General features: G+C 45.3%; 4 protein-coding genes and 2 non-coding genes across 6 annotated transcripts in view; 2 read left to right on the top strand and 4 right to left on the bottom strand.

Annotated features, from left to right (window-relative positions):
* The window catches only part of LOC123447151 (transcription factor VOZ1-like), a 6,001-nt gene extending 3,046 nt beyond the window's left edge, over nucleotides 1-2,955 (top strand). Inside the window, exons 3-4 of the mRNA XM_045123734.1 lie at nucleotides 1,117-1,609; nucleotides 1,701-2,955. Of these exons, the coding sequence (XP_044979669.1) occupies nucleotides 1,117-1,609; nucleotides 1,701-2,422 (1,215 nt within the window). The 3' untranslated portion in view covers nucleotides 2,423-2,955. The remainder of the gene's footprint in view (nucleotides 1-1,116; nucleotides 1,610-1,700) is intronic.
* Nucleotides 2,956-3,076: 121 nt separating this feature from the next.
* On the bottom strand, nucleotides 3,077-8,143 carry LOC123447161 (eukaryotic translation initiation factor 2 subunit gamma-like). The gene is made up of 9 exons (XM_045123745.1): nucleotides 7,915-8,143; nucleotides 7,260-7,373; nucleotides 6,332-6,393; nucleotides 5,446-5,558; nucleotides 5,080-5,182; nucleotides 4,410-4,637; nucleotides 4,108-4,326; nucleotides 3,752-4,012; nucleotides 3,077-3,669 (listed from the first exon to the last, which is right to left on the bottom strand). Exons 2-9 carry the CDS (start codon nucleotides 7,363-7,365, stop codon nucleotides 3,367-3,369), a joined length of 1,395 nt encoding a protein of 464 aa, XP_044979680.1. The 5' UTR covers nucleotides 7,366-7,373; nucleotides 7,915-8,143; the 3' UTR covers nucleotides 3,077-3,366.
* A 15,122-nt stretch (nucleotides 8,144-23,265) lies between these two features.
* LOC123416248 (28 kDa heat- and acid-stable phosphoprotein-like) lies at nucleotides 23,266-26,939 on the top strand. Its single transcript, XM_045106786.1, has 8 exons — nucleotides 23,266-23,455; nucleotides 24,518-24,561; nucleotides 24,668-24,736; nucleotides 24,856-24,939; nucleotides 25,310-25,344; nucleotides 25,817-25,902; nucleotides 26,381-26,446; nucleotides 26,593-26,939. The coding sequence occupies exons 1-8, from the start codon at nucleotides 23,389-23,391 to the stop codon at nucleotides 26,625-26,627; spliced, it is 486 nt and encodes a 161-aa protein (XP_044962721.1). The 5' UTR covers nucleotides 23,266-23,388; the 3' UTR covers nucleotides 26,628-26,939.
* A 228-nt stretch (nucleotides 26,940-27,167) lies between these two features.
* On the bottom strand, nucleotides 27,168-27,240 carry TRNAR-ACG. Its single transcript has one exon. It is a non-coding gene; the product is annotated as a tRNA-Arg (tRNA).
* A 22,921-nt stretch (nucleotides 27,241-50,161) lies between these two features.
* TRNAR-ACG lies at nucleotides 50,162-50,234 on the bottom strand. The gene has a single exon. It is a non-coding gene; the product is annotated as a tRNA-Arg (tRNA).
* Nucleotides 50,235-51,109: 875 nt separating this feature from the next.
* On the bottom strand, nucleotides 51,110-51,871 carry LOC123416232. The gene has a single exon (XM_045106785.1). It carries the CDS (start codon nucleotides 51,611-51,613, stop codon nucleotides 51,257-51,259), a length of 357 nt encoding a protein of 118 aa, XP_044962720.1. The 5' UTR covers nucleotides 51,614-51,871; the 3' UTR covers nucleotides 51,110-51,256.
* Nucleotides 51,872-71,625: the final 19,754 nt, after the last annotated feature.

The following is a 71,625-nucleotide window of genomic DNA, read 5'->3' as shown; positions in this document are numbered from 1 at the left end:
ATGTTGCGGTCACCCACTCGCACGTGACCATTGGGAAGGTGGTATCTGTGCGTGACAAGGTCGATGAGATTCTCTTCGAGTTAGAGGTTCACAGCTTACTCAAGCGTTTGGAGGCGGTTTGTCCTGGATCTGGCAAGACGATTGTGGAAGAGGCTCTCATCAAGAGCAAAAGTAAGACGAATGGTGGTGCGGGGAAGGCGTCTGCAGCTGCTTGATGGATGATCATCAGTCTCTTCGGTTTGACTTGTCTCTGTGGTCTTGGTGGTGCTCGTGGATTTCGGCAGAGGTACTCCCGTTGGTTATTTGTTTGTGATGTAGCCGTGTGGAGGTTGGTGGTCGTTATGTGTTGGGTATGATTGTCGGGCTGATTGTGTGCTTATGGGGTTTCATGTTATGTGAGTAGTCCTCATGTGGTAGGTTTGTATCGGTTTTCGCCCGGTTTTCCATTAATTAACTGGGCAACTCTCTTCTGCTTAATTAATCGATAAGGCAAATCTTTTGCCTCCGTTTCGAAAAAAAAAAGTTCTTTTGACTTTGAGTGTCCGATACTGGACTGGTGCGCTTCAGTATGCCGTCGCCAGCATAGAGAAATGTGTTTTCTATGATGAGTAACGTGTTACAGCATTATTTTTCTAACCATCTGAGAAGCACAGGTCACAATAGTACAGTTTATTCATTGGCTAACCCAATTATAAATGGGAACTAATGATGATCTTCCTATAAGTTTAGATGGTGAGGCCTTGCTTGATGATTTTATATCTCCGGTGAAACAAGATTCGATAGTTGTGCAAAGGTTTTGAGTTTTTGGTCCAAACTGGCCCTGTTGAATTTTAGTTTCTCAATTTTCCTCCTTTATTTGATTTCTCTTATGTACCTTTTGGTATGGTATAAAAACACGTCTACGTTTGATGGTGCTTTTGTGGTCCTGCTTTTCTTTATTCTTTACAATAGCGTGCCTGCAAAATTGTTGAATCAATCAAAGTGCGCGTCAATATGCGCATGTATGCTGTTGTTTCTTGTCAGTACGTAACGTCTGTCTGGTGATTGTAGCTTACCTTTTCATGTTTTTTTCTACTCATAACTTTAATGAGATTTTGTTGTGCCTTTTGATTGCAGATGTACTATATAGACCATGAACTCAGTATTGATGATTTTCTTCATGGGTCAAACCCAGATGGCCTCAATAACCTGCAAGGGACTGGTCAGCCGGAACATCAACAGTTCAATCTGCAACATTCTAGTAATTCATATGCTGATGCAAATAACTCTGTGCAAAGTACTGGAGATGTTTTTTTCCACATGTCAGACTTGCTCACAACAGTCTGCCCGTCACCTTCTCAATATTTGGGGCCAAAATGTGCACTCTGGGATTGTGGTCGACCTGTGCGAGGATCAGAAGAATGTCAAGACTACTGCAACCCGTATCATGCTGGTTTGGCTTTGAATGATGATGGTCTTCTAGGGACAAGGCCTGTGATGCGACCAAGGGGTATTGATTTGAAAGACGGGCCCCTATTTGATGCTCTTTGTGCAAAAGTCCAAGGAAAAAATGTTGGTATTCCTGTCTGTGAAGGGGCTGCAACGTCAAAATCACCTTGGAATGCACCTGGTACGTTTGGTTATTAATTGTTAGCCTTTTAGGTGAACACCGGTATCAGCAAATTCTTGTTCTAATTGTTGGTTCCCTGCTGTTGTTGCAGAACTTTTTGATCTTTCTCTTCTTGAGGGTGAATCTCTTAGGGAATGGTTATTCTTTGACAGACCAAGAAGGGCATTTGAGAGTGGCAACCGCAAGCAAAGGTCATTGCCAGATTACAACGGCCGTGGATGGCATGAATCAAGGAAGCAAGTGATGAAGGACTTTGGGGGTCTGAAGAAATCGTATTACATGGACCCACAACCATCCAGCACCTATGAGTGGCACCTTTTTGAATATGAGATCAATGATTCTAACACTCTGGCCTTGTACCGGCTTGAGTTCAAGGCTTCTGATGCTAAAAGGAGTGTTAAATCAAAACTGGGCAGCAGTTCACTCAACGAAATCCAGCAACAAATGGTCAAGCTTAGTGCAAACAGTCCGGTGGACAGCAAGCGGGGTGCTAGGAGCAAGACAAAGGCTAGTCAAAAGGACACCACTGTGAACACATATCCAGCTCTCAAGGCCACCAATCAAGCGGGTGCTTCAAATGCTTATGAAACAGTGCCCCTCAACATCCCCAACCAGGCCAATGCTTCCAATGCTTATCAAACAGTGGCTCCCAACATTCCCAATCAGGACAGCACCTCGAATGCCTATGAAGATTCATCACAGGTGGACCCAATGTCATTTCTTAATGACAACGTCGTCTATGGACCTCATCTTCCATATGGTTACCCCGACGGAAAAGGCGACTTCTACTGGAACCCCACTAGCGGCACCTGAAGATGCGATATGCCAAGCTCATGCGCTCAGACAAATTGTAACACATCAACTAAAATTTGGGGCTCAACACTCTGGCCCTGCAGTTTTTCTCAAGTGTAGGCATCTTGGATAGATACCATGTTTGATATGCTGTACTTCTGACTGTAAAATATAGTCCGGTTCTTGCCTATCAGAGCCGAGTTAGAGTATCTAGGGCATCTGTTCTTCAGAAGCTGATGCGGCTGGACCGTAGCAGCGGAGGATTCACAAATTCAGTGGGATCTGTTCTTCCCCCTTTTTCCCCCTTACATGTGTATATATGCTGAGAGTGGTCGAGGATTCATATGATTTGCGGAATCCCAGGTTCACTTGCGTTTCAGATGCAATATTGGTTACAGGTCCAATCATTTCAGGCACCAATGTAGCCTTCTCTGAAGATTGTAACTAACAGCTGATGCTACACCAATGTAGCCTTCTCTGAAGATTGTAACTAACAGCTGATGCTACTTATCCGATCGAAAGGAATAAATGTTAGCCTGTGCTTTCAACTGGAATTTGTTCTTTTTCCCTTTTGGCAACGTCTCACACAGGAAGAGCACATCAACTTTTTTCGTACGAAATCTCATTGCAGATAAAAAAGACAAGCACCGACTGAAATCTTCTCAACGCAAGGCATGATGGAGTCAACATGATGGGTAAATCTGAACCGAAGTAGCAGGTTTTCTCACCTACGAAGCACAATGGCCATGATAATAACATGGCAAGTGTAACAAACCCTAAATTCCAACAAAGAGAAAGAAGCAAACTAGTATCGTAGACAAATCCGTCGACGACAAGACTTATAGACTCGCGATGTTTTCTCCTCCACCTCACAAAAATTGTACCTAGGAGCTCTCTGCCCTCCCACATTTCAGGTCTCTTCCTTCACAAGCTGCTGCGGTTTTTCGCTCAGACGGGGGTGTGCTTCAGAGCGGGCAGGGTGGGACTTCGAGCGTCGCGCCGGCTTGGATCTGGCCCCACCCGATGAGGCGCCAGTGCTTCTCGACACGGCGGCTCAGGGCCACCTTCTCACCCTTGCTGGTGCAGACGGGCGCGGTGAGCTGGAGCTTGGCGAGATCGTTCTTCACGGCAACCACGCGGGCGCCAGTGGACATGGATCCGATGTTAAGCATCAGGATCTCGCCCTTGGTGAGCTTGGAGACCTTCCCTGCCTTCTCTGTGCCCTTTGTTCTCACACCCAGCAGCCTTCGGAGAAGGAAGAAGTTGATCTGCAAAAGCAATGTACAGGGATTGTCATTAACAGCTATCACTGCTTGGCTGGAGTCATGAAGCTACAAAGATCTGACAAACCTCCAGCTCCACGAAAACATCGGGAAGCGACCCGATTTCTCCTAGAACCTGGCCAACCAGCCTGTCGGCACGAGTCAAAGTTGGATCCATGGTGGTTCCCACACCGATAAGCCCTCCTGGCACAGCAAATTGGAGTTCATTCTGCTCAGCATAGAGCGAGACAATCCTTGAATAGATTGGGGTGCATTTGATGTTGCCACTCTCATCCTTCATGACAATGCCAGGGCGAACTTCAATATTCTGGTTCACCCTGAGGACTCCCTGTAAATAAGAATCAACATTCAGTTTATATTTACCGCAAGAAAAAGCCTTAACACTCATGAACTTATTCTGTTCCAGGACTGAGATCTACATACCCTGAGGATACTTCCACCTGCTACCCCACCCCTAATTTCATCAACCTCTGAACCAGGCTTGTTGACATCAAAGGAGCGAATAACAATCATGTTGGGAGGTGAAGTGAAGTTCCTTTCCGGAATGGGGATTTTCTTAATAATATATTCACAGATCACATCAATGTTGTACTTCAGCTGGGCAGATATTGGCACCACAGGAGCACCTTCAGCTATCGTGCCCTGCACAGATGGTAGTAAAAAAGATCAAACCATGAAAGAGAAGACATGTATTTATAACACGAGCAATAACAAACAGTAGTGACCTGGATAAACTTTTGGATTGCTTCATGCTGGTTCATTGCTGCACTTTCCTGGATAAGATCAATCTTATTCTGCAAAATAATGAGATGCTGGAGACGCATGATTTCAACAGCTGCAAGATGCTCAGACGTCTGGGGTTGTGGGCAGCTTTCATTTGCTGCTATCAAAAGCAAGGCTCCATCCATGATAGCTGCTCCATTAAGCATTGTAGCCATGAGAATGTCGTGGCCCTGTTCAACAAGATAGATATTGTAAATACATATAACATTTACGTAATATCATATTCAAGTTCAACTAACGAAAATAATATCTAATGACCCATGGGAGAACTCTGATGACTTCCCAATTCATACAACAATTCAGCTGAATAATCGGAGAGACAATTATTAGTGTAAATAGCCATTATCATCTATGGTGATGCGAGAGAAACCCCAGGATCATAATTGACAGCAAATTAAACTGTAGGGTGCAAAACGTTACTACCTCTGTACCAAAATATAAGATGTTTTTGCAGTTTAATTTAAACTGTAAAACGTTTTATATTTTGGTACGGAGGGAGTACTAATCACTTGGATAGGGCAAGAAATGGTCAGGCTATGTACTTAAGCATTCATGTACTAGATCTGTATAAGGGGACATTCATAACAGCAAAAGGGTAGAGCTTCGTCATACCGGGCAATCAACAAAGGAAACATGTCTCAGGAGCTTCATCCTAGTGTTTTCAAACCCAGGAACATCACAGGCAGGAGTATCTTCTTTTCCGCTTCCATAAGCCCTTCATATAATTGAATTAAAGTCAAATACAAGAGCTTAAAGGCTTGTAAATAATCATACATTAAATAATTTCTGAAGATCAAGTTTGAGATTTCAATCATGAGTTCTACCTTGTATTCACTAGAAAATAATCATGTGAACATACAAGTTTAATAATTTATAGGAGTATAGAACAGTGCCCCCTGAAGTTCTTTGCTCTAAATTGCAAAGAGGCTGATAGTCATAGAAGCTAATGATGTAAAAAAGATAAGAAATTTAGCATACTTGTAACACATTGGTCGTGGGCATCTGTCATCCTCACATTTGTAGATTTTTGCATTAGCGTAGCCCAGCTTGATAGTGATGTTACGTTCAAGCTCATTCTTGAAGCGAACAGTCTATAAATAACAAAGAAATCAGAAAATAATTAATAGTACTAAAGAAATTCCATATGAACAGAATGTGCACATCAATGTCCATTAGTTACTAAATCATTCTAGAAATTATTGTAAAAAAACAAGGCAAAGAAGCATGAACTACAGCAGTGCCACTACCTGAGCCGAGAAACTAGAGCACTTGCATTTTTAATACTCCCTCCATTTTTGTATACAAGGCCACTATCAAAATTACTATTTGCAACTATACAAGGCCACTAACACCAATCGAAGTAAAATTAGTGAGGTTTGCCTCATACTAGCAACTGAGAATATTAATAAACCTTGGATGCATGTAGAAGTGAGAAGGTTGGTTTGCATGCACGGCATTAATCAAACAACGAGGAGTGAGAGAGTTGTCTAGTTTTGCGTTGGAGAGAAAAACACACATTAATTAACACCGAAAGCAACTAGCTTGCAACATTAGCTTAAGTAGCCATTAATTCCTACCTTGGTACCTGTAATATGAGTTTGTGGCCTTGTATACAAAAATGGAGGGAGTACTACTAATATCAAATGAATTCCTAGACCAAACTTTTATCAATCAGGTTTGGAGAAATCTGCAGTGCATTCCTGCTAGTGCTATGTGTGGTTTACTCGTTTAAATACCAAAAAGTAATATAAGCATGACATATTTGAGTAATATGGCAAACTCAGAAGAGTACTGATAAATGTGATAAGTATTTAACAGGCGTATGCATACTGGAAAGAAAACATGGCTACAAAATGAATGATACCTGAACTCCGGATATAGCTTTCACAACAGTAGACTTTCCATGTGCCACGTGACCAATTGTACCTGAGGGGTAACATAAATATCGCAAATATTATGTCTCCGCATAGAGTAAAAAATAGAGATAAAAAAACAAGAGCAAGTAATGGTTCACAACTCAAAACTGCAAACAAGATAACTTGTTATACCTAATGGAAACTTTGCTCCATCAAAGCTCCCTGGCGTTAAGAGTTCCAATGGCATTTTCCAAAAATGTGTATTTTGCAGAGATATTTAATTATTCTTAAATAAAAGAAGCGCCATGTCATCACTCAAGGCAACAAATGCTCCATCACATTATCATAAAACAAATCATATTGCTTTCCCCATGCAGTCACAAAAGGATTAACCACAACAAAAAGCAACAGGTCAGACTTCAGTATGGTGGTCAAAGCTTAAACAGGTGCATAAAGAGAATAGACAATGGTTCCGACATGTAACTACCTATGTATCAGAGGAAAGATCCAACATGTAACTATCTAGGTATCAGAAAAATAAGGAACATCATGCAAAAGAAACTCCACTGCGAATAATATATGTAAAATAAGCATCACCAGCAAACATATGACGGTAAATAGGAGCCATTCCACAGTGAATTGCATCACACTAAAAGTTGAGAGCTCATTAGCTAACGAGGGACAATCCACATAGCTTGTAATGTTGTACACCTATAAAATTCTCCACACTGATAATTACTCCCTCCGTTCCTAAATATAAGTTTTTTCAGAGATTCCACTACAGACTACACACGGAGCAAAATGAGTGAATCCACACTCTAAAGTATGTCTATACACATCCGTATATAGTCCCTAGTGGAATCTCTAAAAGGACATATATTTAGGAATGGAGGAAGTACTTGACATTAAACATCGCCAAAAGGATAGTAACAGTACCAATGTTGATCGTAGCTTGGCGCGAGATAACTTCGGGTGACAACGGGTGGAGCTTGGTGACATCAAGCTTGGTTAGGTCCTGCTCCATCAATCCTCGGCGTGCCATGATTGAAACTGAAAAAAAAACGATGCACAGGGTTATCGCCTCTACTCCTGTTCACTGACTCAAAAGACCAACTGCATGGAAATAGAACACGTGCTACCTCCACCTACGATGGCCATCTTAAGCTACCGTGAGAAGAGGGGTTTCTACTTTCGATGCAACAGCGAGGGCACCTACGCAGTCGGAACTGTGACAATACACTGATCCAAGAGGACAACCAGAGCCTAAAATCTGCCGAATTCTTCACTCTACATCGTCCAGCCTAGGACTCCAAAACGAATTGCTAATCCGAGGTCACAGCAGCCACTGTACACGACGTAGAAAGCACATCAAGCAGCCGAACTGGTAGCAGCGGCAGCAAATTCACACTAGCAGCAGCATTTTACTTTGACAGTGCCAACAAATTCGCACTGAGCACTGACAGTAGCATACACAATTATTCCACTCGCAGCCACCGATCGAAACTAGCGAATCACACTAGAGCAATAGAGGACACAGAGAGATGAGGAGAGGAGTGGAGGCGAGACGAGAAGAGAGAGCAGAGGAGCTCACCGGCGTGCGGAGGGGAGCGCGGGGCTGGGTTGGGGGACGGCGGCGTCCGGCGGTGAGGGACGAGGCGGGGTCGGGGTCGGGGTCGGGGTCGGGGTCGGGCTCGAGCGGCGAGGGGTGTGGGGGCGGAGTTGGAGGAGACAGCCGGCGGCGCCCTTGGGTGGGGTGGGGGAAAACCTAAACAGAGGAGCGAGCGCGAGAGAGGGGGGAGAGAGAGAGAGAGAGAGAGAGAGGATGATGCGAGTTTCGGCTCGGTGGCAAGCTCGTCGTAATTATGTGTTTGGATAGGGGCGGAGTCATCACACGAAACGTTTTTTTGCTTGCTCAGCTAACGGGCCGGCTACGCTACGAGCAATTTGATTTTTGTTACAGCTCGCTTGGCTCCTCTGATTTCATTTCATTTGGCTGAAATGAAATGAAGTGAAATCCCAAATCCAAATTTCATGTTTGGTCGTCACTAGGATTTTGAGGTCAAATTTCATTTCATTTGGCTGAAATGAAATGAAGTGAAATCCCAAATTCAAATTTCATGTTTGGTCGTCACTATGATTTTGAGGTCAAATATGTAGCAGGACCAAAACCAACATGAAACCGTACCGACGCCATCATCGACAACTTGTTTTTCACACATAGCAATGTTTTGCATGAAACCGAACCATGCCGACACATAGAACTTCAACATGAGACTTTGTAAGAATTTAACCAGACTTGTAAGAAAGTTAATCTTTGCAATACAACAAACGTTCACAACAACATCAAATGATCATAATCTAGCCAAGGTTACATAAAAACTGAATCTTTGCATTATTAGCACCACCCAAGAAAGATTTTCATTGCTCGAGGGTCTTCATTTTTTTGTTTTGTTCGTTCAACATCACACTTCATCCACTATTTGATGCCAGTCTAGAAGGCAAATCAAAGTGTCACACGATAAGCTTTAACTTGCAGCAATCTTTACGAAGGGTAAAAAGAGTCAACTTGATATAGAAATTGCTCAAAGGATAACTTGCACTTCATTTGCACAATTATCTTGAATCAAAAGGTAACAGCGAAATACCATCAACACTCGAGAAAGTTAACTAGACTGAAACTAAGTCGATAAGAGACTCCATATTAAAACAGATATCTAGTTGATATATTCTAGACTATTAATGCACTTCTTGACTGAAGAGAAAAAAGACATGGCAGAACAAGTTGTTGCCTCTCCTAACTGATCACGGAACAAGCAACATACCTTCATTGGTTGTTTTGCTTGAGGATCCATTTCTTCTTCATCCTTTCAGGCAACACCATAAGAGCCTTGAACTTGTGGTCATCTGCTATGAGGATATCATAAGCTTCTAGTAAGGCATCATCATCCAGTCCCGTAATGGCATTGAGAGTAGAAGGATTTCTTCAGGATATGAGGGTTTCGCTGTTGGGAAACGTTGCATGGGAAACAAAAAAAATTCTACGCACACGCAAGACCTATCCTTGGCGATGATCATCTACGAGAGGGGAGATCGGATCTACATACCCTTGTAGACCGATAAGTGGGAAGCGTTAAGAAACGTGGTTGATGTAGTCGAACGTCTTCGCGATACAATCACGATCTGTCCCACGAACTCCGTCACGATCTAGCGCTGAACGGACGACACCTCCGCGTTCAACACACGTACAGCTCGATGACGATCTCCGCCTTATTGATCCAGCAAGAGGGGCGGAGAGGTAGATGAGTTCTCCGGCAACACGACGGCGTGGTGGTGGTGGTGAACTAATTCAGCAGGGCTTTGCTAAGCTTCACTAAACTATTCTAGAGGAGAAAACGAACTACGGAGAAAGAGGGCAACACGTGGCTTATTAGGGTTATGGTTGTCTTCAAATCCTCTAGTATATACAGGAGGGAGGGAGGCGAGGAGGCAGCCAAAAAAACCTCCAAGGGTTCGGCTGAATAGGTGGAGGTGGAAGAGTCCACCTCCAATCCTACTCCAAGTAGGACTCCTCTCCTACTTGGAAACCTCCCCTCCTTTTGGGTTTTTTCCCTTCCCCACCTCTTGGCCACATGGGCCCCTTGGGGCTGGCTCGGACAGCCCACTAAGGGTTGGTGTGCCACCCCTAAGGCCCATATGGCCTCCCGGCGTGGGTGACCCCTCCCGATGGCCCTCTCGATATTCCCGGTACACTACCGAAAATACCTGAAACTTCTCCGGTGACCAAAATGGGACTTCCTATATATTAGTATTTACCTCCGGACCATTCCGGAGCTCCTCGTGACATCTGGGATCTCATCCGGGACTCCGAACAACTTTCGGTTACCAACACGGATAACTCAATAATACCGAAACGTCACTGAACCTTAAGTGTGAGACCCTGCGGGGTCGAGAACTATTTAAACATGACCCGAGACACTCTTTGGTCAATATCCAATAGCGGGACCTGGATGTCCATATTGGATCCTACATATTCTACGAAGATCTTTATCGGTTGAACCTCTATGTCAAGGATTCAGTTAATCCCGTATAACATTCCCTTTGTCCCTTGGTAGTCGGTATGTTACTTGCCCGAGATTCGATCGTCGGTATCTCTGTACCTATTTCAATATCGTTACCGACAAGTCACTTTACTAGTTCCGTAATACAAGATCACGTGGCTAACTCTTTAGTCACATTGCTTGCAAGGCTTATTGTGATGTTGTATTACCGAGTGGGCCCCGAGATACCTCTCCATCATACGGAGTGATAAATCCCAGTCTTGATCCATGCTAACTCAATGGACACCTTCGGAGATACCTGTAAAGCACCTTTATAATCACCCATTTATGTTGTGACGTTTGATATACACAAGGCATTCTCCCGGTGTCAGTGAGTTACATGATCTCATGGTCATAGGAGCATATACTTGACATGCAGAAAAACAGTAGCAATAAAACGACACGATCACATGCTATGTTCATAGTTTAGGTCTTGTCCATCACATCATTCTCCCAATGATGTGATCACGTTATCAAGCAACACTTGTCTATGGCCAGGAAACCTTGACCATCTTTGATCAACAAGCTGGTCAACTAGAGGCTTACTAGGGACAATGTGTTGTCTATGTATCCACGCATGTATCTGAGTTTCCATTCAATACAATTCTAGCATGGATAATAAACGATTACCTTGAACAAGGAAATATAATAATAACTATTTATCATTGCCTCTAGGGGATATTTCCAACATTCGCATGAGGAGCAGCTTGAGTGATATCAGCTTTGTAGGCACTAGTAAAATTATCCAGTTTCTCTCCAAGCATAGATGCAATTGAGTCATCCAATCGATATCTTCTCCTCTTCTATTCCTTGTCGGTTTGGGCTGAAGATGTTGCAGCAGACTCAATGTTGATGTTGTTGACATTCTCCGGAGTCATTTCAGCTGCACTTCCAGCGCGGTGGTTCGGCTCTAGTTCCAGTGGCATGATCCTTCGAGAATACAAGGTTGATTGAGTCCCAAAACTTTATGACCATGTGCATGTAGCAAAGCAACATCTTTGTTTGCCTACAAAACATGAATATTGTTGGTTAAATTACAATTGAATTATGTTTGTATGCAATTTGCATCTGTTTAGATTATAGATACTGTTGGGTAACGTAGCATAAATTCAAAATTTTCCTACGCATATTCAGATCTTCCTATGGAGAGACCAGCAACGAGAGAGGGGTAAGAGCATCTTCATACCTTTGAAGATCGCTAAGCGGAAGCGTTGCTAGAACGCGGTTGATGGAGTCGTACTCGCAGCGATTCCGATCTAGTGCCGAACTACGGCACCTCCGCGTTCAACACACGTGCAGCCCGGTGACGTCTCCCGCACCTTGATCCAGCAAGGAGGAGGGAGAGGTTGGGGAAGAACTCCAGCAGCACGACGGCGTGGTGTCGATGGAGAGATGAGGTCTCCCGGCAGGGCTTCGCCAAGCACCGGCAGAGAGGAGGAGGAAGAAGGGAGGGCTGCGCCGAGAGAGAGGCAAAAGTTTGATCTCCAATGGCCAAAAGTGCCCACTATATATACGGGGGGAGGGGCTGCGCCCCCTTGAGGTTTTCCCTCTCTTGGGGGGGGGCAGCCCTAGATGGGGCTGGTGCGGCGGCCAAGGGGGGGAGGAGGGGTGTGGCGCACCCCTGGTGGGCCTTAGGCCCACCTGGCTTAGGGTTTGCCCCCCCTTTTCTCTCCCCCACGCATTGGGTTGAGTGGGGAGGCACACCAGCCCACCTAGGGGCTGGTTCCCTTCTCCACTTGGCCCACCTTACCTCCCGGGGTCGTTGCCCCCCTTCGGTGGACCCCCGGGGCCACCTCCGGTGGCCCCGGTGGTCCCGGTACGTTACCGGTGATGCCCGAAACACTTCCGGTGTCCGAAACCATCCGTCCTATATATCAATCTTTACCTCCGGACCATTCCGGAGCTCCTCGTGACGTCCGGAATCTCATCCGGGACTCCGAACAACTTTTGGTAACCTCGTATAACAATTCCCTATAACCCTAGCGTCACCGAACCTTAAGTGTGTAGACCCTACGGGTTCGGAAGACAGGCAGACATGACCGAGACACCTCTCCGGCCAATAACCATCAGCGGGGTCTGGATACCCATGGTGGCTCCCACTTGCTCCACGATGATCTCATCGGATGAACCACAATGTCAAGGATTCAATTAATCCCGTATACGATTCCCTTTGTTTGTCGGTATAGAACTTGCCCGAGATTCGATCGTCGGTATACCTATACCTTGTTCAATCTCGTTACCGGTAAGTCTCTTTACTCATTCCGTAGCACGTCATCGTGTGACTAACTCCTTAGTCACATTGAGCTCATGATGATGTTCTGCCGAGTGGGCCCAGAGATACCTCTCCGTCACACGGAGTGACAAATCCCGATCTCGATTCGTACCAACCCAACAGACACTTTCGGAGGTACCTGTAGTGCACCTTTATAGTCACCCAGTTACGTTGTGACGTTTGATACACCCAAAGCACTCCTACGGTATCCGGGAGTTGCACAATATCACAGTCGAAGGAAAAGATACTTGACATTAGAAAAGCTTTAGCATACGAACAATACGATCTAGTGCTATGCTTAGGATTGGGTCTTGTCCATCACATCATTCTCCCAATGATGTGATCCCATTATCAATGACATCTAATGCCCATGATCAGGAAACCATGATCATCTATTGACTAACGAGCTAGCCAACTAGAGGCTTGCTAGGGACACATTGTGATCTATTTATTCACACATGTATTACTGTTTCCTGTTAATACAATTATAGCATGAACAATAGACGATTATCATGAACAAGGAAATATGATAATAACCATTTTATTATTGCCTCTAGGGCATATTTCCAACAGTCTCCCACTTGCACTAGAGTCAATAATCTAGTTACATTGTGATGTCTCGAACACCCATAGCATTATGGTGCTGATCATGTTTTGCTCGTGGAAGAGGTTTAGTCAACGGGTGTGCAATATTCAGATCCGTGTGTACTTTACAAATATCTATCACTCCACTTTGGACATGGTCTTGGATGGAGTTGTAGCGGCGTTTGATGTGCTTTGTCTTCCGGTGAAACCTGGGCTCCTTGGCTATGGCAATGGCCCCAGTGTTATCACAGAAGAGTGTCATTGGACCCGACGCGCTTGGAACCACTCCAAGGTCGGTGATGAGCTCCTTCATCCCAATTCCTTCATGAGCTGCTTCTGAAGCAGCTATGTACTCCGCTTCACATGTAGATGCTGGCACGACTTCTTGCTTGCTTCTGCACCAGCTCACTGCCCCACCATTCAACACATATACGTATCCGGCCTGTGACTTAGAGTCATCCAGATCTGTGTCGAAGCTAGTGTCGACGTAACCCTTTACGACGAGCTCTTCGTCACCTCCATAAACGAGAAACATTTCCTTAGTCCTTTTCAGGTACTTAAGGATATTCTTGACCGCTGTCCAGTGTTCCATACCGGGATCACTTTGGTACCTCCCTACCAAGCTTATGGCAAGGTTTATATCAGGTCTGGTACACAGCATGGCATACATTAGAGAGCCCATGGCTGATGCGTAGGGGACATAACTCATCTTCTCTCTATGTGCTGCCATGGTCGACGACTGAGCCTTACTCAATCTCACACCTTGCAAAACTGGCAAGAACCCTTTCTTTGAGTTTTCCATATTGAACTTCTTCAATATCTTGTCAAGGTATGTACTTTGCGAAAGACCTATGAGGCGTCTTGATCCATCTCTATAGATCTTGATGCCTAATATGTATGCAGCTTCTCCAAGGTCCTTCATTGAAAAACTTTTATTCAAATAGGCCTTTATGCTCTCCAACATCTCTATATTATTCCCCATCAGTAATATGTCATCCACATACAGTATGAGGAAAGCTACAGAGCTCCCACTCACTTTGTTGTACAGACAGGCTTCTCCGTAAACCTGTATGAACCCAAACGCTTTAATCACCTCATTAAAGCGAATGTTCCAAATCCGAGATGCTTGCACCAGCTCATAGATGGAGCGCTGGAGCTTGCACACTTTGTTAGCACCCTTAGGGTCGACAAAACCTTCTGGTTGCATCATATACAACTCTTCCTTAAGGTTCCCGTTCAGGAACGCTGTTTTGACGTCCATTTGCCAAATTTCATAATCATAAAAGGCGGCAATTGCTAACATGATTCGGACTGATTTCAGCTTCGCTACGGGAGAGAAAGTCTCTTCGGAGTCAACTCCTTGAATTTGTCGAAAACCCTTTGCGACAAGTCGAGCTTTGTAAACGGTTACATTACCGTTTGCATCAGTCTTCTTCTTGAAGATCCATTTATTTTCTATGGCTCGCCGGTCATCGGGCAAGTCCACCAAAGTCCATACTTTGTTCTCATACATGGATCCTATCTCGGATTTCATAGCCTCAAGCCATTTGTTGGAATCCGGACCCGTCATCGCTTCTTCATAGTTCGAAGGTTCACCGTTGTCTAACAACATGATTTCCATCACACGTTTGTCGTACCACTCTGGTGTGGAGCGTGCCCTTGTGGACCTTCGCGGTTCAGTAGTAACTTGATCCGAAGCTTCATGATCATCATCATTAACTTCCTCTTCAGTTGGTGTAGGCGCCACAGGAACAACTTCCCGTGCTGCGCTGCTATCCTGTTCGAGAGGGGGTGTAATTACCTCATCAAGTTCTACCTTCCTCCCACTTACTTCTTTCGAGAGAAACTCTTTCTCTAGAAAGGATCCGTTCTTGGCAACAAAGGTTTTACCTTCGGATCTAAGATAGAAGGTATACCCAATAGTTTCCTTAGAGTATCCTATGAACACGCATTTCTCCGCTTTGGGTTCGAGCTTTTCTGGTTGAAGTTTCTTCACATAAGCATCGCAGCCCCAAACTTTAAGAAACGACAACTTAGGTTTCTTGCCAAACCATAGTTCATACGGTGTCGTCTCAACGGATTTAGACGGTGCCCTATTTAAAGTGAATGCTGCAGTTTCTAATGTGTATCCCCAAAATGATAGCGGTAGGTCGGTAAGAGACATCATAGATCTTACCATATCTAATAAAGTGCGATTACGACGTTCAGACACTCCGTTGCGTTGCGGTGTGCCAGGCGGCGTCAGTTGTGAAACGATTCCACACTTCCTTAGGTGTGTGCCAAACTCGTGACTCAAATATTCCCCTCCACGATCAGATCGCAAACATTTAATTTTTTCTGTCACGTTGATTCTCAACCTCACTCTGAAATTCCTTGAACTTTTCAAACGTCTCAGATTTGTGCTTCATTAAGTAGATATACCCATACTTACTCAAATCATCGGTGAGAGTGAGAACATAACGATAGCCACCGCGAGCTTCAACGTTCATTGGACCACACACATCAGTATGTATTATTTCCAATAAGTCGGTTGCTCTCTCCATTATTCCTGAGAATGGAGTCTTAGTCATCTTGCCCATGAGGCACGGTTCGCATGTGTCAAATGATTCAAAGTCAAGAGACTCTAATAGTCCATCAATATGGAGCTTCTTCATGCGCTTAACGCTGATATGACCAAGGCGGCAGTGCCACAAGTATGTGGGACTATCATTATCAATTTTACATCTTTTGGTACTCACACTATGAATATGCGTAACATCACGATCGAGATTCATCAAGAATAAACCATTCACCAGCGGAGCATGACCATAAAACATATCACTCATATAAATAGAACAACCATTATTCTCTGACTTAAATGAGTAGCCGTCTCGCATTAAGCAAGACCCTGATACAATATTCATGCTCAAAGCTAGTACTAAATAACAATTATTAAGGTTTAAAACTAATCCCGACGGTAGATGTAGAGGTAGCGTGCCGACGGCGATCACATCGACTTTGGAACCATTCCCCACGCGCATCGTCACCTCGTCCTTGGCCAGTCTCCGCTTATTCCGCAGTTCCTGCTTTGAGTTGCAAATGTGAGCGACATCACCGGTATCAAATACCCAGGAGCTACTACGAGCGCTGGTAAGGTACACATCAATAACATGTATATCACATATACCTTTAACGTTGCCGGCCTTCTTGTCCGCTAAGTATTTGGGGCAGTTCTGCTTCCAGTGACCTTTTCCCTTGCAATAGAAGCACTCAGTCTCAGGCTTGGGTCTATTCTTTTTCTTTTTCCCGGCATCTGGCTTACCGGGCGTGGCAACAACTATTCCCGTAGCTTTTTCGGACCATTGTGGTTAATTGGGCCAGGCATCCCATCTAGCGAAGCCGTCGAGACAAAATAGCGCTGGAAAAAATCTGTTGCGAACAATGCAGTCGTGCTCCTTTCTCCCTAATCCTAACCATCCCAGGCAACGGCGGGGAAGTTCCCGTGGACGAAAGAGACGGGAGCGTACATGACAGAAAGGTCGAGCGAAGCACTCCAACGCACGACGTTGACCTCAACGAGCATGTCGATTCGTCGTGTGATGTCGTTCGCTAGGGTGTGGAGCGATGGGATCTCCTTGTAGGCAACACCAACGGACGCTGATAGGGGAATTCAATCATCGCTTGTAGATTCGACTCCAGTCGCCGTCGGTTTAGGGATAACTCCCGACTCCGGCAGCTATAGTTGGCCCTTTAGTCCTTCGTCTTCTACATTCTGCGAGTGTTCCCTCCTTTGAAAAAACCCATATTTTCCAATCCTTGTCATTTTTTATCTTATTCATGATGTTATTTGTACTCCCAATTCCTAAATTGATGCAGGTGTCTACGGATTCAATTTCGGTTCCGCTAGGTTCTCTTCTCCCTTGTAACAAATTATGTGAATCTCTTATATCGCTAACAGACATGTTAATATCCTTGTGTAGTTGTGTTATTCTGCCTCCATGAACCGCTTCATATATCTTCCTGTAGATGCTTTCCGGAAACTTTGCAAGATTAACAGTGAAGAGAGGTCAATTTTTTGTGTTGGTGACTATACTATCCAAGAGAAATTAATAGAAAGGGCATACCAAGATCGATATTAGCATAGTACTATTTGCATTCTTTTAGGCTATTTCTTCATTAATTTTTGTGTCTGATTTTATGATTTTATATGTCTTATTCTCATATAGTATGATGCTTTGTAAATAAATACGAGTGCTATACTAATATCTAGATTAGCATAGGACTATTCACATTGTTATAGGTGTATTTCCCCATCTACTTTTTTGTGACTTTTTTATGCCATGATATAGTACGATGGTTTGTAAATAAACATGCACGCTATTTTATTTACTCTAATGTATGAGTCAAAATCTAGGTGCAGATCTCATTTACTTGATATGATCTTCGGATGGAATTTCCACGTGAGAAATTTGTTTCGACAGTTGCAACGAAGCATGATAGACAATGGTCTGGAATCGCAATGTAAACTCTTTCATTGCGTAACTCTAAATAAAACATGCAAAGCAGATGGGGAGGCAGGGTTAACAACAAACCAAATGGAATTCATATGTATTCCATTGGAAGCAACCAAACTTTGGTTTGTGTTCTTCACATTGTTTCTTTATTTACTCCTACAGTCATGTGTTCCATCGCATGAATAAATCCTTCTCTCCTCTCAAGTAGCAGGGTACGAGCACAGTATGGTCGGGATGATGCCGAGCCGTTGTTTTGTGTTGCTTGCGTGGATGTCGTTGTCCACCGCATGCTCACGTCATTGACCGGCCTCTATTTGTGTGTGTTAAATTGGTAACATATTTTTATTTTCTCTCTGGTCTGCAACTTCTTCCCAAAGTCAGCAAATTCGAGAACTCAGTGAGGTCCCTCTTATTGTTCCTTTGAAAATAGGTACTTTTACTTGTTTTACATACCTTTTGTTTTGGTTTTAAGCTTGATTAAAGATCACACATAGAATGCCACTTCAGTCAGTTGTCAATATGAGCTTATCAGGTACATCGTTGCCTCAAAATAACTATATGTTCAGTAGATGTATCATGGTATCTTTGTAAGTTTCTTCCATCTCTTCAACTGTAGTTGATTGTGCTAATTTATACTGCCACTTCAATTTTTACAATTGATGAAAGTCTTCATGTTTGCTTAGGACTTACATTACTTACATTGGACTCTATTTGTGTTGGGGACTCTCATATATTAAAAGAAGCCTATTATATTATCATGGAACCTCTAGAAGTTTGCTAACACCTCAAAGGTATGTTGTTCCATGAACTTTTTTTGACATCCGTTTTCTCTATATTGTACAGAGAATTCTTTTGAGATGTAGCAGTTGGTGTATCATATAGTTGAGAAACTACGCACCTGGTTTAGTCTCTCTAAAAATGTGTGGTCACCCATCCATTAACCATTATACGTAACAGTAGTTGATTTAGGTCATTCATGATTTGTTGCGACATTGAATCATTCCAAGTTCGGTTAGTTTAGTTTTCCATTTTAGTTCAATAAAGATCATTTTTTGTCTTTCTCTTTTGAGCATGTTTATGCCTTTTTGTCACTTCCATTTTTTTGTAAATTGGGAAGGGAAATTATTCACTTGAAATCTAAACTTACAAGGTCATCTGGTCATGCATTTAGTAGTTGATTACAAAAATGCAGACAATAGTGAAAAATAGTTGCTCGATAACAAAACTAGTAGTTCTGTATAACTATGCGGTTATGTATTACAACTACATTTGTTTGTAGCTTTTCAAGTTAGCATGCTACATGCATACATCTCTATCTTGCTATAGTTTAAAAATCTGTATTAAAATATTAAATGTAGTTGTCCATCTCATAAACAACTACTCCATTGTTTTATGCAGGATGATAGTTGATGCCACTACAGAACCAGATGAAATATAGCTCCAGCATCTCGCTATACCACCCTGACTTGATGTGTTTTCTCGCCCAATTATACTTCTAGCAATGCTATGCTCTCCAGAGTGAATAAGCAAAGTAATTATCTTAGTACACACCGTTTTTCTTTTGGTGATGTTATCACTTGTATGTTCCACACTTTATATGGGTTCATGTTATTAGCATAACTATATTTATTAAGTATGTATACATATACTCATTCTACATATTGCACATTTGATACTTTTTGCATTCAATTTTTATGTCACTTCATATTTACAAAAAAAATCTATCATTATATTGAGAAATGGATGGACGCAGCAACACGCGCCTTCATGGTCTTGTATAACTAGATAGCGAGCTACGTGGTGCTTCAACTCGCGAGATGAGATTATTCTCACAGGAACTCACCACACCAACACACAACAACGACAGTAGTGATTTTTCATGTGTTGGGTCGGGAGACTAAAGCTTGAGTGGGCCTAATAATTTACGGGCTAGCTTTTGGGTTAACACAGGTATGCACCGATGCACGTAGGCTAGCTTTAGCTCTACATGCATGTACATCTCTGATGGTAATACAAGCTTAGTATTATTATTTGAAGACAACACTAAGTTTTTGAGGTAAAATTATATGTAATTTAAAATTTTGCGTCAATTTTGATTATTTTGATTAGCAAATATGCCCGTGCGTTGCAACTGGTAGTTAAGATTTCTTACCTGAAACGTTATCATTTTAACCCAATTTTCATTCTGACTCGTCATATTTATGGTGTGCATCTACTCGTTCGGCACTAAGGAGGCCGTGTTTATAAACTAGGCATATTCAAAAATGCGTATATGTATAGCCATCACATGCAATAGATGAAACATAAATTAAGATTGTACTCCCTGCGTCCCAAAATAAATGTTTTAAGCTTAGTACAATTTTGTACTAGAGTCAGTATAAAGTTGAACCAGTTATTTTCGGACAGAGGGAGTACTTATCAATTCAACTATGACCTGAAAAAAAATTCAACTATTAACATTCATTAGTGTCAGCTGAATAGTACTTTTGATATTTTTAAAATGAACTTCCATGTGCTTCTGATATTCATCAATTTTATAAGTGCATGTACATCCTATAAAAATTGTTTGCGTATTCACTATAAAAAAGTACAGTTCCTTGGTAAGAACGCGCGTAGATTCTGCCAAGAAAATACAGGTACGTAAGGTCTTAGGTCGTGAAATATGTGTAAAGAAAGAACCTAGTGCAAATACATCATGTCCAAGGATTATAACATTTCCCAAATATTGACGTTTATATTTACATGTTATAATACAGATCGTCGATACGAAATAAAGACAAATATTAATTAACATTGTATCTTATATAGTATTATAAAAATGTTTAACATATAAAATAACAATATTAATTTTCAAACTCTACACAATTTTGTAATCAAATTTCATATATAGCATGTTTAAATTGGATTCACGGTTTAAAAGATATTGTTATTTGAAAATACATATTTATTGTGAATAGACTATAGGGTTACTAACACATATATTAGGGGTGTTTATGTGAAAGTATAAAAAATGATTCGTTTTGACTAAAAGATGGTATGCGAGTTGTTTATCGTAAAAGTCAAGGATTTTTGTGTAAAAAGAAAAAAACGGTTTGGTCTCACCTAAAGATAGATTATGGATTGATTCCACGAAAATAGAAGGGCATTCTACAAAAATACAATAGAAAGGGTTCATTCATGTCACTAACGTCGGACTATGGGTTGATTTAGAAAAAAACATAGAAAGTTTTGTGTAAAATGACCAACGAATTACGACCAGAAGCACTATTTGCTTTATTATTAGACTAGCAAAAGAGCCTGTGCGTTGTAATGGGAGCAAACCATACAATACGTCTTAACCTAATAATCATGACTTGAGATCTTTATTTAAACTTACTGCATAAATAAAATTTAAAAATGGTTAAATAAGTAAAATAACATCATATCTAGATTGTACGCATCACTATAGATTCAAATTACATTATAAATATAAATTGAAAAAATTAAATAGGTAAGATACATTATATTTCGATTCAACACATTTTTTGAATGAAAATTCATATATAATAATTTAAAATTAAAGTTATAGTTTAAAAGATATATATTTTTAAAGTATTTGTTAATTATAATTGGACCGCGAATTAATTAACAACATGGATCGGCCTCGTTATGCAAAAATGGATTGTACGCTATTGATTAAAATTTTAGCATAAATATAATTTTAAAATTGTTAAATAGATAAAATAGCATTATATTTAGATTGTGCACATCACTATTGATTAAAATTACATTATAAACAAAATTTTAAAAAATTAAATAGATAAGCTAACATTATATTCAGATTTTGCATATTTTTCTAATAAAATTTAATATATAATAATGTGAAATTGGAGTTACAGTTTAAAAGATATGATTTTGTAAAGTATTTTGCACTTATAATTGAACTACAGATTAACTAATTAAAAAATGTAGGGTTGTTTTCGAAAACATGTGGAAAATGATTGTTTTTTTACTCAAGTATGAACTGCTGGTTTATTTTATAAAACTGAAGGAGGTTTTTACAAAAATTCCAAAAAACGGTTCGTTCTCCCACTTAGTTATGTATTGCTGGTTGATTTCGAAAAACCACAGGGGGTTTCCCGTAAAAATACAAAAAAGTTTCGTTCTATCACGTAAATCCGGACTGCGGGTTAATTTCGGAAAATTTCAGAGATTTTTCTGCAAAACGACCACGACGGACGACAGAAGTACTCCGTGCTTTATTATTAAGAAGAGAGTAAATATAATTAGCGAAACCGAACAGAGTCTAAATGGTTATTACCAAAACCGAACCGTATTTTATATAAAACCATATAAACCAAAGTGTAAGAAAGTATAAAATCAAAAACCATATAAATTGAACCGGATCAAATAAAAAAACCGAATGAAGAGACTGACTCCGTTGGATCCCGTGCCTCTTTTTCAATCTTCCGATGTTTCTTGAACAATAGTATTTCCATTTTGAGTAATGGAAAGGGGCAAGCCTGGTTAATACTGTAAAAAACATAGACCTCGTCTCAAAAACAACAATCTTTTCCTAATAATAAAGCAAATACGATTTCTGGTCGTCCGTCCTGAAAATTACCCATTAAGTTTGCATAAATTACCTACCATGCCACCGGTAAGTAATAGAAAACGTTTCACAAAGCGAAAAATCTTAGACTGGGCCGGCCCATGTAAAAACGTCCTATATTACGCTCTGCACGCTGGGAGAATATCCAACACACCGTAAGGGCCGGCCCATGCACAGGCGCTTGCTTTTAGTTCCGTTTATTTATTTATTTTCAATTCCTTTTTTTTAATAATTTAAAACTTCAAATAATCTTTAAAATTTTAATAAACTGAAAATTATAGTTTGACATATTTAAAAAATTAAAATGTTTGTGACTTCAAAAACTGCTCGTAGTTTTATAAAAAATGCTCGCATATACAATAAAAATGTTGGCAATTTTAGAAAAATGTTTGTACAATAAGAAAAGTCCTTGATCTCAAATACAATTCAATGTATTAAAAATTATTAAAGGTATTTAACAAAATGCTTTCTAATTCAAAATATGTTAATGCATTTAAAAAATATACAGATTGCTTCAACTTGTGAATAAATTTAAAAGAAGAAACATTTTCTTGCATTTGTGTACAAAATTTCTATATCAAGCGATGATATATGAACATAATGTGATCACCATCTTTAAAGATTCTGTTTTTTTTTTCTGTGACAATGCACGGGCCATTTTGCTAGTACTAGTAAGAAGATAACCTAATCATAGACCTGTGTGTGTAAAACGTGTGCATTTGGCGAGTGTTGGCGTAGAAAAAGTCCAACTCGTCACCGTAGTGCGCACGGTAACTCGAACTGGGCCGGGCCGGGCCGGGCGCGGAGACCGAAGCGACAGGGCAGCGGGGGAGTCGATTGGACACTGGTTTCTTCTCCGCGCCAATAAAAGGCCAGGCGCCGCACGGCAGGAGAGAGAGAGAGAGGCACCACCCCCCAACCCAGCGGGAAAGCGCTCGCCTGCACGCAGCCAGCCTGGGAAGTACTGTAGCTAGGGCTAGCACCCGCCGCCCCCTCTCCCCAGCGCCGCCGCAGCCGCCAGCGCCCCATGGCCAAGGGCAAGTTCAAGGGCAAGCCCACCGGGCAGCGCACCTTCTCCTCCAAGGAGGAGCTCGGTACGTACGGCCCCGGCCGCAATGCTCGCCCCCTCCTCCCTCCCTCCCTCCCTCTCCGCTCTTTCCTTTCCCGGTTCGATTCGCGCCGCGCCGGCGACTCGTTCGGCCGATGGCGCTTAGCTAGGGTTCGCTAGCGCGATCGGGGCGGGGGCTGCTGCCTGGCGTGGCCGACGGCCGGCGCCTGCGGCGGTGGCGCTGTGAAGGGCCGCTTGGTTGTTTTGCTCGGTTTGAAGAACGTGCCGGAGCCGATTGGCGTAGCAAAGGTCGTGGCTTTTGGGTGCAGGAGGCGCAGATCGGACGGTTTGGTACCCCGATCGATCGTCCGTCCGTTCGATGCTTTGGCGACTTTGGGCTGTGTCTTGTGTGTACCCTGACCACCTTGTTCCTGGAGGCAGTTTGGTTGGGTTTATCCTTGGAAATATATGTGGGGAGGGTTTGCTTTGCTTGTGTATCCTCCACGAGCCGGTTCCACTAATTAATTGGTGTTGAGAGCTTACTAGCTACTGTATTCTGCTTGTGTATGTTCGTCCCCACCATTGTTTCGGCTGTTCCGGTTATGATTGCTTTGTTCACCAGTAGAATTGTGTGGTTGTCTGCTTTGATTGGAAGTACCACCTTAGTTTAGCACTTGTCTACTGGTCCATTCAGATTCATTGTGCAAAGTGGGTATATCAATTTTGCAATGCTCTGTGGCTGTGGGTAAATGTTCCTATTTATTTGACGATTCCTATAAACCACAACATTGTATTCTGGGACATTGTGTTGTCTACTCCAATAGCAGGTGAAACACTTTGCCAAAAGTTGAAATTAAGGTGGAAATTTGACGTTATACTGGTATATATTGTGTTGCTGCATGATAATTATTAGGACAAGTAGTTGTTCCTGAACTACTTTCCTAAACAAATGAAGCACCATCCGCTGGAACACTTTTTATTCTGCTCTCAGTATTTTGTACTACCTCCGTTTCGAAATTCTTGTCGTCGTTTTGGAACGGAGGTAGTACCTATGAATTGACCCTTTTACAAATCTCTTCTCATAGTTTTCATGTGAATCTGAATGCAGAGGCTGGTACTTCAGCTGATCGTCCAAAGACCTTTTCTAAGAAGGTTTGCAACTTTGCATGCATCATTTTCTTCTCAATTACGATATCAGTTTAACTAGACTATCTCATATGCTTGTTTTGCTCTGGGCTTGTATTTGTAAACCAAACAGAAGCAAGAGGTATTTAACAGAAGGGAAGAGTCAATTGAGGAGGAAAGCGATGAAGAGGTTGAGAAGACCGTAAGTTATTCTCTTCCTGAAAAACTTACATTGAACTCTATCTACATCCTTAAGTCCTTCAGTGTATACAATTTTTATTATTTGCGTGACAATCTGCTTCTGTTTTTTCCTGTTATCAGAAACACAAAGGCACTGCAGGTCTCATTGACATTGACAATCCAAACCTGGTGAAACCTAAGAGTATTAAAGCCAAGGATGTTGATGTAAGTCTGATTTTTAATATTTGGTTCCTCATTATCTTCAAAACATAATGTATTGCTGTCAATGATTGTGATAGGTTGGTCCCATTACAAGTCTATTTAGTTTTCTGGAAAGATTACTGTTCAATATAACTGTATGTGAACATATTTGAATTAGAATTAGAATTAAGACTCCTGATAATTCAGATAAGAACATGGTGCAGTATTTGTTAGTAATGCTAGAATGTTTCTACTGCATGTACTTGCCTCCTTTAAACTATTATTATGCACACTCCTGTCATAATCTGTGTTATAGCTAGGGCTTTTTTTTTGTTACATTTTGAATCACTTATCAGTTCATATCTACTAGCTAACTCGTTTTGCACCTACACAGGTTGATAGGACAGCTGATCTCTCCAGGCGTGAAAGGTATGGGCATGCATTTCCTGGGCATACTTCTTTTGTGTACCATTGATTATGTAGAACATATTTATGTCCTTTGTATGCGAGTTATAACTTATAAGTGCACTTGAAATGTTGCTGACACAATTGGTACAAGTTCTGGAATGAAAAAGGAAATTTCAGGGAGCTGATATAGGACTATCTACTACTCCATAAGTTTGTTGGACAGTCCCGTTCTTTTTGACGGTTCTATAGGTGTTGTTGTACAAGAAAATCCCCCCCTTTGTTATGTTTTTATGTCGGGGCTGTTGAAAAAAAGAAGTCGTTTTATGCTTTTATATTTTTTCTGCTGTAGTTCTCTTAATTATAATCGGCAATGATTATATATAATGCCAATGATCATGATGATAGTTTTTCCAAAAAGATAGGATGTAATTGCCAATGCAATAATGTTACTTTCAGTGCTTTTTTAATTACTACGTTTTTTTTGCTCTTTCAGGGAGGAGCTTGAGAAGCAGAGAGCTCGAGCCCACTACATGAGACTTCAGGAGGAAGGAAAGACAGAACAGGCTAGGAAAGACTTAGGTGAGGGGTTAAAAGTGATTTTGTGAACTATTCTCCCCTTCCATGCACATGATCATGATGATATTTTCCAAAAAAAAATCAATGCAGCGCATCAAAGATTATACTAGCTAGAAGAAATGGTCTACCATGTTCCCACTTGAATCTTGTGCGCAAGCCCATTTTATGACATGGTTTTAATTAAGCATGTGTTAGGTCTAAGGAAGTTAGTGCATTTGATGTCACATTATACTATTTGTCCTGCCTCAGTCCCGAAGTAGTACAAGAATAGAAAATAATGTATTTCCTCTAATTCATCATTTTTTTTATTTCTGAACGTAGTGCAAGTATATAACACGAGGTTATCGTATATGTTTATGCAATAGGATGTTTACCATGGTTGCCATTTTGCACCTTTGTTTAGTAGTAATCGGAGGATCGATCCTTTGACTACGGGCAAACCATTAATCGTGATCTTGACACATCTTTTTCGCAACCGCAGATCGCCTTACCTTGATCCGGCGGCAGAGGGAGGAAGCTGCAAAGAAGCGCGAAGAGGAAAAGGCTGGTACGCCTCTTGGCCGCTGCTAGTAACATTGTTCTAGCTTTCCTTTGACATGTATTTAGTCGACACATACAAAACTGAAGGCCTTAGAATCAAAACATTTAGTCCACACTCGCTTGTTTTCTAACCTTGTGCTCCACTGCTTGCAGCGAAAGAGGAGAGGAAGGCTGAAGCACGCAAGTGACCTACCAAGCTATGGATGGACCGGATATGAGAGATGTGTTTTGTTGGGAGACTCGATGCCGATATTAGCTGAACTTCCTTTTACTTCTTTTATTTTGCTGTAGTAGTATGCAAAATGACCGCAGAACCAGTGTGAATGATGCCTGTGCTTGATCCCGTTAGATGTCAATTCTGAACTTGAGTTGTGGAAACGTGTTAACGCTACTTCATGCGACCGACTTTTGTGCAGATTGTTGAATCCCCGTGAGGATACATCCGAAGTCTGAATTGAACTGTATCCTTTGCACGAATGAAAAGATTGTCTTTGGCATGATGGCGATCGGCGAGCGTGCGAGCTTCTGTTGTGCTATAGAGTTTGATTGCTTATTTTTTGAGTGATTTCTCTGTACCCTTTCCCTCTTATCCTAATGCATAAACAGAACACCTGCTATTTTCCTGTTAAAAAGTCATTTGGCTATGCTAAAACATGCCATCGTAGTATGTCGTAGCTTTGACCCCTTTCAAATTTCAAAAGTCGAAACCACTGAATGGGGAAAAAACTCGACTCCGCTGGGGATCGAACCCAGAATCTCTGGTTTCGTAGACCAGCGCCTTATCCATTGGGCCACGGAGTCATTGACGGATGCAATCAAAATTGTATTCTTGTCACTTAGGCGCCAGTGATCCTCGTGCTGTGGATCACTGAATGTGCATCTGTGTGCTGACTTGCAATGCAGGTAGAGTATGTCTACATGTCGATGTCAGTGACGGAGCCAGAATTTTTTTTGGAGCCTGGGCAAGTTAAGCCTAAGTGTATAATCTATAAATCAAAAATCAGGTATTTGACACAATATATACTATACCACCAAGCTTCGGAATAGCAAATCCGTAATAATAATCAAATGAAAGCAAAACCATAATAATCAGACAAAAAATAATTTTGTAGCTTGCTCTATTAACTATCCGAAAAAGGGTTTTCCTCCGCTTTGTATACAAGGCAACCAACCTCAGTTATGAAATTTGATGATAAAGTTTGAAGTTGTTAAACAAGTAAATAAGAGCTACAACAAGTGCAAATTCACAGTACTTGAATCAAGGAAATAAACATTCTGAATTTCCGATATAAAAGAAGGGAAAAGCTAACCATCAGCCAGCAGATTATAATGGCCGCATCAGCCACCTCCCCCGTAAGACACGCGTCCAAGTGACTACGCGGTTCTGCAACAAAGACTATGTTTCTGAAACATATACGATGTTGGAGTGGTCTACTATAGATTTATGTTCTGACCATCCGGTCGTCGCCAGCCGCCCATGCCGCCCATGAACATTGCAAACAATTTCTGCAACTTGACCTTTGTTGTAAAAATTCCTGAAACATGACCTTTGTTGTAAAAAATTCTCCCGCAAAAGTACCTATGTTGCAGAAAGACGAAGAAAAAAAAATCCGGCAACAAGCAAATTGTTTCTAAAACTCGACCGTTGTTTCAGGAATTAACGGGTCCAAAGTTTATTTTTTGCAACAAAGCGAAAGTTTCTGCAACTCAGCCATCGTTTCAGGAATTATGGGGTGCCTGACCGGAGCAGATTCGACGGCTACGTGTAGATCGGACGGCCCTCCAAGTAGTGGATGTTTAGTAAACATCCACCGTTGGATGCGTAGTAGGCCCCGTTAAACACAAAGTAACACTATAACAATTAGCTGGGCTGCAAAGCGAGAAGTTGTGATCGATCTGAGCCGAGGTGTTTTCTGTCAATATCGGGCTATCGGCCTCTGCTTCAGGTCTGGACTGCTATGTTGGGACGGGCTGCTCCGTTGACCGCCTCTGTGAGACGTGATGCCCGTTTGTTTTTTGCCCGGGTAAACCAAGCCACGGAACGGTATTAGCCATTGATAATAGCGATCGATCGATGCTGTCCAGGACAAGCCAGCCCGGGCAACTGCCCAGGGACGCTGGGCGGTGCCTTCGCCACTGGTTGATGTCATGCTATTTAGAGCTGTACATTTGTTGAGATTTTTTGAAATTACTGTAGGAAGTTTCGTGTCATTTTGCTTACAGTCACTCATATAATGATATTGTCTATAGTCGATAGTTGGGAGGCTAAATGGTGATTGTGGGGATGTTGTAATAGTTTTCATTCAATTTTCTGCAAATTAAGCAAACAACCCTCTTCTATTTTTCTAAGGAATCAAAGCCCTAATGAACACGGCTTTAGAAAAAAGAGGCCATGCCAAGTGCGAGAATCAGAATTTTCTTTTCAGCCGTGAACGAAATTGCTGCACCTTTTTTGGCTGTTATTTTTTTAAAATTATTTTATTGCAATTCTTTAGGAGAATAGGTGTGTGTGTGTGGGGGGGGGGGAGGGATTAAAAAGGAAGTAGTAGCACGATAGAGAGTCTATAGGGTAGTCCTTCATCATCACAGAACTGCACCATGACCCAGTCAGTCTAGCCGATTAGCTTTGGGAATGTTTTTTTCATTTTAGCGGAAGAACTTTCAATCTATTCATCAAACGTCATGACGGTATTCAGGAAAGCCGTTGTTATTCCCATTAAAATTACCCGATGATAGATCGATTCATCCCAAGCTCACTCTCTTCGTTTCGCTCCCTTTGCGAAAGAACATTAGACCATTCCATCTTCGTAAACCCGCACTTCTAGGTACAAGCATTGAAGTGAGTCGAAGGCGCGTGTCGTCGTTACTTCTCTCTGGAGACGGGCAACTCTTGTTGTAGTAGACTCGTGGACGATGTCCCTGATGCTTAAGAACATTGTTCTCGTTGCTTGCTAGTGCCACCACAGATCTTGTCACCGACACACAACGCAACCGAGATTGAATGGCTGGTCGTCTTTGGCTTCTGCTTTGGGTTCCCTCATCGGTGGAGTCGTACCATAATCTATTGCGATTGGCTTGTTTACATGAAGCAAGAAGAAATTTATCTGGAAACAAATTAAACCTCGTTTTGGACCTTTTCTAATGGAAACCAAACATGCTAGGATTGCCCCGGAGCCCGGATTGGTTTCTACTTTGGTCGCGGAGCCTCACACTTAGGTGGTTTTCACGGTTTGGACTTATCTATTGTGCAAACGAGGTAGTAGTTGATAGTGTGCTGGTTTTGCGATTTGAACGTAGCTCAGATGGTTAGGTTCTTTGTGGCGAAAACAATCCAACATGGCTCATGTCCTAGACTGTCGACGTCGTTTGATTGAATCCTGCACTTGAAGCACTCCTCGAGGACGACGCCATGATCCTTTGACAGCCTCAACTTCTTGCACCGCCCGGTGCCGTCTTCGTCGTCATCATCCTCATTGTTGCCCTGGGCGATGACGCCCCCGTGGGAGATGCTGGAGATGGTGTGCTCCAGCCCACTCATGGTCCCGCTGCAGATGCCATTCTCTATAGATGTGGACGTCCCCCTCATCCCAGGCTCCTCCTTCCTATGCAACAGTGTGTGATCTAGCCCCATCATGGTCCCGCTATCTAAGCCACTCTCTCGAGATGTGGACGTCCCCGTCATCCCAGACTCCTCCTTCCTATGCAGTAGTGTGTGTTCTAGCCCCCTCATGGTCCCGCTGCCGACGCCGCTCTTTGAAGATGTGGGCATCTCCCTCATCCCAGGCTCCTCCTTCCTATGCAGTAGTGTGTGTTCTAGCCCTGTCATGGTCCGGTTGCCGATGCCGCTATCTCGAGATGTGGACGCCCCCTCATCCTAGGCTCCCCCTTCCCATGCAACAGCGTGTGTTCTAGCCCCCTCGTGGTCCCGCTGCCAACGCCGCTCTGTGAAGATGTGGACGTACCCCTCATCCCAGGCCCCTCCTTCCTATGCAGTAGTGTGTGTTCTAGCCCCCTCATGATCCCGCTGCCGATGCCGCTATCTGGACATGTGGACACCCCCCCCCGCGCATCCCAAGCCCCTCCTTCCCTATGCAACAATGTGTGTTCTGCCCCCCCCATGGTCTCGCCGCCAACGCCGCTCTTTGGAGATGTGGACGCCCCCCTCGTCCGAGGCTCCTCCTTCCTATGCAGCAGTGTCTATTCTAGCCCTCTCATGGTCCTGCTGCCGACGCTGCTCTCTGGAGATGTGCACGCTCCCTCATCCCATGCTCCTCCTTCCTATAAAGTAGTGTGTGTTCTACCCCCCTATGGTCCCACTGCCGACGCCGCTCTCTGAAGATGTGGACGTCCCCCTCATCCCAGGCACCTCCTTCCTATGCAGTAGTGTGTGTTCTAGCCCCCCCATGGTCCCGCTGCCGACGCCGCTCTCTAGAGATGTGGACGTCCCCCTCATCCCAGGTTCCTCCCTCCTATGCAGCAGTGTGTGTTCTAGCCCCCTCATGGTCCCGTTGTCGACGCCACTGTCTGGAGATGTGGATGTCCCCCTCATCCTAGGCTCATCCTTCCTATCCAGCAGTGTGTGTTCTATCCCCCTCATGGTCCCGCTGCCGACGCGGCTCTATGGATATGTGGACGTCCCCCTCTTCCGAGGCTCCTTCTTCCTTTGCAGCAGTGTGTGTAATAGCCCCCTCATGGTCCCGCTGTTGGAAATATGCCCTAGAGACAATGATAAATAGTTATTATTATATTTCCTGTTTAAAGATAATCGTTTATTATCCATGCTATAATTGTATTGAATGAAAACATAGATGCATGTGTGGATACATAGACAAAACAATGTCCCTAGCAAGCCTCTAGTTGACTAGCCAGTTGATCAATGGTAGTCAAGGTTTTATGGCTATATGCAAGTGTTGTCACTTGATAACTGAATCACATCACTAGGAGAATCATGTGATGGACTATACCCAAACTATGAACGTAACATATTGATCGTGTCATTTTATTGCTATTGTGTTCTACGTGTCAAGTATTTATTCTTGTGACCATGGGATCATATAACTCACTGGCACCGGAGGAATACCTTGTGCGCATCAAACGTCACAACGTAACTGGGTGACTATAAAGGTGTTCTACAGGTATCTCCGAAGGTGTCCATTGAGTTAGTATGGATCAAGACTGGGATTTGTCACTCCGTGTGACACAGAGGTATCTCGGGGCCCACTCGTTAATACAACATCACACACAAGCCTTGCAAGCAATGTGACTAAGTGTAAGTCACGGGATCTTGTATTACGGAACGAGTAAAGAAACTTGCTGGTAACGAGATTGAAATAGGTATGCGGATACGGCGATCGAATCTCGGGCAAGTAACATACCGAAGGACAAAGGGAATGACATACGAGATTATATGAATCCTTGACACTGAGGTTCAACCGATAAGATCTTCGGAGAATATGTAGGATCCAATATGGGCATCTAGGTCCCGCTATTGGATATTGACCGAGGAATGCCTCAGGTCATGTCTACATAGTTCTCGAACCCGCGGGGTCTGCACACTTAAGGTTCGGCGATGTTTTAGTATAGTTGAGTTATATGTGTGGTTACCGAATGTTGTTCGGAGTCCCGGATGAGATCACGGACGTCATGAGGGTTTACAGAATGGTCCAGAAATGAAGATTTATATATAGGATGGTTTCTTTTGGTCACCGGAAAGTTTCGGGCAATTCCGACAGTGTACCGGGAGTGATGAATGGGTTCTGGGTGTTCACCGGGAGGGGCCCACCCACCCGGGAGTGAGTCCAAGGCCGTAGGTTGGCGCCGCAAGTCCTTAGTGGGCTGGTGGAGTCAGCCCAAGAGGGCTATGGCGCCATATAAGAAAATACCGAAAGAAAATAAAAAGGAAAAGGAAAGAGGGAGGTGGGAAGGAAGAGGAGGACTCCTCCTTCCCAAACCGAATTGGAGGAGGAGTCCTCCTCCTCCTAGCGTCCGACGCACCTTGAGGGACTTGCCCCTCAAGGCTTTCCCCTCCCCTCCCTCCTATATATAGTGGTGGTTTAGGGCTTTTTGAGACACAACTTTGCTACGTGCAACTCTAGCCTATACCACACAGTTTCACCTCTTGATCGGATTTGTGCGGAGCTCGGGCGGAGCCCTGAAGGAGTAGATCATCACCACCACCGGAGCACCGTCACGCTGCCGGAGAACTCATCTACTTCTCCGTCTTGCTTGCTGGATCAAGAAGGCCGAGATCATCGTCGAGTTGTACGTGTGCTGAACGTGGAGGTGCCGTCCGTTCGACACTAGATCGGAACGGATCGTGGGATGGATCGCAGGACGGTCTGTGGGACGGTTCGAGGGACGTGAAGACATTCCACTACATCAACCGCGTTTCTTAACGCTTCCCGCCATACGATCTACAAGGGTACGTAGATCTAATCTCCACTCGTAGATGGACATCACCATGATAGGTCTTCGTGTGCGTAGGAATTTTTTTGTTTCCCATGCAACGTTCCCCAACAGTGGAATCATGAGCTAGGTTCATGCGTAGATGTTATCTCGGGTAGAACACAAAAGGTTTTGTGGACGGTGATGTTCGATTTGCTGCCCTCCTTAGTCTTTTCTCGATTCAGCGGTATTGTTGGATTGAAGCGGCGCAGACCGACATAACTCATACGCTTATGAGAGACTGGTTTCATCGATTGACATGCATCCTTTTTGCATAAAGATGACTGGCGGGTGCCTGTTTCTTCAACTTTAGTTGTATTGGTTTTGACCGAGGCGGTCCTTGGAGAGGTTAAATAGAAATTTGCACATCTCTGTTGTGGTTTTGCGTAAGTAAGATGCGATCATACTAGATACCCATAGCAGCCACGTAAAACATGCAACAACAAATTAGAGGACGTCTAACTTGTTTTTGCAGGGTATGCTTGTGATATGATATGGCCAATGATGTGATGTGATATATTGGATGTATGAGATGATCATGTTGTAATAGTTAATATCAACTTGCACGTCGATGCTACAACAACCGGCAGGAGCCATAGGGTTGTCTTTAAACTAACATTTGTGTTTGCAGATGCGTTTACTATATTTCTAGGTCGTAGCTTTAGTAGTAATAGCATAGATAGCACGACAACCTCGATGGCGACACGTTGATGGAGATCATGATGGTGGAGATCATGGTGTGGCGCTGGTGACAAGAAGATCATGCCGGTGCTTGAGTGATGGAGATCAAGAACCACAAGATGATGGCCATATCGTGTCACTTATGAATTGCATGTGATGTTAATCCTTTTATGCACCTTATTTTGCTTAGAACGACGGTAGCATTATAAGGTGATCTCTCACTAAAATTTAAAGATGAAATTGTGATCTCCCCGACTGTGCACCATTGCGACAGTTCATCGTTTCGAGACACGACGTGATGATCGGGTGTGATAGACTCAACGTTCACATACAACGGGTGCAAAACAGTTGCACATGCGGAACACTCGAGTTAAGCTTGACGAGCCTAGCATGTGCAGACATGGCCTCGGAACACATGAGACCGAAAGGTCGAGCATGAATCGATAGTTGATATGATTAGCATAGAGTTGCTTACCACTGAAACTATTCTCAACTCACGTGATGATTGGACTTGAGTTAGTGAATTTGGATCATGTACCACTCAAATGACTAGAGAGATGTACTTTTTGAGTGGGAGGTTAGCAAGTAATTTGATTAGTTAAACTCTAATTATCTTGAACATAGTCTTAGTCCACTTTGAAATATTTGTGTTGTAGATCAATGGCTCACGCGACAGTCACCCTCAATTTTAATACCTTCCTAGAGAAAGTTAAGTTGAATGATGATGGAAGCAACTTTGTAGACTGGGCTCGTAATCTTAAGTTGCTCCTGCAAGCTGGGAAGAAGGATTATGTCCTTAATGCCGCACTAGGAGATGCACCACCCGCTACGGCTGACCAAGATGTTAAGAACGCCTGGTTAACACGTAAGGAGGACTACTTAGTAGTTCAATGTGCAGTCTTGTATGGCTTAGAGCCGGGACTTCAACGTCGCTTTGAGCATCATGGAGCATATGAGATGTTCTAGTAGTTGAAGTTTATCTTTCAGAAGAACGCCCGGATCGAGAGGTATGAGACCTCCGATAAATTCTATGCTTGCAAGATGGAGGAGAATTCGTCTGTCAGTGAACATGTGCTCAAAATGTCTGGGGTACTCAAACCGTCTAGCTGAGCTGGGGATTGAACTCCCGCAAGAGGCTATCACTGACAGAATTCTTCAATCACTGTCACCAAGCTACAAGAGCTTTGTGTTGAACTATAACATGCAAGGGATGAGCAAGTCACCCGTCGAGTTATTCACGATGCTGAAAGTCACAGAGTCAGAACTCCGGAAAGAGCATCAAGTGTTGATGGTCAATAAGACCAATGGTTTCAAGAGAAACGGCAAAGGCAAGAAGGATAACTCCAAGAAGAGCGGCAAGCCTGTTGCCAATCCGACGAAGAAACCCAAGGCTGGACCTAAGCCTGAAACAGAGTATTATTATTGCAAGGGACTGGTTCACTGGAAGCGCAACTGCCCCAAGTATTAGGCTGATAAGAAAGCGACCAAGGAAAAATCAGGTATATTCGATATACATGTTATTGAAGTGTACTTAACCAACTCTCGTAGTAGTGCCTGGGTATCCGATACCGGTTCTGTTGCTCATATTTGCAACTCGAAACAGGAACTGCGGAATAAACGAAGGCTAGCGAAGGATGAAGTGACGATGCGTGTGGGAAATGGTTCCAAGGTTGGTGCAATCGCCGTTGGCACAGTTCCACTTTAGTTACCATCAGGATTAGTTATGAACTTAAATAATTGTTATTTAGTGTCTGCGTTAAGCATGAACATTATATCTAGATCTTGTTTATTACGAGACGGTTACTCATTTAAGTCAGAGAATAATGGTTGTTCTATTTCTATGAGTAATATCTTTTATGGTCATGCACCCAATGTGAGAGGATTGTTCATATTGAATCTTGATAGCGATGATACACATGTACATAACATTGAGACCAAAAGAGTTAGGGTTAACAATGATAGCGCCATGTTTTTGTGGCACTGCCGCTTAGGTCATATTGGTGTAAAGCGCATGAAGAAACTCCATTCCGATGGACTTTTGGAATCACTTGACTTTGAATCACTTGACACGTGCGAACCATGCCTCATGGGCAAGATGACTAAGACTCCGTTCTCCGGAACAATGGAGCGTGCAAGTAATTTGTTGGAAATCATACATACCGATGTGTGCGGTCCGATGAGTGTGGAGGCACGCGGCGGATATCGTTATTTTCTCACCTTCACTGACGATTTGAGTAGATATGGTTATGTCTACTTGATGAAGCACAAGTCTGAAACGTTTGAGAAGTTCAAGAAAATTCAGAGTGATGTCGTAAATCATCGTAACAAGAAGATCAAGTTCCTACGGTCTGATCGTGGGGTGAATATCTGAGTTCCAAGTTTGGTTCTCACTTAAGACAATGTGGAATTGTTTCACAGTTGACACCGCCTGGAACACCACAGCGTAATGGTGTGTACAAACGCCGTAATCGTACTTTGTTAGAAATGGAGAGATCTATGATGTCTCTTACCGATTTGTCGTTATCGTTTTGGGTTTATGCATTAGAGACAATAGCATTCACTTTAAATAGAGCACCATCAAAATCCGTTGAGACGACACCATACGAACTGTGGTATGGCAAAAGACCGAAGTTGTCGTTTCTTAAAGTTTGGGGATGTAATGCTCATGTCAAAAAGCTTCAGCGTGAAAAGCTGGAACCTAAAGCGGAAAAGTGCGTCTTCATAGGTTACCCAAAGGAGACAGTTGGGTACACCTTCTATCTCAAATCCGAGGGCAAAGTGTTTGTTGCTAAAAACGGAGCTTTTTTTAGAAGGAGTTTCTCTCGAAAGAATTGAGTGGGAGGAAGATAGAACTTGATGAGGTTGTTGAACCTCTAGTCCCTGTGGATGGTGGCGCAGGGCAAGGGGAAACCCCCGTCGTTGTGACGCCGGTTGAGGAGGAAGTTGATGATGATGATCATGAAACTTCAGATCAAGTTCATATCAGACCTCGCAGGTCGACAAGATCACGTACTGCTCTTGAGTGGTACGGTAATCCTGTCTTATCAATTATGTTGTTAGACAACAATGAACCTGCAAATTATGAAGAAGCAATGGTGGGCCCGGATTCCAACAAATGGCTAGAGGCCATGAAGTCCGAGATAGGATCCATGTACGAGAACAAAGTGTGGACTTTGGAAGTACTGCCTGAAGGCCGCAAGGCTATTCGGAACAAATGGATCTTTAAGAAAAAGACAGACGCATATGGTAATGTGACCGTTTACAAAGCTCGACTTGTGGCAAAGGGTTTTTCACAAGTTCAAGGAGTTGACTACGATGAGACGTTCTCACCGGTAGCGATGCTTAAGTCCGTACGAATCATGTTAGCAATAGCTGCATTTTTCGATTATGAAATCTGGCAGATGGATGTCAAAACGGCGTTCCTTAACGGTTTTCTTAAGGAAGAGTTGTATATGATACAACCCGAAGGTTTTGTCGATCCAAAGAATGCTAACAAAGTGTGCAAGCTCCAGCGATCCATTTATGGACTGGTGCAAGCATCTCGGAGTTGGAATAAGCGCTTTGATGAGGTGATCAAAGCATTTGGGTTTATACAAGTGGTTGGAGAATCTTGTATTTACAAGAAAGTGAGTGGGAGCTCTGTGGCATTTCTAATATGATATGTGGATGACATATTGCTGATTGGAAACAACGTGGAGTTTTTGGAGAGCATAAAGGATTACTTGAATAAAACTTTCTCTATGAAGGACCTAGGAGAAGCTGCTTACATCCTAGGCATTAAGATCTATAGGGATAGATCGAGACGTCTGATAGGACTTTCACAAAGCACATACCTTGATAAAGTTTTGAAGAAGTTCAGAATGGATTAGTCCAAGAAAGGGTTCTTGCCAGTATTACAAGGTATAAAATTGAGTAAGACTCAGTGCCCAGCAACTACGGAAGATAGAGAACAGGTGAGTTCCGTCCCCTATGCTTCAGCCATAGGATCTATCATGTATGCAATGTTGTGCACTAGACCAGACGTCAGCTTGGCCATAAGTCTGGCAGGCAGGTTTCAGATTAATCCAGGAGTGGATCACTAGATGGCGGTCAAGAATATTCTGAAGTACTTGAAAGGACTAAGGAAATGTTTCTCGTTTATGGAGGTGACGAAGAGCTCATCGTAAAGGGTTACGTCGACGCAAGCTTTGACACCGATCCGGATGACTCTAAGTCGCAAACCGGATACATATTTATTTTTAATGGGGGTGCGTTAAGATGGTGCAATTCCAAGCAAAGCGTCGTAGCACATTCTACATGTGAAGCGGAGTACATGGCTGCCTCGGAGGCAGCAAAGGAGGGTGTCTGGATGAAGCAGTTCATGATGGATCTTGGAGTTGTGCCGAGCGCACTAAATCCAATAACTCTGTTCTATGACAACACTGGTGCCATTGCTCTAGCAAAGGAACCAAGGTTTCAGAAGAAGACCAGACACATCAAATGACGCTTCAACCTCCTCCGTGACTACGTCAAAGGAGAGGACGTGAATATTTGCAAAGTGCACACGGATCTGAATGTAGCAGACCCGCTGACTAAACCTCTTCCACGGGCAAAACATGATCAACACCAGAACTGTATGGGTGTTAGATTTATTACAATGTAAATCGCATGGCGATGTGAGGACTAGATTATTGACTCTAGTGCAAGTGGGAGACTGTTGGATATATGCCCTAGAGGCAATGATAAATAGTTATTATTATATTTCCTGTTTAAAGATAATCATTTATTATCCATGCTATAATTGTATTGAATGAAAACATAGATGCATGTGTGGATACATAGACAAAACAATGTCCCTAGCAAGCCTCTTGTTGCCTAGCCAGTTGATCAATGATAGTCAAGTCTTTCTGGCTATATGCAAGTGTTGTCACTTGATAACTAGATCACATCATTAGGAGAATCATGTGATGAAGTATACCCAAACTATGAACGTAGCATATTGATCGTGTCATTTTATTGCTAGTGTTTTCTACGTGTCAAGTATTTATTCCTGTGACCATGAGATCATATAACTCACTCGCACCAGAGGAATACCTTGTGTGCATCAAACGTCACAACGTAACTGGGTGACTATAAAGGCGTTATTCACGTATCTCTGAAGGTATCCCTTGAGTTAGTATGGATCAAGACTGGGATTTGTCACCCTGTGTGACAGAGAGGTATCTCGGGGCCCACTCGGTAATACAACATCACACACAAGCCTTGCAAGCAATGTGACTAAGTGTAAGTCATGGGATCTTGTATTATGGAACGAGTAAAGAGACTTGCCGGTAACGAGATTGAAATAGGTATGCGGATACCGACGATCGAATCTCGGGCAAGTAACATACCGAAGGACAAATGGAATGACATATGGGATTATATGAATCCTTGACACTGAGGTTCAACCGATAAGATCTTCAGAGAATATGTAGGATCCAATATGAGCATCCAAGTCCCTCTATTGGATTTGACCGAGGAATGCCTTGGGTCATATCTACATAGTTCTCGAACCCGCAGGGTGTGCACACTTAAGGTTCGACGATGTTTTAGTATAGTTGAGTTATATGTGTGGTTACCGAATGTTGTTTGGAGTCCCGGATGAGATCATGGACATCACGAGGGTTTCCGGAATGGTCCGGAAATGAAGATTGATATATAGGATGGTTTCATTTGGTCACCGAAAAGTTTTGGGCAATTCCGACAGTGTACCGGGAGTGACGAATGGGTTCCAGGTGTTCACCGGGAGGGGCCCACCCACCCGGGAGTGAGTCCAAGGCCCTAGTGTGGCGCCACAAGTCCTTAGTGGGCTGGTGGAGTCAGCCCAAGAGGGCTATGGCGCCACATAAGAAAATACCAAAAGAAAAGAAAAAGAAAAAGGAAAGAGGGAGGTAGGAAGGAAGAGGAGGACTCCTCCTTCCCAAACTGAATTGGAGGAGTCCTCCTCCTCCTCCTCCTGGCGGCCTGCGCACCTTGAGGGACTTGTACCTCAAGGCTAGCCCCTCCCCTCCCTCTTATATATAGTGGTGGTTTAGGGCTTTTTGAGACACAACTTTGCCACGTGCAAGTCTAGCCTATACCACACAATTTCACCTCTAGATCGGATTTCTGCGGAGCTCGGGCGGAGCCGTGCAGGAGTAGATCATCACCACCACCGGAGCGCCGTCACGTTGTCGGAGAACTCATCTACTTCTCCGTCTTGCTTGCTGGATCAAGAAGGCCGAGATCATCATCGAGTTGTACGTGTGCTGAACGCGGAGGTGTCGTCCGTTCGACACTAGATCAGAACGGATCGTGGGACGGATCGCGGGACGGTTCGTGGGACGGTTCGAGGGACGTGAAGACGTTCCACTACATCAACCGCGTTTCTTAACGCTTCCCGCTGTGCGATCTACAAGGGTACGTAGATCTAATCTCCACTCATAGATGGACATCACCATGATAGGTCTTTGTGTGCGTAGGAATTTTTTTGTTTCCCATGCAACGTTCCCCAACACCCGCTGCCGATGCCGCTCTTTGGAGATGTGGACGTCCCTCTCATCCCAGGCCCCTACTTCCTATGCAGCAGTGTGTGTTCTAGCCCCCTCATGGTCCCGCTGCCGATGCCGCTATCTGAACATGTGGACGTCCCCCTCATCCCAAGCCCCTCCTTCCTATGTAGGAGTGTAGGTTCTAGCCCCCTCATGGTATCGTTGCCAACGCCGCTCTTTGGATATGTGGACGCCCCCCTCATCCGAGGCCCTCCTTCCTATGCAGCAGTGTGTGTTCTAGCCCCCTCATGGTCCTGCTGCCGACACTGCTCTTTGGAGATGTGGACGCTCCCTCATCCCAGGCTCCCCCTTCCTGTAAAGCAGTGTGTGTTCTACCCCCATGGTCCCGTTGCCGACGACGCTCTCTGAAGATGTGGACATCCCCCTCATCCCACACACCTTCTTGCTATGCAGCAATGTGTGTTCTAGCCCCCTCATGGTCCCGATGCCGACACCGCCCTCTAGAGATTTGGACGTCCCCCTCATCCCAGGTTCCTCCTTCCTATGCAACAGTGTGTGTTTTAGCTCCCTCATGGTCCCATTGCCGACGCCGCTCTCCGGAGATGTGGACGTCCCCCTCATCCCGGGCTCCTCCTTCCTATGCAGGAGTGTGTGTTCTAGCCCCCTCATGGCCCTGCGGCCGACGCCACTCTTTGGAGATGTGGACCCCCCCTCATCCTAGGCCCATCCTTCTTATGCAGCAGCGTGTGTTCTAGCCCCCTCATTGTCCCGCTACCGCCGCCGTTTTCTGGTGATGTGGACGTCGCACTCATCCTAGGCTCCTCCTTCCTATGCAGCAGTGTGTGTTCTAGCCCCCTCATGGTCCCGTTGCCGAGCCACTCTCTGAAGATGTGGACGTACCCCTCATACTAGGCTCCTCCTTCCAATGCAGCAGTGTGTGTTCTAGCCCCCTCATGGTCCCGCTGCTGACGTTGCTCTTTGGAGATGTGAACGCCCCCTCATCCCAGACTCCTCCTTCCTATTCAGCAGTGTGTGATCTAGCCACCTTATGGTCCCGCTGCCGATGCAGCTCTCTGGAGATGTCGACATCACCTCATCCCAGGTTCCTCCTTCCTATGCAGCAATGTGTGTTCTAGCCCCCTCATGGTCACGCTGCCGACCCGACTCTTTGGATATGTGGACGTCCCCCTTATCCGAGGCTCCTTCTTCCTGTGCAGCTGTGTGTGTAATAGCCCCCTCATGGTCCCGCTGCCGACGCCGCTCTCTCGAGATGTGGACGTCACCCTCATCCCATGCTCCTCCTTCCTAGCAGTGTGTGTTCTAGCCCCCTCATGGTCCCGCTTCCGATGCCGCTCTCTGGAGATGAGGACGTCCCACTCATCCCAGGGTCCTCCTTCCTATGCAGCAGTGTGTGTTCTAGCCCTTTACGGTCCCACTGTCGACGTCGCTCTCTGGAGCTGTGGTCGCCCCTCATCCCAGGATCCTCCTTCCTATGCAGGAGTGTGTGTTCTAGCCCCCTAATGGTCCCACTGCCGACGCCGCTCTCTCGAGATGCGGACGTCCATCTCATCCCAGGCACCACCTTCCTATCGAGCATTGTGTGTTCTAGCCCCCTTTTTTTCTTGTTGCGGACGCCGCTTTCTAGAGATGTGGACGTCCCCCTCATCCCACGCTCCTCCTTCCTATGAAGTAGTGTGTGTTCTAGCGCCCTCATGGCCCCGCTGCCAATGCCGCTCTTTGGAGATGTCGACGCCCCCCTCATCACATGCTCCTCCTTCCTATGCAGGCGTGTGTGTTCTAGCCCCCTCATGGTCCCGATGCCGACACCGTTCTCCGGATATGTGGACGCCGCCCTCATCCGAGGCTCCTCCTTCCTATGGAGCACTGTGTGTTCTAGCCCCCTCATAGTCTCGCTGCTGACGCTGCTCTGTGAAGATGTGGATGTCCCCCTCATCCCAGGCTCCTCCTTCCTATGGAGCAGTGTGTGTTCTACCCCCTCATAGTCTCACTGCTGACGCTGCTCTGTGAAGATGTGGACGTCCCCCTCATCCCACGCTCCTCCTTCGACAGTGTGTTTTCTAGCCCCCTCATGGTCCCGTTGCCGACGCCGCTCTCTGGAGATGTGGACGTCTGTTACAGAATATATCTCCATATGTGGTTTTGGTAATTGATGACAATTCCTATGGACTAATGGTTGCCTTAAGTTATATTTATAGGATTTGTCCATGGGCACTTGTTGACGTCCATCTGTTAAGTTCAAGTAGTTTATATGATGACCAAGATGGTATTCAAGGTATTATCCAAAGAATGGTCATAGAGACACAAGGTTGATCAAGATCTCAGACAAAGAGTAAATCAATATGATCAACACACAAAGCGTACAAGATGTACCGAGAGGGATCAAGTGATCCCATGGTATGGTAAGCATTGTCCATTACGTGTTTGTGTACTAACCCATGGTCTTCGTGAGAGTTCTATGTGGGTGTTAGGTGTGTTTCCATGGGCTTGCGTCAAAAGGAAGATCTCATACAAACCATGAAGGATGACGTCAAGTGGTGATCGTCATCAAGATTGCGGTGTGCAAGTTCAAGTGGATTAGCACCAATATATCATGCTTTAAGCTTGCCGTCCATTGTGGTGGCAATGGACTTGTGAAGATACGCTGAAGAGTGGCTCGCCCATAGTGAGTATGGGGGAGCAATCAACTAGTCTTCATCAAGCCAACGTAATCAAGAAAGGTGGTCCATCTCGAGGAAGCCAAGATCATCATCATCTAGCCCAAGAGGACGAGGTGCAAGGTATAGGTTTGCCCTTGATAGGTTTTCTGTTTTAGGATAGATTGCCGTTCTGTCAAGGGGGGCTCTCGAGTGAGTAGCTCGATCGTATCATTCGTTGAGAGCTCAAACCATTTCCATCCTTGCATCATATTTCTTGGTTCTTATTTGGTGTTTCTCTTTGTGAGTTTTAGAGCTTATGGTCATCTTCATGACAAGCTCGAGTTCATCGAAAACGGAGTCCATATGCATCTACTATGATGTTTTCGATATTGGAGTTTTTGCCGGTTCTTCATTCACATCTCTATATCTTTGGCATTTTCATATCTGCATGGTCTTAAGATTTGGATAGCTCTTTGTCGTCCTGAATCGAACAAGCTTGGGTTTGCTCGATTCGAAGCTCGTATGCGAAAGTTATGGCTGTTTCAGTGGCAAGCGGTAGTACCGCTGGCCCTAGCGGTAGTACCGCTAGAGCTGGCGGTAGTACCGCTAGCCCAGCGGTAGTACCGCCCCTGGTCAGCGGTAGTACCGCTCCAGGACTTTAGTACCGTCATCTTTGCGGCTTTACTACGTCGGACTTTTTGCCAAGACTTTCTTGGCAGTGGTTGGACCGGTAGTATCTTTGCGCTTCCATGGGCTTAGCGGTAGTATCGCTGCAGCCAGCGGTAGTACCGCTGGAGGGTCAACGGTAGTACCGCTGCAGCCAGCGGTAGTACCGCTGCAGCCAGCGGTAGTACCGCTGGGCTCGGGCTGTAAGTGGGGGTAACAGTCTGATTCCTTCCCCCACTATACAAAGGGGGTCTTCTCCCCCCTTGGTCTTATCTATCCGTTGAGCTCGTGTTCTTCCCCTATTGTTGACCTTCTTAGAGCTTGCTAACTCTCAATCCCTTCAATGATTCTTGCTTGTTCTTGAGAGAAAAGAGAGAGGAGATCTAGATCCACATCTCCACCAATCACTTTCTCCTCTATGTGAGGGTAACCCCTTGGATCTAGATCTTGGAGTTCTTTGTGAGCTCCTTGTTATTCCTCTCATATTTCTCCATTGCTTTCGTTGTTGTGGAGGGATTTGAGTGTGAGGGAGTTGACCACTTCGTGTGTTCTCGCCATTGCATTAGTTGCATCGGTTTGAGTTCTCTACGGTGATACATGGAAGTGAGAAGTTGAGAAGCTTATTACCTTTGGTACTTAGTACCCTAGATATTGTTCTTCATGGATGCTTTGGCGTCCTAGAAGCTTGGTGGTATCTCGGAGCTCAATCATTGTGGTGTAAATCTCCGGGCAAGCGTCGGGGTCTCCAATTAGGTTGTGGAGATTGCCCCGAGCAATTTGTACGGGTACCGGTGACCGCCCCCAAGGTTTGCCATTTGTACGGGTTCGGTGACCGCCCTCAAGGGTCCCTTAGTGGAATCACGACATCTTGCATTATGCGAGAGCATGAGGAGATTACGATGGCCTTAGTGCCATCTTGGGGAGCATTGTGCCTCCACATCGCTCCAACGGAGATTAGCATCCGCAAGGGTGTGAACTTCGGGATACATCATCGTCTCCGCGTGCCTCGGTTATCTCTTACCCAAACCCTTTACTTCTGCACTTTACTTTGTGATAGCCATATTGTTTATTGTCATATATCTTGCTATCACTTGGTTGTTTATCTTGCTTAGCATAAGTTGTTGGTGCACATAGGTGAGCCTAGTTGTTTTAGGTTTTGTGCTTGACAAATTAAACGTTAGTTTCATTCCGCATTTGTTCAAGCCTAAACCGTAATTATTTTAAAGTGCCTATTCACCCCCTCTAGGCGACATCCACGTCCTTTCAATGCCCCCCTCATCCCAGGCTCCTCCTTCCTATGCGGTAGTGTGTGTTCTAGCCCCCTCATGTTCCCGCTACCGACGACGCTCTGTGGAGATGTGGGCACCCCTCATCCCAGGCTCCTCCTTCCTATGCATCAGTGTGTGTTCTAGCCCACTTATGGTCCCGCTGCCGACACCGCTCTCTCGAGATGTGGACGCCCTCCTCATCCCAAGCTCCTCCTTCCTATGCAACAGTGTGTGTTTTAGCTCCCTCATGGTCCCATTGCCGACGCCGCTCTCTGGAGATGTGGACGTCCCCCTCATCCCGGGCTCCTCCTTCCTATGCAACAGTGTGTGTTCTAGCCCCTCATGGTCCTACTGCTGACGCCGATCTCTGGAGATGTAGACGTCCCCGTCATCCCAGGCTCCTCGTCCTATGTAGCAGTGTGTGTTCTAACCCCCTCATGGTCCCGCTGCCCACGTCGCTCTATGGAGATGTGGACATCCCCTTCATCCCAGGATCCTCCTTCCTATGGAGAAGTGTGTGTTCTAGCCCCCTCATGGTCCCGCTACCGACATTGCTATCTGGAGAAGTGGACGCCCCCTCATCCCAGGCTCCTCCTTTCTATGCAACAGTGTGTGTTCTAGCCCCCTCATGGTCCCACGGCCGCTACCGCTCTCTCGAGATGTGGACGTACCCCTCTGTTGGGGAACGTTGCACGGGAAACAAAATTTCTGCTACACACACTTAAGACCTATGCATGGTGATGATCATCTACGAGAGGGGAGATCGGATCCACATACCCTTGTAGATTGGTAAGCGGAAGCGTATATAACGCGGTTGATGTAGTGGAACATGTTCGTGATCCAAATCACAGTTCGTCCCGCGATCTCATCACGATTTGTCCCGCGATCCCATCACGATCCATCCTGATCTACTGCCGAACGGACGGCACCTCCGCGTTCAGCACATGTACAACTCGATGGCGATCCCCGCCTTCTTGATCTAGCAAGAGGTGCGAAGAGGTAGATGAGTTCTCCAACACGATGGCGTGGTGGTGGACAATCCAGCAGGGCTTCACCAAGCGCTGCAGAACTAATCTAGAGGAGAAAACGACCTAGAGAGAGAGGGCAGCATGTGGCTAATTAGGGTTAGGGCTGCTTCTAATTCCTCTAGTATATATAGAAGGGAGGGAGAGGGGAGGAGGCAGCCTCAAACCGTCAAGGTTTGGCCGAAATTGGAGGTGGAGGTGGAGGAGTCCACCTCCAATCCTACTCCTAGTAGGATTTCATCTTGTCTCCTTCCCTTTTTCCCTTTTTCCCCTTATTTTGCTCCTTGGCCGAGATAGCATTATTTGGTTGGCGGCACCAGCCTACTAAGGGTTGGTGCACCATCTTTAGGCCTATTAGGTTCTCTTCTGGGTGGGTGGCCCCTCCCGGTAAAACCCCAGAACCGATTTGTCACTCTCGACACTGTACCGGTAATGCCTGAAAACTTTTCGGAAGCCAAATGCAACTTTCCTGTATATCAATCTTTACCTTCGGACCGTTCTGGAGCTCCTTGTGACGTCCGGGATCTCATCCGGCTTGACGGGGATGAACATCAGCGATCCAGAGGAGCGGGAGAGGGATCCGGACGTTGAGGACGACACCGTATCCATCCGCCTCAGCGTCCAGGAGCTGCCGCAGCGACGGGAGAAGGCGTGTGGCGGTGGATACTTGTACCTCGGTGAGTTGCCGCCCTCGATGTGCTTGAGAACGGTCTCCAAGGTGCGGCCGGGGACGCCCCACCATTGGCGGCGCCCCTCGGAGTTGCGGCAGCCGCGGGGTTCGACCCCATTGGTGGCGGCGAGCTGGTCAGCGTGACATCGATCGAAGTATGCCGTTCACACCGCGTTCCTGTCGGGGACGTACCGTGGCAGGTTGCGCGAGCTCTCCGGCAGCCCCGATTGGATGCGCACGATCTCCACCTGCCGGTCAGCTCCAGTGGGCGATGATGGCACCGGGACTCCACCGGCACTCAACCTCCACGACCCCGGCACCCGCATGTGTGGCGGCGCCGGGTAGTCCGCCACGTAGAGAAGGCGGGACTCGCCCACGTGGAGGTGACGGCGGCCGAAGCCATTGGCGGCTGCTCCATCATCGGGGAAGCGTTTGACCATCTTTTTTGGGGAGAAAGAGGAATAGAAGGCGTCGATGCGAAGAATTAGAGAAGAGAGCGTCGACGGAAGAGGTGTGTGGCCATCGGAGGGGAGAGAACGCCTTATATAGCCGCAAGCGGGCGGGCACACGGAGCGGCGCCGTGTGAACGCGTGGCAAGAACCGACAAGACGTGCGACGTCGAAATGCGTGTCACCGCGCCTTCACTACGCCGCCCTTGAATCAATGGAAGGCTGACCGGCGGCGCAACCTTAGCATTGATTCCCGCGGAAAATGAGGCAACGAGGACGATGACCGTGCGCTTAGTTGCTCGCACTTCGGGCCCAACGTTTTTTCGCGCCAAAAAAGTTTCCGTCGGTGCCTTCGGACGACCCGAGCGTGCTCGGTTCGTCCTGGGACCGCCGAGGCCTATTTTGACCCTAACCGTCGAAAAAGGGCTCCTGTGGACGTGACTGTGCCGTTTCTCTCGTTGGTGGAAAAAAGTGATCAGGAGGGGCATGTTGAGGACGCGGTTGGAGATACTCTGATTCATCTCCAACAACCGCGCTAAACAAGCGCCGCGCCGCAAATTTACCAATTTTAGCGCGCGCGCAATCGGAAAAGTGTCTCCAGGGAGCGCGCAATAACCGCGCGTGCGACATATAGGGTTGGGCACGCGGTCTGAAACGTCATCGCGCGCTGCGTATTTGGGGCATCCGCTTCCGTGCGCGGCACACACGAGCGCTCGCGCCGCACTCTCTCCCACCCCTCCACCTTCGCCCCCGCACGCACCGGCGCCGGCGAACTAACCCGATGGACGCGCGCGCCGGCTCCCCCATCACCCCATCCTACAGCCGCGAACCCTCCTCCGTCGCCGCCACAAACCCTAGCACTGGGAGCGTAGGCCTAGCCTCCGTCTCCGCCCGAGCTCCTCCAACCATCAGCCTCGCGCGCGGCCCCTTCATGTTGCCGCAGATGATCTCGGCGGTTGGCATTGTCGCGCCGGCGCCGGCGCCCGCCGTGATGAAGCCCTCTAACCTCCCAAATGCGGCGCGACCGAAGAAGGGAAAGACATCCGCGAAGAAGAACAAGGCGGCGGGCAGCTCCGGCACCTCAAAGGCGTCGAGGAAGAAGCTTGCAGGGCGTGTGAGGGGCGAGGCGGCTACCGAAGCGCCGTCGAGCTCACTTGTTGAGCCGGCGGCCAACGCGCACAATGTGTTCGACGATATGCCCCAAAGGTAGAAAAATTCCCTAACTTTTTTTTCTTGTTCATTTTTGAATGCATACATATAGATACTTATTTGCTTTGTTCTATATACTTTGTAGTGTCAACGGCGATGGATACATGTCAACTATTGGTGTTGGCTCGAACAATTCACATTGGTCTCAAACCAATGACATGCATTTGGAAGACCATGAGTTTGAAGTGGACGAGGATGGTGAGGGCATTGTCGGTGCACCTAAAGTAAGAGGAGGCAACTACACCAACGAAGAAGACATCGTGCTATGTAAAACTTGGTTGGATGTGTCGAGGGATGCGTCCGTTGGAGGTGATCATAGTAGAGAGGCTTATTGGCTCTGGATGAAAGAACACTTTGATCTTTGCAACGTGAGTGGAATTGACCGCTCCGCACGATCGCTTCGCTCCTGGTGGTCGACCATCAACAAGGATTGTCAACAATGGGTGGCCGCACAAAAAGCGGTTGACAAGTTGAACCCAAGTGGCACCAATGATAACGATAGGGTAAGTGTCATTTCATCATTCCTCATGTTCATCATCATGCTTGTTGTTGGTGTTCCTTGTGCTAAATATTGCACAAACTTGTTTTGTTCATGTAGTTAAATATTGCACAAAACTTGTTCAAAGGAGAGGACAAGAAGACCAAGAAGGGAAAGTTAAAGAAAGGAAAGCCATTTACCTTGCCTCATTGCTACGAAGTATTGAAGGATGATGAGAAATGGAAGAAGCGTGACGATATTGATGATTTGGATTTGAGAAAATGACGCAAGCGAACAATTGATTTGGAAGATGAGGAGGAGGAGGATGCATCAAGTGAAGAAGGCAAGAGAAGCCCCACACCAAACTCAGTTTCATACTCGAAGCCCAAACGACCGGATGGCACCAAGAAAGACGCAAAAGAAAAGAAGAAGAGGAAAGGAGATGATGAGCTCAAAAATGCTATGGAAGCAATTGTCAACGCAAGAAAAGAAGCCAACGAGGTGAGGAAAATGGCAAAGAACCAAGATGTCGTGGCCGAGGAGAGGAGGTTGGCAGCCGAGGAGAGGAGGATGGCAACCGAGGAGAGGAAAGTGGAATTGGAGGAGAGGAAGGTGTCCATGGAGGAACCATCTAAATTGTTGGAATGGGAGAATCACTTGTTCTTCTTGGAAACATCTTTGTTCAATGATGCGCAAAAGGAGTATGTCAATCTTGCCCGTGAACAAGTGTTGATCCAAAAAAGAGCCATGATTCGCGCAATGGGAGGCGGTGGCCTTGGCGGCATGGGTGGCGGTGGCCTTGATGGCATGGGTGACTTTGGAGCCACCATGGGCGGCATGGGTTCCATGGGTGAATTTGGAGCTACCATGAAGACCACAAGAGGCATAGGTGACTTGGACGGCACGGGTGGCATGGGTGGCATGAGTTTTGCGGCTCTCATTGGCGGCATGGGTGCACCTCCGGGCGCCGGTGTGCCACCTTCCCACGATCTTGGCAACACCTTCCGAGCTTTACGTGATGAGGGTGCGGCGCGCAACAATGGAGAGGAGGAGATAGAATCGTCTTCGACGGAGTCGGATGAATCGGAGGAAGATGAGGATGAAGACGAGGATTGATTGTTGTGTTTTTCGTTTGTATCATGAACTTGTTTGCATTTTGCACTTCGTTGAATGATGTTATGGGCATGAATTTGAACTTATGGGCATGAACTTTTGGGCACGAACTTGGTTGAATGATGTTTGTGATTCAAATTTATATGCCATGTGTTTTGTGTTGAGGAAATGTGTGAATTTTGTGTCCAAATTGCAAAAAATGTGAGGCGCCGGCTGCTCACGCGCGCTCCTGGGGCTGCGCGCCCGCGCTGCATTTCAACGCGGCTGCTGAAGCCAGCGCTGTGCGCCGCGCTAAACCTGACGATGGACGCGCTGTAAATCAGTTTTTTGGACGTCGAGCGAAGCGCGTCTGTTAGAGATGCTCTAAGATAGCGGATGAATCTTCGCGCTAAATGAACGCGTTGTAAATCAGTTTTTTGAACGCCGGGCGAAGCGCGTGTGTTAGAGATTCTCTAAGGTAGCGGATGAATCTTTACTTTGAGTGTACAAGAAGCGAGATGCAAAAAAAAAAAAAAAAGTGTGTACAAGTAGCGAGATGCAAAAAAAAAAAACTCGACTCCGCTGGGGATCGAACCCAGAATCTCTGGTTTCGTAGACCAGCGCCTTATCCATTGGGCCACAGAGTCATTGACGAATGCAATCAAGCATTAACGGTCCTTCATTAGACACGAGTTACCGAGTCATTATGCGGTCAGTGGGGCCATCTATGTGATCACTTGACAACCAGACCTGACATTACAACGAACTAATAAACTACTAGTAAATGCAAACTCAGGATGCAGCTGCTCCTGTTGATGCACAGCCGGTTCCATGGCCGCGGCAAGGCCACGTCAATACGTTTCACTTCACAGTAGCACTAGCATGTAACAACAAACTAACCAAGGCACGTTGCCCTCGAGTCCTGGACACAAGTTTCCAAACCGAAGGCCATCTCCCTCACACGATCCATTTCCCCTGGACACAAGTTTCCAAACCGAAGGCGACCTTTTTTCTCTCCTTTTGAAAACATTCCATTCCACCGAATATTTGGACCGGAGGCCGACACGGTCGAGTGTAACCACGACTCTCTGCCCACCTTTTTTTTCTCTCTCTCTCGTCCATGATCCTGTCATGATTACCTCCAGCTTCACCTTGACTCCTCCTCCGATCCAGTGGTTGATCAGCCCCACTTTGCGTTCAGCTCACTTATCTCCCTGCCTAAAACAACGTCCTATTCCTTCCCGTCCCGTCCCTGCCGGTCGAATCAATTCCACCCTCGCCGACGACCGATGAGTGCGCTCTACTGCACTCGATGAGTGCGCCGGATTCGTCCTCTCCAGTCTCCAGCAGCTAGCTAGCGATGCGTCCTTGCGATTTGCCAAGGACGAGCCGGAAATTGACGGCCAGTTCGGCCACTGCTCACACGACCGGTCACCACTCACCACCCGGTTCGCTCGTACGCGCGCGTGGTGACAATCCGTTCGTCGGATCGGATCGGATCGTCACAAGGAACACAAGGAGAGACGAGGGAGACTCGAGAGGGAGTCACTATTTGGACAAGAACACTCTGCATCGCCTGTACAAGACACGGACACCGACGTCGCAACGACCTCCACCCAGGAACAACAGCTACGCGCGAACCGACGACAAAGAAAGAGAAAACATGGAGTCATCTGATGCTCTCGGCCGGGTCGATCAGCTGGCCGGCGGCCGGCTTGTCGGCGGCGGCGGAGGCGGAGGAGGGCCGGCGGCCGTCGTCGAAGTTCTTGGCGTAGCTGGCGGCGTCGTACTGGAAGGTGATCATGGGCGGCGGCGCCCTGGGGCTGTGGCAGCAGGCGCTCTTGCTCACCAGCCGCCTGAGCAGCCGCCTCCACGCCCGCCGCCCGCCGTCGCGGCCGCCGTCGCGAGACAGCAGGTGGAACCGCGCGGGGCTCCGGTGCACGGCCGGCAGCCACGCCGGGGAGGCGATGCAGCCGGCGAAGTAGGAGGACTGGCTCGGCGTCGACGGCTCACTGTCCATCTCCATGTATCTCTTCTCGGGTAGGACAGAGCGAGAGAGAGGGAGAGAGGCGCTGCCGTGGCCGAGGCGCTGAGGCAGGTGTGTGAGTGAGAGTTTGAGGTCTCAACTGAATGTGAGCGAGGGGTTCGTTTAGATAAGGTTATATACTCATGAAGGTCTCAGAGAGAAAGAGAGTTGGATTAGGAGGGAAGGGACAAAGGGGGATGCCATGACATGACATGGTTCCAAATTTTGGTCACCACTTAAAAATTCAGTTATGTTGTCTTTGGGTTCGGCCGAAAAGCACTTCTTCTTAAGTCCGACTGTCCACGTTTACTAGGTGCTTACAACAATTTCACCATGGGCTATGTGCCCCAAAAATTACACCATTGGAAACTTCTTTTAAATTTGAATCCAATGATATAAAAAAATATATTTTTTAGAAAATAAGGATGACCGACGGGCCACGGCCTCTGCATCTAAAAGATGCATACAACCGCTTTATTAATTATTTATAAAGTCCTTACACATTATTAATCAATACGTTTCACGTCATCATCTTGGCAACACCTGTCATTACTTCTATCCATTGATGAAGGGATGCAGAAAGAGCAGAATACCCAAATGAAAGGATCGATATGGTTGACTAGAGGGGGGGGGGTGAATAGACAACGACCACTTTTTAATTAAACTTAACAAGTTAGGGTTAGCAACAAAAATGTTCTCTAAAATGACAACAAGGTGGTGAACCTATATGATGCTACCAACTATAAACACTAAGGCAAGTAAGAGATAGTCTACAACAAAAGCATACACAATATAAAGATTAGAGATAACCGCAAGTGGAACCAATGAAGACGAGGATGTGTTACCGAAGTTCCTTCTCTTTGACAAGAAGTACGTCTCCGTTGGAGCGGTGTGGAGGCACAATGCTCCCCAATAAGCCACTAGGGCCACCGTATTCTCCTCACACTCTCACACAATGCAAGGTGTCGTGATTCCACTATAGGTGCCCTTGAAGGCGGTGACCGAACCTTTACAAACAAGGTTGGGGCAAACTCCACACAAAGCTTGGAGGCTCCCAACAAGACCACGGAGCTTCACCACAATGGAATGTGGCTCCAAGGTGACCTCAACCGTCTAGGGTGCTCAAACACCCAAGGGTAACAAGATCCGCAACGGATTAGTGGGGGAATCAATTTTCTCTTGGTGGAAGTGTAGATCTAGGCCTCCTCAACCAATTCCTAGGAAGTCAACAAGTTTGATTGGCTAGGGAGAGAGATCGGGCACTTTTGAGCTTAGGGAGCAACAATGGAGCTTGGGAGGGTCAAAGGTAGGGTTCTTGAGCAAGAAGAACCCTTTATATAGAGGGGGGGGATCCAACCGTTTTCCCACTCACAGCACGAGCCCAGCGGTACTACCGATGGCTGCAGCGGTACTACCACTGCCACTACAGCGGTACTACCGCTGGCTGCAGCGGTACTACCGCTGAGCCCATGGTAGCGCAAAGACACTACCGGACCAACCAACGCCAAGAAAGTCTTCGCAAAAAGTCTGACCAAGTACAGCCGCAAGGATGGCGGTACTAAAGTCCTGAAGCGATAGTACCGCTGACCAGGGGCGGTACTACCGCTAGGCCAGCGGTACTACCGCCAGCTCTAGCGGTACTACCGCTAGGGTCAGCGGTACTACCGCTAGGAGACCTTTTTGCAAGATAAGAGAAACCAGAGATGGGAACAACTCCAAAGTTGCAGGGAAAGGGGATGGAGATAAAGTGTGTGCGTGCAAGATTGGTTTGAGTCTTTAGCTTTGTGTCTTCCCCGATGTATTCGAGCTTACGAGGTTTATAATAAAGAGTATCTTAGTCAAGGGCTTTGCTTTGTGCCGCGATCAAAAGTATGAAAAGAACAATAGCATGAAAGATCATGAGATGATCTTATGGAAAGTGATAGCTTCACATTTAACAAGTATGATGATTGAAACTTGTTGAGAATAGACCAACATAGACCCGAGTCATTGTTGCAATTAATAAGAAGTAATAAGGAAAGAGAGGTTCACATATAAATATATCATCTTAGACACTTTCTATAATTGTGAGCACTCACCAAACTGTTACATGCATAGAAGTAGATGTTGGACAAGGAAGACAACATAATGAATTGTGTTTGCTTGGTTCCAAACAATGTTATATGATTAGAGATCCCTTAGCATGTGACGATTGCTTCCACCTCATATTAGCCAAAACTCCCGCACCAAGTAGAGATACTACTTGTGCATCCATAAACCTTCAACCCAGTTTTGCCATGAGTGTCCACCATATCTACCTATGGATTGAATAAGATCCCTCAAGTAAGTTGTCATCGGTGCAAGCAATAAAAATTGCTCTCTAATATGTATGATCTATTAGTGTGTGAAAAATAAGCTTTGTACGAACCTGTAATGAGGAAGACATAAAAGCGACAGACTGCATAATAAAGTTCTTTATCACAGGAGGCAATATAAAGCGACGTTCCTCCGCACTAAGAGGACACACATCCGAACCTCAAAAGCGCATGACAACCTCTGCTTCCCTCTGCGAAGGGCCTATCTTGTACCTTTACTTTTTGCCCTTGTAAGAGTGATGGTGATCTTCACCAATTCCTTATTCAGCCTTTTTCTTGGTGAACGTCATATGCTTGGGAAAGATCTATATTCTTATATCAACTTGGAGTTGAGTACTTATGCTTTATTATTGTTAACTTTACCCTTGAGGTAAATGGTTGGGAGGCAAAATTATAAGCCCTTATCTTTCTCTGTGTCCAGCTGAAACTTTGATATCATGAGTACCACGTGAGTTGTAACAATTGTGGAAAACAAAAGAGATGATTGAGTATGTGGATTTGCCTTACAAGCTCTTATTTGACTCTTTCTGATGCTGTGATAAATTGCAATTGCTTCAAAGATTATGGACTGTTGTTGGCTACTTCTCGGTAAGGTTTTTTGTTTCATACTTTGCTTTGTGAAGGAATTGTTACTTTCCCATAAGAATCTCTATGATGTATTGCTGTTCTATGTGTGATCATGGTGCCCTCATGTCCGTATTATGTTTTATCGACACCTTCATCCCTAAACATGTGGACATGTTTTGGGTCTTGGTTTTCGCTTGAGGACAAGCGAGGACTAAGCTTGGGGAGTTGATACGTCCATTTTGCATCATGCTTTCATGTTGATATTTATCGCTTTATGGACTGTTATTATACTTTGTGGAACCATACTTATGCCTTTTCTCTCTCATTTTGCAAGGTTTATTTGAAGAGGGAGAATACCGACAGCTGGAATTCTGGACTGGAAAAGGAGCAAGTCTGAGTCCTCTATTCTGCGCAACTCCAAATGCCCTGAAAATCAATGGTGATTTTTTTGGGAATATATAAAAAATACTGGGCGAAAGAAGTGTTAGAGGGGAGCAACCAGGGGCCCACAAGCCTGGTTGCCGCGGCCTACCCCCCTGGCCGTAGCAACAGGGCTTGTGGGCACCCTGGTGGCCTACTGGCCCCCCTCTTTTGCTATATGAAGGGTTTCGTCCGGAAAAAAAATCAAGGTGGAGATTTTTCGTGGATTCTCCGCCGCCACGAGGCGGAACTTGAGCAGATCCAATCTAGAGCTCCGGCAGGATGATCCTGCCGGGGAAACTTCCCTCTCGGAGGGGGAAATCGTCGCCATCGTCATCACCAACACTCCTCTCGTCGGAGGGGAGTCATCTCCATCAACATCTTCATCAGCACCATCTCCTCTCCAATCCCTAGTTCATCTCTTGTAACCAATCTCCGTCTCGCGACTCCGATTGGTACTTGTAAGGTTGCTAGTAGTGTTGATTACTCTTTGTAGTTGATGCTAGTTGGATTACTTGGTGGAAGAGTTTATGTTCAGATCCTTGATACTATTCATTACACCTCTGATCATGATTATGATTATGCTTTGTGAGTAGTTACTTTTGTTCCTGAGGACATGGGATAAGTCATGCTGATAATAGTCATGTGAATTTGGTATTCGTTCGGTATTTTGATATGTTGTATGTTGTTTTTCCTCTAGTGGTGTTATGTGAACGTCGACTACATAACACTTCACCATATTTGGGCCTAGAGGAAGGCATTGGGGAGTAGTAAGTAGATGATGGGTTGCTAGAGTGACAGAAGCTTAAACCCCAGTCTATGCGTTGCTTCGTAAGGGGCTGATTTGGATCCACTAGTTTAATGTTGTGGTTAGACATTGTCTTAATTCTTCTTTCGTAGTTGCGGATGCTTGCGAGAGAGGTTAATCATAAGTGGGATGCTTGTCCAAGTAAGGGCAGTACCCAAGCGCCGGTCCACCCACATATCAAACTATCAAAGTAACAAAAGCGAATCATATGAACATGATGAAACTAGCATGACAGAAATTACCGTGTGTCCTCGGGAGCGTTTTTCCTCTTATTAGACTTTGTTCAGGCTTGTCCCTTGCTACAAAAGGGATTGGGCCACTTGCTGCACCGTTGCTACTACTTGTTACTTGTTACTTTTCGCTTGCTACGTTTCACCTCACTACACCATCACTTGTTACCGCTACTTTCAGTGCTTGCAGTCATTACCTTGCTGAAAACCGTTTATCAGAGCCTTCTTCTCCTCATTGGGTTCGACACTCTTACTTATCAAAAGGACTACGATTGATCCCCTATACTTGCGGGTCATCAGGCCCGTAGATGGGAACCTTACGGTTTATGATGCAATTCCAGAGCTCATGGAACATCACATGAGCTATGTCGAGAGGCACACTTTCCTTAGTCCTTGCCTCCTCACACAGCAGAAGCATCTCAGCCAGATGACCATGCACCTCGTCCTTGTTGCCAATACGAGGGAATAGAGAGTTGCGGAAGACCCGATGCATGATATCCAGATGCGTGGGGAGCACACCTTTATTGATGTAATGTTGTTGCAGCCTGTCCTTGGGGGTGGCAGTAGACGAAGAAAGAGCATGAGGACGCATCCCAAGAGCATTTTCTTCCCCCTGAAAGTCGACTTTGAGGAACTTCATGAACTCCGTCCAGGAACCAATCAGCTTCTGATTACCGGTCATCCAGGTCATGGTGCGCTCGTCATCAGGTTGAAAGTGAACAATGACATAAAACTAGGCCACAATATCTGGATCAAAATCCTGTCTGAAGGTGATGATATCTGTAAGGCCAAGCTTATCAATCAAGGAGAGAGCCTTGCCAAAGTAGTCCGGATTCCGCCAAAGGTGAGCAAGGTCGATCCACTGCACTGAGACAAAGATCTTCTTGAAGGGCTTGATGATGCCACGATAGATCATGGCATGTTCCCGTGACCAAACATGATCGACGTTCTTAAGCTGAGCCTTGTCATCAACATAGGGATTTCGGGTGCGGAGTGCCAGAAAATCCCTAGGGGCCATAGTGCGAATGTTTACCCCTTTGTTCTTGGTAGCAGTCTTCTTGAAGGACCTCTTCTTAGGATTCAGACTCGAAGTGGCGGAACCTTCTGGAGCCTCTGGAGTGTGATACTGCTTAGGTTGGGTGTTACGTGCAGGATTCGAGCGACGAGCACCACCTGTGACACACAAGACACACACACCAAAAAGAGCGACAAAAGGAGTCATGGCAATGGTCAAAAAATCATAAGAAGAAACACAGATTGCCAAGAGAAATCAAAGAAAAAAATATATCCTCCTGGCGGTAGCACCGCTTGCCCTGGCGGTAGTACCGCTAGGGGGTTGAATTTCACATCTGGATATATTTGAACCCACAAAAACTACTAGATTCGTTTCAAGAGATCCACGGCTAATAAATAAACTCATTACAAGAATCACCATAGCCCTAACACATGTGGAACTCGAGATCATCTAGATGGAGACAAGCCTAGTCAATGGGATCCAAGTTTCAGATCAAATCCATGAGAAGTAAGATAAGAGCTACTAGATCTAAAACATGGAGAACTAGGACATGTCAAAATAATTGCAATGAAGAACTTAAGACCTAAAATCCCCTAAGATATCTCCTCGTTCCATCCAAAAACTAAGCACAAATCATATCCATAGATCCAAATCACCAAGCTCCTAACCCTAGAACCAAACACACCAACCAAGAGAAGAAGGGGAGGAGCTTTACCGGCGTCCATGGCACTTGACGAAGGAAGGAGGAGGGGAGCAAACCCTCTAACTGAAAGGAGAGGAGGGGCTCCGCAGAGAAAGATCGAAACGGGGGGAGTTCGATGTAGAGGGGGAGAGAGCCACGAGGAAGAAGAAGCAGGGCAAGAAAAACGGGCTCCCCCTCCTTTATATAGTCCAAGGGGTATGGGCCCAGCGGTAGTACCGCTGGGTCATATCGGTAGTACCGCTACCCTGGCGGTAATACCGCTCCCCCGGGCGGTAGTACCGCAGGGGTCCTAGCGGCAGTACCGCCGTCCTGGCAGTAGTACCGCTCCCCCTTGTGAGAACCCTAAAAAGCCCTAGTCAAGCCTCGATAGGCTGGGGTCCTGGCGGTAGTACCGCTGGGGTCCTGGCGGTAGTACCGCTACCCCTGGCGGTAGTACCGCTCAAAAAGGCACAACGAGACATAGGACTTTGTGGAGATGATGTGGGCAACGACTAGTCAGTGTAACAAAAAGATAACACCAGCAAGATATACTGACTAGTCATTTTGTATCATTTCTTCAACACGAGAGAAAGGTGGGGGCGATGGCCGAATCCACCTATGTTTGAGACAAAGGTATGACACCGCGACGAATTATCCTTGGGTTCATGACCAACGCTCGTCTTTGAAGCACAAGTGCCATTTCATAATGGCCAAAGTGAAAGACTTGATCGATTTATGCATAATGTGGGAGGGAAAGTTCACTGAGAGAACAACACTCCCCCTATGTCCATACCTACACCTAGAACAAGATGTAATGCAGAGTGAGGTGCAGAGTGCCTAGTTTCAATCCACATTACTTGAATCAATGATATTTAACTCATGCCTTTACTCCCGGAACCTTGCTTCATCTAGGGGCTTAGTGAAAATATCTGCAAGTTGCTCTTCAGTGTTGATGAAGTGAACCTTGATTGTTCTGCTGTGCATCCCTTGCAACGGCGCCAGAAATACTTCTGCTACCTCACAAAGATCCCCGGCAACGGCGCCAGGAAGTAGTTGTGTCGACGGCACCAGGAATCCTTCAGCTACGGCTCCGCCTTAAGGGACTTCCTAGGCAAGTATGCAAAGGATTTCCCCCGTGGCCTTGGAGCCTTGCGTTGGTGTTCCCTCGAAGCGGAAAGGGTGATGTAGCACAACGACGGTAAGTATTTCCCTCAGTTTGAGAACCAAGGTATCAATCCGGCGGAAGAGTACCTCGAGATCCTGCACAAACACAAAAGCTTGCACCCAACGCTATGAAGGGGTTGTCAATCCCTTATAGATTGTTTGCCAAGTGAGAACTGAAAGCAACAAAGTAACAAAGCAAAGTAAAAGCGGAGATGTAAACGATGGATGTGAATAGACCCGGGGGCCGTAGTGTTTACTAGTGGCTTCTCTCATGAAAGCAAGTAGACGAAGGGTGAACAAATTACTGTCGAGCAATTGATAAAACTGTGCAGAGTTGTGACGATATCTATGCAATGATTATTTCTATAGGCATCACGTCCGAAACAAGTAGACCGATACTTTCTGCATCTACTAGTATTACTCCACACGTCGAACGCTATCCAGCATGCATCTAGTGTATTAAGTCCATAAGAACAGAGTAACGCCTTAAGCAAGATGACATGATGTAGAGGGATAATCTCAAACCAATGATAAAAACCCCATCTTTTTACCCTTGATGGCAACTGCTTGATGTGTGCCTTGCTGCCCCTACTGTCACTGGGAAAGGTCACCACATGGCAGAACCCAAAACCAAGCACTTCTCCCATTGCAAGAATCATAGATCTAGTTGGCCAAACAAAACCCAAGACTCGGAGAGACTTACATGGATATCAAATCATGCATATAAGAAATCAGCAAAGACTCAAATATATATCATAGATAATCTGATCACAAGTCCACAATTCATCGGATCTCGACAAACACACCGCCAAAGAATATTACATCGGATAGATCTCCATGAAGATCATGGAGAACTTTGTATTGAAGATCCAAGAGAGAGAAGAAGCCATCTAGCTACTAACTACGGACCCGTAGGTCTGAAGTGAACTACTCACGAGTCATTGGAGCGGCGATGATGATGATGAAGAAGCCCTCCACCTCCAAAGTCCCTTCCGGCAGGGTGCCGGGAAGGGTCTCCAGATGAGATCTCGCGGAAACGGAAGCTTGCGGCGGCGTAAAAGTATTTTCGAGGCTCCCCTAATTTTTTGCGGAATATTTGGGAATATATAGGCGCAAGATCTAGGTCAGGGGGCGGCCAAGGTGGCCACAAGCTTACCCACCACCGCCTCCCCCTGGTGGCGTGGTGAGAGTTTGTGGGCTCCCTGGAGCCCACCTGGCTTGGCCCAAAGGCTCCCTGGTCTTCTTTCGTTCGGGAAAAAATCATTTCGGGGTTTTTATTCCGTTTGGACTCCGTTCCAAAATCAGATCTGAAAAGAGTCAAAAACACGGAAAAAACAGGAACTGACACTTGGCACTGAATTAATAAGTTAGTCCCAAAAAAGATATAAAATGATATATAAAACATACAAAGAAGACAAGATAACAACGTGAAACCATCAAAAATTATAGATACGTTTGAGACGTATCAAGCATCCCCAAGCTTAACTCCTGCTCGTCCTCGAGTAGGGAAGTGATAAGAATGAATTTTTGCTTTCATGCTACCTAGCATAGGTGTCCTTTGTAATTCCTCTTATGTGATGTGAATGTTCAGATCCATTAGATTCAAAACAATAGTTTGCTATTGACGTGGAAACAATAATAATTCAAGCAAACTAGCAAAGTAATCATGAACTTTCAAAACAACAAGGCCAAAAGAAAGTTATCCCTACAAAAGCATATAGTCTGGCTATGCTCTATCATCATTGCACAATGAGTTTAAATCATGCACAACCCCGGTATTGGCCAAGTAATTGTTTCACACCTTTACTTTCTCAAACATTTTGAACTCTCATGCAATACATGAGCATGAGCCATGGTTATAGCACTATAGATGGTGTGGAATGTAGTGGAGGTTGCAAGACAAAAAAAGGAGAAGATAGTCACATGAACTAGGTATATCAATGAGCTGTGGAGATGCTCATCAATAGATATCAATGTGAATGCGTAGGGATTGCCATACAAATGATGCACTAGAGCTACAAGTATGTGAAAGCTCTTAAAGAAAACTAGTGGGTGTGCATCCAACTGCTTGCTCACGAAGACCTAAGGTAAATTTGAGGAAGCCTATCATTGGAATATACAAGCCAAGTTATATACTGAGAATTTCCCACTAGCTATATGGTGGTGACAAAACGAGAGACTCTCAATCATGAAGATCATGGTGCTCAATATGAACAAGTGTGGAAAAAGTGGTAGCATTGTCCCTTCTCTCTTTTTCTCTCATTTTTTTTTATTTTTGTTGGTGGGCTCTTTGGCCTCTTTTTTATGGGATTCTTTGGCCTCTTTTATTTCCTCACATGGGACAATGCTCCAATAATGATGATCATCACACTTTCAACTCAAAACTTAGAGCAATTATGACTCTATATGGAATGCCTTCGGTAGTGTACCGTGGCAATGATCTAGCATGGCATAGACATCAATGGAAACATCATGCTAGCTATCTTACAATCGTGCAAAGGCAATGTAGATGTGGTGGCACATATCATGGTGGTAGTTGCATGGCAATATATCTCGGAATGACTTTGAAAAAGCCATAATAGGTAGGTATGGTGGCTGTTTTGAGGGAGGCTAATGGTGGGTTTTGTGCACCGGCGAAAGTTGCACGACACTAAGAAGATAGTGATGGTGGAAGGTGAAAGTGCATCTAAACCATGGACTCAAAATTAGTCATGAAGAACTCATATACTTGTTGCAAAAGTTTTATTAGTAATCGAATCGCGCGATCCCGACCGCCACGCAAAGGATGACAATCAATATACTAATCATGCTCAGATTTAATCACATAGCAGTTCACCATACGTGCATGCTACGGGAATCACTAACTTCAACACAAGTATTTCTAGATCCACAACACCTTACTAGCATGACTTCAATATTACCATAACCACAACTCAAAACTAATTGAGATGAATCAAACTTCTCTAACTATTCAATGCACATGAAGGTGGACGTTTTCGTATCCCTTTGGATAACTACCCCTTTTGAGTCTATTTTCAAAGCATAGATCAACTACGAAGCCACGCACCGCTGTGCTCTAAAATATATAAGTGAAGCACATAGAGCAAAAGTATCTAGCTCAAAAGATATAAGTGAAGCACATATGAGCTGAATTGTCTACCAAAAGATATAACTGAAGCTCGACAAAATCACGGTGTGTGGATGTGACTCTCTCTAGGTGTGCAGCCAGGATGATTGTGTCACAACAAAAATAAAAGACTCCTATGATACAAGACGCTCCAAGCAAAAACACATAACATGCGGTGAATAAAAATATAGCCCCAAGTAACGTTACCGATGGATTGAAGACGAGAGAGGGGATGCCTCGGGAAGGCATCCCCAATCTTAGGCTTTTACGGCATCCTGGAATCTCTTGGGGTGCCTTGGGCATCCCCAAGCTTGAGCTCTTGCCACACTTTATCTTTTTGTCCATAAGAACTTCATCCAAAACTTCAAAACTTCACAACACGAAACTTAAACAGAAACTCGTGATAACATTAGTACAAGAAAGCAAACCACCACTTCCTTAGATACTGTAGCAAACTCAAATTCTACTAGTGCTGATGTTGGATTACTGTACTTTCAATCTTCCATGTCTAATACCCCCCGATACTATCCATAGTTTCATCAAAATAAGCAACCAACACAACAAAAACAGAATCTGTCAACAGCAGACCAGTCTGTAGCAATCTATATGTTTCGTATACCTCTGGTACTTCAAAAATTTTGAAACAATACGACAGTCTGAATAATTTGCGTAGCAATCAGCAGCATAAAGAATCAACTCAAAATATCTTACAAAAAAAAATTAAAATTCGTTTCGTGAGCAGAAAGTTTCTGTCTTTCCCAGCATGACCAAACGATCATCCTCAAGACTAATCATAACGGTTTTGCTTGGCACAAACGCAAAAAGAAACACAAAAAACACAATCATAACAGAATTATGAAAGTGTGTAAAACACAAAACAGAAAGAAAAAGGATAGATTCATTGGGTTGCCTCCCAACAAGCGCTATTGTTTAACGCCCTTAGCTAGGCATTCATCGATGCTCTCACGAAAGACAAGAATTGAAGCACAACGAGAGCATCCTAAAGCATGTGAAAATCACATCTAAGTCTAACATACTTCCTATGCATAGGCATTTTATAGGAAACAAATTGTCAAGACAACCAATAGTTGCCATATGCAAGGAAGAAGAAAGAGATAATAGCAATCTCCACATAACGAGAGGTAATTTGGTAACATGAAAGTTTCTACCAAAATATTTTCCTCTCTCAAAGCAATTACATGTGGGATCATATTCGAATTCAATAATGTAACTATCACAAAGGATATTCTTTTCATGATCCACATGCATGCAAAGTTGATGCTCTTCAACAATAGTGGGATTATCATCAAATAAAGTCATGACTTCTCCAATCCCACTTTCAATATTGTCGCAAATATCATATTCATCATGAGGTTTGAACAAATTTTCAAGATGATAAGAAAGATCATCACCCCGATCATGATTATTGCAACAAGTAGTGGACATAGCAAAACTAGCATCCCCAAGCTTAGGGTTTTGCATAATTTCAGCATGATTATCACTAATAGAATTTATAGTGAAACCATTGCAATCATGCTTTTCATCCAAGGAACCCTCGTGAATCACTTCATAATTTTCTTCCACACAATTTTCAGATTCACGCCTCTCAAGCAAAACTCCATAAAGATAGTAAAGTGTCCTTAACTCACTAGCAATTCGTTCAACAATAGTGGGTCTCTTAAAGAGACTAGCTAGTGGATGAGGATCCATATCTATAGATTTTCAGCAAGCGAAGATGTAAGCATATTGAAGGCACATGGCACACAAGCGAACAGAAAGCAAGCGAGAGAAAAGGGCGAACGAAAAAGGCAAACAAAAAAGAAAATGGCGAAGGAGAAAGGCAAGTGGAAACGACAAATGTGAAGTGGGGGAGAGGAAAACGAGAGGCAACTCGCAACAAAAGTAAATGCAAGAGATGAGTTTGTGAGACCTACTTGGATAGATCTTGATTTCTCCTCCCCGGCAACGGCTCCAGAAATAGGCACGTTGTCGGGAAATTATCTTGACGATGCTCCTGCCCGGCAACGGCGCCAGAAATACTTCTGATTGTTCTGCTGTGTATCCCTTGCAACGGCGCCAGAAATACTTCTGCTACCTCACAAAGATCCCCGGCAACGGCGCCAGGAAGTAGTTGTGTCGACGACACCAGGAATCCTTCAGCTATGGCTACGCCTTAAGGGACTTCCTAGGCAAGTATGCAAAGGATTTCCCCCGTGGCCTTGGAGCCTTGCATTGGTGTTCCCTCGAAGCGAAAAGGGTGATGTAGCACAACGACGGTAAGTATTTCTCTCAGTTTGAGAACCAAGGTATCAATCTGGCGGAAGAGTATCTCAAGATCCTGCACAAACACAAAAGCTTGCACCCAACGCTATGAAGGGGTTGTCAATCCCTTATAGATTGTTTGCCAAGTGAGAACTGAAAGCAACAAAGTAACAAAGCAAAGTAAAAGCGGAGATTTAAACGATGGATGTGAATAGACCCCAGGGCCGTAGTGTTTACTAGTGGCTTCTCTCATGAAAGCAAGTAGACGGAGGCTGAACAAATTACTGTCGAGCAATTGATAGAACTGTGCAGAGTCGTGACGATATCTATGCAATGATTATTTCTATAGGCATCACGTCCGAAACAAGTAGACCAATACTTTCTGCATCTACTACTATTACTCCACACGTCGACCGCTATCCAACATGCATCTAGTGTATTAAGTCCATAAGAACAGACTAACGCCTTAAGCAAGATGACATGATGTAGAGGGATAATCTCAAACCAATGATAAAAACCCCATCTTTTTGTTGGAAATATGCCCTAGAGGCAATAATAAAATGGTTATTATCATATTTCCTTGTTCATGATAATCGTCCATTGTTCATGCTATAATTGTATTAACAGGAAACAGTAATACATGTGTGAATAGATAGATCACAATGTGTCCCTAGCAAGCCTCTAGTTGGCTAGCTCGTTAGTCAATAGATGATCATGGTTTCCTGATCATGGGCATTAGATGTCATTGATAACGGGATCACATCATTGGAGAATGATGTGATGGACAAGACCCAATCCTGAGCATAGCACTAGATCGTATTGTTCGTATGCTAAAGCTTTTCTAATGTCAAGTATCTTTTCCTTCGACCGTGAGATTGTGCAACTCCCGGATATTGTAGGAGTGCTTTGGGTGTATCAAACGTCACAGCGTAACTGGGTGACTATAAAGGTGCACTACGGGTACCTCCAAAACTGTCTGATGGGTTGGTACGAATCGAGATCGGGATTTGTCACTCCGTGTGACGGAGAGGTATCTCTGGGCCCACTCGGTAGAATATCATCATGAGCTCAATGTGACTAAGGAGTTAGTCACACGATGACGTGCTACAGAACGAGTAAAGAGACTTACCGGTAACGAGATTGAACAAGGTATAGGTATACCGACGATCGAATCTCGGGCAAGTTCTATACCAACAGACAAAGGGAATCGTATACGGGATTGATTGAATCCTTGACATCGTGGTTCATCCGATGAGATCATCGTGGAGCAAGTGGGAGCCACCATGGGTATCCAGACCCCGCTGATGGTTATTGGCCAGAGAGGTGTCTCGGTCATGTGTGCCTGTCTCCCGAACCCGTAGGGTCTACACACTTAAGGTTCGATGACGCTAGGGTTATAGGGAATTGTTATACGAGGTTACCGAAAGATGTTCGGAGTCCCGGATGAGATCCCGGACGTCACAAGGAGCTCCGGAATGGTCCGGAGGTAAAGATTGATATATAGGACGGATGGTTTCGGATACCGGAAGTGTTTCGGGCATCACCGGTAACGTACCGGGACCACCGGGACCTCCGGAGGTGGCCCCGGGGGACCACCGAAGGGGGGCAACGACCCCGGGAGGTAAGGTGGGCCAAGTGGGGGTGGGAACCAGCCCCTAGGTGGGCTGGTGCGCCTCCCCACTCAGCCCAATGGGCAGGGGAGAGAAAGGGGGGGCAAACCCTAAGCTAGGTGGGCCTAAGGCCCACCAGATGGTGCGCCAACCCGTCCTCCCCCCTCTGGCCGCCGCACCTCCCATCTGGGGGGCTGCCGCACCCCCTAGGGTGGGAACCCTAGGGGTGGCACCCCCTCTTCCCTTCCCCTATATATATCGGGCACTTTTGGCCATTGAGAGATAGACTTTTCCCTCTCCCTCGGCGCAGCCCTGCTCTTCTTTCTCCTCCTCTGTGCCGGTGCTTGGCGAAGCCCTGCCGAGAGACCTCGTCTCTCCATCGACACCACTCCGTCGTGCTGCTGGAGTTCTTCCCCAACCTCTCCCTCCTCCTTGCTGGATCAAGGTGCGGGAGACGTCACCGGGCTGCACGTGTGTTGAACGCGGAGGTGCCGTAGTTCGGCACTAGATCGGAATCGCTGCGAGTACGACTCCATCAACCGCGTTCTAGCAACGCTTCCGCTTAGCGATCTTCAAAGGTATGAAGATGCTCTTACCCCTCTCTCGTTGCTGGTCTCTCCATAGGAAGATCTGAATATGCGTAGGAAAATTTTGAATTTATGCTACGTTACCCAACAGTGGCATCCGAGCCAGGTTTTCTATGCGTAGATTCTATGCACGAGTAGAACACAAAAGTTGTGGGCGATGATTTGTCAATTTCCTTGCCGCTACTAGTCTTATTCTTTTCCGGCGGTATTCTGGGATGAAGCGGCCCGGACCGACTTTACACGTACGCTTACGTGAGACTGGTTCCACCGACAGACATGCACACCGTGCATAAAGGTGGCTAGCGGGTGTCTGTCTCTCCTACTCTAGTCGGATTGGATTTGATGAAAAGGGTCCTTATTAAGGGTAAATAGCTTTGGCATATCATCGTTGTGGCTGTCACGTAGGTAAGAAGGCGTTCTTGCTAGAAACCCAAACCAGCCACGTAAAACTTGCAACAACAATTAGAGGACGTCTAACTTGTTTTTGCAGGGTTTGACATGTGATGTGATATGGCCAAAGTTGTGATTTTGCATGTATGATGTATGAGATGATCATGTTATTGTAATAGGTTTCACGACTTGCATGTCGATGAGTATGACAACCGGCTGGAGCCATAGGAGTTGTCTTAATTTATTGTATGAGATGCAACGCCATGTGCTTACTACTTTTACTTCATTGCTAACGGTTAGCTATAGTAGTAGTGATAGTAGTAGTTGGCGTGACGACTTCACGGAGACACGATGATGGAGATCATGGTGTCACGCCGGTGACGATGATGATCATGCGATGCCTGAAGATGGAGATCGAAAGAGCAAAGATGATAATGGCCATATCATGTCACTATATGATTGCATTGTGATGTTTATCATGTTTTACATCTTATTGCTTAGAACGACGGTAGCATAATAAGATGATCCCTCTTAAAATTTCGAGAACGTATTCCCCTAAGTGTGCACCGTTGCGGAGGTTCGTTGTCTCGAAGCACCACGTGATGATCGGGTGTGATAGATTCTAACGTTCGCATACAACGGGTGTAAGCCAGATTTACACACGCGAAACACCTAGGTTGACTCGACGAGCTTAGCATGTACAGACATGACCTCGAATACAAGAGACCGAAAGGTCGAACATGAGTCGTATGGTTGAATACGATCAGCATGGAGTTGCTCACCATGGTGACTAGTCCGTCTCACGTGATGATCGGACACGGGTTAGTCAACATGGATCATGTATCACTTAGATGACTGGAGGGATGTCGATTTAAGTGGGAGTTCATACTTAATTTGATTAAATGAACTTAATTGTCATGAACTTAGTCTAAAAGTTCTCTTTATAAATATTGTAGATGTCCAACGTCAACCTCAATTTCAACGCATTCCTAGAGAAAAACAAGCCGAAAGATGATGGTAGCAACTATGCGGACTGGGTTCGCAACTTGAAGCTCATCCTTGAAGCAGCTAAAAAGGCTTATGTCCTTGATGCGCCGCTAGGTGACCCTCCCGCTCCCGCAGCAGCCCAGGACATTCTGAACGTCTGGCAAACGCAGAGTGATGACTACTCTCTGGTTAGGTGTGGCATGTTATACAGTTTAGAAACGGGGCTCCAAAGGCGTTTTGAGCAACACGGGGCATATGAGATGTTCCAGGAGCTGAAGCTAGTTTTTCAAGCTCATGCCCGTGTCGAGAGATATGAAGTCTCCGACAAGTTCTTTAGCTGTAATATGGAGGAGAACAGTTCTGTCAGTGAGCACATACTCAAAATGTCTGGGTTACACGGTCGTCTGACTTCACTTGGAGTCGAACTTCCGGATGATGCTATAATTGACAGAATCCTCCAGTCTCTCCCACCAAGCTACAAAGGCTTTGTGCTTAACTACAACATGCAAGGGATGGAGAAGACCATTCCCGAGTTGTACTCGATGCTCAAGTCTGCAGAAGTAGAAATCAAGAAAGAGCATCAAGTGTTGATGGTCAACAAGACCACTAGTTTCAAGAAAGGCAGGGGTAAGAAGAACTTAAAGAAAGACGACAAAGCTGTTGCCGCGCCCGGTAATCCAGACGCCGGGAAGAGAAAAAGAACGGACCCAAGCCTGAGACTGAGTGCTTCTATTGCAAGGGAAAGGGTCACTGGAAGCGGAACTGCCCCAAATACTTAGCGGACAAGAAGGCCGGCAACGTTAAAGGTATATGTGATATACATGTTATTGATGTGTACCTTACCAGCGCTCGTAGTAGCTCCTGGGTATTTGATACTGGTGTTGTTGCTCACATTTGCAACTCAAAGTAGGAACTGCGGAATAAGCGGAGACTGGCCAAGGATGAGGTGACGATGCGCGTCGGGAATGGTTCAAAGGTCGATGTGATCGGCGTCGGCACGCTACCTCTACATCTACCATCGGGATTAGTTTTAAACCTTAATAATTGTTATTTAGTACCAGCTTTAAGCATGAACATTGTATCAGGGTCTTCCTTAATGCGAGACGGCTACTCATTTAAGTCAGAGAAGAATGGTTGTTCTATTTATATGAGTGATATGTTTTATGGTCATGCTCCGCTGGTGAATGGTTTATTCTTGATGAATCTCGATCGTGATGTTACACATATTCATAGTGTGAGTACCAAAAGATGTAAAGTTGATAATGATAGTCACACATACTTGTGGCACTGCCGCCTTGGTCACATCGGCGTTAAGCGCATGAAGAAGCTCCATACTGATGGACTATTAGAGTCTCTTGATTTTGAATCATTTGACACATGCGAACCGTGCCTCATGGGCAAGATGACTAAGACTCCATTCTCAGGAATAATGGAGAGAGCAACCGACTTATTGGAAATAATACATACTGATGTGTGTGGTCCAATGAACGTTGAAGCTCGCGGTGGTTATTGTTATGTTCTCACTCTCACCGATGATTTGAGTAGGTATGGGTATATCTACTTGATGAAGCACAAATCTGAGATGTTTGAAAAGTTCAAGGAATTTCAGAGTGAGGTTGAGAATCAACGTGACAGAAAAATTAAATGTCTACGATCTGATCGTGGAGGAGAATATTTGAGTCACGAGTTTGGCACACACCTAAGGAAGTGTGGAATCGTTTTACAACTGACGCCGCCTGGCACACCGCAACGCAACGGAGTGTCTGAACGTCGTAATCGCACTTTATTAGATATGGTACGATCTATGATGTCTCTTACCGACTTACCGCTATCATTTTGGGGATACGCATTAGAAACTGCATCATTCACTTTAAATAGGGCACCGTCTAAATCTGTTGAGACGACACCGTATGAACTATGGTTTGGCAAGAAACCTAAGTTGTTGTTTCTTAAAGTTTGGGGCTGTGATGCTTATGTGAAGAAACTTCAACCAGAAAAGCTCGAACCCAAAGCGGAGAAATGCGTATTCATAGGATACCCTAAGGAAACTATTGGGTATACCTTCTATCTTAGATCTGAAGGTAAAACCTTTGTTGCCAAGAACGGATCCTTTCTAGAGAAAGAGTTTCTCTCGAAAGAAGTAAGTGGGAGGAAGGTAGAACTTGATGAGGTAATTACACCCCCTCTCGAACAGGATAGTAGTGCAGCGCGGGAAGTTGTTCATGTGGCGCCTACACCGACTGAAGAGGAAGTTAATGATGATAATCATGAAGCTTCGAATCAAGTTACGACTGAACCGCGAAGGTCCACAAGGGCACGCTCCGCACCAGAGTGGTACGGCAACCCTGTGATGGAAATCATGTTGTTAGACAACGGTGAACCTTCAAACTATGAAGAAGCGATGGCGGGCCCGGATTCCAACAAATGGCTTGAGGCTATGAAATCCGAGATAGGATCCATGTATGAGAACAAAGTATGGACTTTGGTGGACTTGCCCGATGACCGGCGAGCCATAGAAAATAAATGGATCTTCAAGAAGAAGACTGATGCAAACGGTAATGTAACCGTTTACAAAGCTCGACTTGTCGCAAAGGGTTTTCGACAAATTCAAGGAGTTGACTACGAAGAGACTTTCTCTCCCGTAGCGAAGCTGAAATCAGTCCGAATCATGTTAGCAATTGCCGCCTTTTATGATTATGAAATTTGGCAAATGGACGTCAAAGCAGCGTTCCTTAACGGGAACCTTAAGGAAGAGTTGTATATGATGCAACCAGAAGGTTTTGTCGACCCTAAGGGTGCTAACAAAGTGTGCAAGCTCCAGCGCTCCATCTATAGGCTGGTGCATGTTGGGGAACGTCGCAAGGGAAACAAAAATTTTCCTACGCGCACGAAGACCTATCATGGTGATGTCCATCTACGAGAGGGGATGAGTGATCTACGTACCCTTGTAGATCGTACAGCAGAAGCGTTAGTGAACGCGGTTGATGTAGTGGAACGTCCTCACGTCCCTCGATCCGCCCCGCGAACAATCCCGCGATCAGTCCCACGATCTAGTACCGAACGGACGGCACCTCCGCGTTCAGCACACGTACAGCTCGACGATGATCTCGGCCTTCTTGATCCAGCAAGAGAGACGGAGAGGTAGAAGAGTTCTCCGGCAGCGTGACGGCGCTCCGGAGGTTGGTGATGATCTCGTCTCAGCAGGGCTCCGCCCGAGCTCCGCAGAAACGCGATCTAGAGGAAAAACTATGGAGGTATGTGGTCGGGCTGCCGTGAGAAAGTCGTCTCAAATCAGCCCTAATACCTCAATATATATAGGAGGGAGGGGGAGGGAAGAGGCAGCCTCAAACCCTCAAGGGTTGGCCGAAATTGGAGGTGGAGGAGTCCTACTCCAATCCTACTTGGAGTAGGATTCCACCTTCCCACTTGGAAACTCTTTCCACCTTGTGTTTTTTCCTTCTCAAACCTTATGGGACTTAGTGGGAACTTATTCCAGCCCACTAGGGGCTGGTTTATCTCTTCCCATAGCCCATGAGACCCCTTGGGGCGTGACACCCCTCCCGATGGTCCCCGGCACCCCTCCCGGCACTCCCGGTACACTACCGATGAGCCCGAAACTTTTCCGGTAATGCACGAAAACCTTCCGGTAACCAAATGAGGTCATCCTATATATCAATCTTCGTTTCCGGACCATTCCGGAAACCCTCGTGACGTCCGTGATCTCATCCGGGACTCCGAACAACATTCGGTAACCAACCATATAACTCAAATACGCATAAAACAACGTCGAACCTTAAGTGTGCAGACCC

This window comes from Hordeum vulgare, chromosome 1H (assembly GCF_904849725.1).
Source record: "Hordeum vulgare subsp. vulgare chromosome 1H, MorexV3_pseudomolecules_assembly, whole genome shotgun sequence".
NCBI lineage: Eukaryota > Viridiplantae > Streptophyta > Magnoliopsida > Poales > Poaceae > Hordeum > Hordeum vulgare.
The sequence above is the reverse complement of the archived record's forward strand: the minus strand, read 5'-3'. Positions and strand labels throughout refer to the sequence as shown.

Excerpts from the sequence above, each read along its gene's own strand:
- LOC123416232 (XM_045106785.1), bottom strand. The coding sequence starts at position 51,613 with ATGGAGATGGACAGTGAGCCGTCGACGCCGAGCCAGTCCTCCTACTTC.
- LOC123447161 (XM_045123745.1), bottom strand. The coding sequence starts at position 7,365 with ATGGCACGCCGAGGATTGATGGAGCAGGACCTAACCAAGCTTGATGTC. Across the intron at positions 4,013-4,107 it reads CAGGTGGAAGTATCCTCAGG|GGAGTCCTCAGGGTGAACCA; the intron begins GTATGTAGATCT and ends TCTTATTTACAG. Across the intron at positions 3,670-3,751 it reads ATGTTTTCGTGGAGCTGGAG|ATCAACTTCTTCCTTCTCCG; the intron begins GTTTGTCAGATC and ends TTGCTTTTGCAG.
- LOC123416248 (XM_045106786.1), top strand. The coding sequence starts at position 23,389 with ATGGCCAAGGGCAAGTTCAAGGGCAAGCCCACCGGGCAGCGCACCTTC. Across the intron at positions 23,456-24,517 it reads CTCCTCCAAGGAGGAGCTCG|AGGCTGGTACTTCAGCTGAT; the intron begins GTACGTACGGCC and ends ATCTGAATGCAG. Across the intron at positions 25,345-25,816 it reads GATCTCTCCAGGCGTGAAAG|GGAGGAGCTTGAGAAGCAGA; the intron begins GTATGGGCATGC and ends TTGCTCTTTCAG.